Below are 65928 nucleotides of genomic sequence, written 5' to 3'. Positions count from 1 at the left end.
TCATTCTACCTCACTCCCAATGCCCCGCCTAACCATCCAGCTGATCACACACCTGTAAATTCTGTTTCTTTACTATTTCTTAAATCTCACTACTCAAAATGCTGTCTCCAGAGCCACAGCTTCAGCATTATCTGTAGTCTTGTTGGAAATGAAGCATCTCAGGCCCTACTCCAGACTTACTGAATTAGGATCTGTGGTAACTTGTATGCCTATTAAACTTTATTATTATTATTATTATACTTTTATTTTGAAACAGTTTCAAATGTACAGGACATTTGCAAAAAATAAAAATAAAAAACCCATATAGAGAACTTCAAAGGCAGAAAAGGACTATCTCTTTAGTGCTTTCCTTATTCTTTTACTTATTCTTTCTCTAGAGAGGTGACAATTCATGGATCTGCAGAATCGTAGAAAACAGTGGACATCCGTGAGTTTGCCTTCCCAGCATTGATTCCTCCTTCTGGTTGCTAGCAGCAAGCCAGTTTTTCTCTGCTGAACCATCCCTTCTGCGCTGTCACGTGGTTTGAAGAACTGATCCCACTCCCAAATTCCAAGACTAAGCGTGTGCTCAGGGCGCCCCAGTCAAAGTCACAGACATTTGTTCAAAAGATAAATATGTGGCCTGATCCAGACCAATGACACTCAGCTCCAGACTTTTCCAGAAACGACTGGGAAACAGGGTGCTCCCTTTCTACTGGGGCATTAGGGCAATAGATGAGTCTGTGGTCCAGCTTGCCATGACATGAGAATGAAAGCATGACCAGGATAGCAGAGTCGGCAGATGGAGACAATTTCCTGACGACATAGTTTGATTCTGTATTCAGCTGAGCCTGGGTTTTACAGGTTCATGAGCTGATATAGTCTCCCTTTTTTTTTTTGCTTAAGTCGATTTGAGTTGTTTCTCTCATTTGAAACCATGAGAGTTCTGACTAATGCACTACCCGATTAACTCCCTTTTCTGCAAGAATTGCTCAGAATTGTACAATAAATCGCTAAGACATGAATCAGAAACTCATGAATGATGAGAGAAAAGAACTGGCAATGAGCCTTGGAACTAGCTAAAGATAGAGAGATAACTGAATAAAAACACCACTCAACGACTGGGAAAAAAAAAACACCACTCAAACAGAGACTGTTTGAGGCTAAGCTGAAATAATTGTTGTTGCTATGGTAACAAACAAGAAGGCAAAAGCCAAAAAAAAAAGTTGAGAAAGAGGACTTTTGTTTTTTTAATAGCAGACGTTTTAACCTCAGACTAATGCAGTGAAAACCAGGGAGGAAGAAAGAAGGGAAACATAGAAATAGCAAGTCACCAAAAGTCTTTGTTTTACACAAAATGAAAGCAAAAGTTACTTTTAAAAATAGTATAATTACATTATAATTTTTTTTTCAGTGCAAAAATCTTTAAAGCAATCCTGTAGAATATAAAACAGAATGACTGTAGCAGTATGATATAGTTATGAATTCCAAAAATAGATATTGGATTGTGTTTGTAAACTGGTCTGTACTTAGACATGATTAAATTATAATTAGAGCTTTTATTGGGTCACGTTAGTAGGGTGTTGAATCCCACCCCTTGGTGGGTGGGGTCTCACAGATAAAAGACATGGCAAAGGGCAGTGTTGGAGGCATTTTGATGTTGGAGGTTTTTTTTTAAAGCAATTGTCTTTTTTTAAAAAAGATTTTTATTTTATTTCTCCCCCTTTTCCCCTGTTGTCTGCTCTGTGTCCATTTGCTGTGTGTGCTTCTGTGTCCACTTGCATTATCCAGTGGAACTGGAAAACTGCATCGCTTTTTTGTTGTGTCATCTTGCTGTGTCAGCTCTCCGTGTGTGCGGCACTACTCCTGGGTGGGCTGCACTTTTTTCATGTGGGCAGCTCTCCTTGTGCATGGGGCATCCCTACACGGGGGCGCCCCTGTGTGGTACGGCACTCCTTGCATGTGGCAGCACTGTGGGTGGGCCAGTTCACCATACGGGTCAGGAGGCCCTGGGTTTGAACCCTGGACCCTTCATATGGTAGATGGATGCTCTATTAGTTGAGCCACATCCTCTTCCCTGACGTTGGAGTTTTGATGCGGAGTTTGATGCTGGAGTCTTGAGTTGGAGCCCCGGGAAGTAAGCATACGGAAGAAATAGAAGCAAGTCCTGGGAAGGGAAGACCTGAGCCAGGAGAAGAACACAGAGGAATAGAGATGGCTCCTTAGACATGGCAGAATCCCTGGGGGGAGAGAGAGAGAGCCCTTTGCCTGATAGTCTACAGCTGACCTTATGGAGAGAGGCAAAGGCTAGAGAGCCTCATAGTCTACAGCTGACCTTGTGGAGTACCTGACCCCAGAGAGAAGCAAGACCTAGGAAGGGAGGAACCCAGGAAGCCTGAACCCTCACAGATGTTGGCAGCCATCTTGCTTCAACACGTGGAAGTAGACTTTGGTGAGGGAAGTAACTTATGTTTTGTGGCCTGGTATCTGTAAACTCCTACCCCAAATAAATACCCTTATAAAAACCCACCAAGTTCTGGTATCTTGCATCAGAACCCTTTTGGCTAATTAATACAATGACTATTTTATAAATTATTATAAGAGACAAAAGGAAAAATGTAACTCATACATCAAAATTCAGAAGCATTTACCACATGTCAGGAAGCGTACCAGACACTTATCTCACAATTATAAACGGAAAAGAAATGTCAAGGAATCCTAAACAACAATATAAAAACACCAGAAAATGAGACAATTGAGGGATGCACACTTGGCCCAGTGGTTAGGGTGTCCGACTACCACATGGGAGGTTCGCGGTTCAAACCCCAGGCCTCCTTGACCCGTGTGGAGCTGGCCCATGTGCAGTGCTGATGCGCACAAGGAGTGCCCTGCCACACAGGGGTGTCCCTGCGTAGGGGAGCCCCACGTGCAAGGAGTGCACCCCGTAAGGAGAGCTGCTCAGCGCGAATTAAAGTGCAGCCTGCCCAGGAATGGCACCGCACACAAGGAGAATTGACGCAGCAAGATGACACAACAAAAAGAGACACAGATTCCTGTGCCGCTAACAACAACAGAAGCGGTGACAACAACAGAAGCGGACAAAAAAGAACACATAGCAAAATGGATGCAGAGAACAGACAACTGGGGGGGATAAATAAAAATAAATCTTTGAAAAAAATGAGACAATTGAAAGATAGAGTAGGTGTAACAAATAAAACAAATGTAAATAAATACATAAGTAAGGAAATGTAAATAGCTAAAATTCCATCTAAAAAATACTAGGGATATGGATGTGGCTCAAGCTACTGAGCTCCTGCCTATCATATGGGAGATCCAGGTTCAGTTCCCAGTGCCTCCTGGAGAAGACAGCAAGCTGACATGGTGGGCTGGTATGGCGAGCTGATGCTCAAGATGATGCAGTGAGATGACGTGAGCAAGAGAGAGAGTGAGGAAGCAGAATGAGAGATGCAACAAAGCAGGGAGCGGAGGTGGCTCAGGCAATTAGGTGTCTCCCTTCTGCATGGGAGGTCTGGGTTTGGGTCCCGGTGCCTCCTCAAAAGAGAAGACTAGCACAAAACAAATAGACATAGCAAATGCAAACAATGAGGGGGTGGAGAGAAATAAGTAAATAAATCTTTAAAAAAATACTAACGTCTCAAATCAGATGATAGGGCAAACTCTATAGGTACTGCTGTGAAAAATGATATGCCAACAAATATATATAGTATAAAAAGACATTATGAAACTAAATGCACCAAACAACGTAGTTACACAAAACAAGAAGCAAAAGTGTTTAGAAATACAATACAACTAATTGAAACATAGTGGTAATAAAAGATATTGCACCACTATCAGATTTTGGCACATATAAAAATAGACAAAAGTTAAAGAACAGAATTAGTAAAGCATATATATATATATATATATATATGTATATATATATATATGTGCGTGGAGTCTAAACCCCTCCTTTTTTTTTTTTTAAGATTTATTTATTTATTTATTTCTCTCCCCTTCCCCCCCACCATGGTTGTCTGTTCTCTGTGTCTATTTGCTGCATCTTCTTTGTCCACTTCTGTTGTTGTCAGCAGCACGGGAACCTGTATTTCTTTTTTCTGCGTCATCTTGTTGTGTCAGCTCTCCATGTGGGAGGCACCATTCCTGGGCAGGCTGCATGTTCTTTCGTGCTGGGCGGCTCTCCTTACGGGGCATACTCCTTGCTCATGGGGCTCCCCTACGCGGGGGACACCCCTGCATGGCACGGCACTCCTTGTGCGCGTCAGCACTGCACATGGGCCAGCTCCACACGGGTCAAGGAGGACCGGGGTTTGAACTGCGGATCTCACATGTGGTAGACGGATGCCCTAACCACTGGGCCAAGTCCGCCGCCTTACTGTGTCTTTATTTATTTATTTTTAATGTTCCCCGTTTATTCTTGATCTGGTTCTTCTATTTCTCTTGGGACAAGTTTCAGACAGGTGTGACTTCTAATTAATCCCCACCCCCCGCAGATGTTTCCCTCATCTATGTGCTCATTTTTCCACTCATTGTCTTCTCGCTGGGTCTGCTTGTTGTGTTTTGCTCATTGTCTGCTCATTGCATCAGCTCATCTTCTTTAGGAGGCACCAGGAACCGAATCTGGGATCTCCCATTTGGGAGATGGGTGCCCAACTGCTTGAGCCACATCCGCTCCCCTCATGGTGTCTTTAATTTGCAATTTTTTTGAGATACCAGGGTCAGGGATTCAACCCAGGGCCTCATATGTGGGAACTGGGTGCTCAATCACCTGAGCTACATCTGCTCCCCAATTTGCCTTTTTTAATGGTGAATCATGTGGAGTATTGTCATATACATTTTGGCCTTTTTCTCTTTGGAGAAATGTCTATTCAAATCCTTGGCCATTCTTTTTAAGTTTAATTTCCATTTTATTTTTTTTTCCAGAGACTAGTTTTCTTCAGTCTTTAAGGACTCAGCTCCTTACATGGGCTTTGGCAGAGGTCATGGAGCAGCACCTGCAGGTCTAAATCAGGGTGGTGGGTTTTGGTCCTTCTGGGCTTCATGAGAACAGTTTCTAATTACCTTGCTGTGTATGGCGCAACTCATGCAGTAATGCAGTTTCACAAGCTTAGGAAACACATAGGTGTCTAAGACACTTGATTCGGAAATGCCCCTGATGGCTGCGGCCTCTACCATTTCGATTGATGAACTTCTTAATGACCTCATCCTTGGACACGCAGCAGGCACAGTGCATGCAGCCAATAGGCTGCCCGTGACCATGGCCGTTTTATGGCCCAACATTGTTCCTTCTTTTCTTTGTTATCTTGGAAGCAAACACCTCCCTGGCCCATTTTTTAACTGAGGTGTTTGTCTTTTGTTGTTGAGTTGTAGGAGTTCTTTATATATTCTGGATATTAAACCCTTATCAGATATATGGTATATTAGTCAGCCAAAGTGGTGCCAATGCAAAGGCTTTTATAAAAGGTACTTATTTGGAGTAGAAGCTTACAATTACAAGGCCCTAAAGAGTCCAACTCAAGGTACCATAGGTCACTTCCTCACCCAAAGTCATTTGTGTCTGTGAGGGTTCAGTCTTCCTCCCTCCTCTTAAGGACTTATGGTCCCAGCTTCTTCCAGTCTCAGCTATAGGCTGTCATAAGGCTCATCTCTCTTCCAAGGGCTCATTTCTTTCTGGGCTCAGCTCCTCTCGGCTCTTCACAAGGTCAGCTGTAAAATATCAGACTCGTCTCTCTTCCTGGGCCACAGGATCTTCTGTGTATCTTCTCTGTGTGTCTACTTCCACGTGAGAGTCTGTTTTATCAGTCCACCAAGGGGGTAGAGACTCAACCTGCATGCCCTAATGATCTCATCTAATCAAAGCCCTAATCTTGATTTAATAAAGTAAAAGTGAAGCCTTTGTATTTAAATCAATCAAAGGGTATCATGCCCAGAGGAACAGACCAGTTTACAAATATAATCAGTATTTCTTTTTGGAATTCATTAATAATATCAAACTGCCGCATAGTTTCCAAATATTTTCCATATGCACTTGAGAAGAATGTGCACTATGTTATTGTTGAGTGGCATGTTCATAGATGTTCATTAGTTCTCATTGGTTAATAGTGTTGTCCAAGTCCTCTATTTCCCTGCTAATCTTCTGTTTATTTTTATTTTTTTGAAGATTTATTTATTTTCCCCCTTCCCCTCCTCCCGCCCTGCTGTTTTTGCTGTCTGTGTCTGTTTACTGTGTGATCTTCTGTATCTATTTCTCTTTTTGTCTCCTCTTCTTGTCTTTCTCCTCTAGTGTTCACCAGGATTCAATCCCGATTCAACCCCTGATGTGGAGAGAGGTTCCCTGTCAATTGCGCCACCTCTGTTCCCACTCTCTGCTTGCTTTACCTTGACTCTCCCCTTTGTCTCTCTTGATGCATCATCATCTTGCTGTGTGACTTACTTGCACGGGCACTGGCTCACCATGTGGGCCCTTGACCTGCTGCGCAGGCACTGGCTCACTGTGTGGGCACTTGGCTTGCTGTGTGGGCACTGGCTCACCATGTGGGCACTGGCTTGCCGTGCAGGCACACTTTCTCTTCTTTTTTTTCACCAGGAGGTCCCAGGGATCAAATCCGGGTCCTCCCATATGGTAGGTAGAAGCTCTATCACTTGATCCATATCCACTTCCTATGAACTTCTATTTAGTTATTCTACAAATCATTGAAAGTGAATATGAAATCTCCATCTATTTTTGTAGAACTGTTATTTTCTCCCTTCAGTTGTTCCAATTTTTGCTTAATATATATTGGGCTTCTGTTGTAGGGTGTGCATATTTTTATCATCTTTATATCTTTTTGCTGGATTAGAACTTTTATCAATATATAATACCCTTCTTCATCTCTTGTAATTTTTTTCACTTAAAATCTATTTTGTCTGACAATATTATAGCCATCCAGCTCTTCTTTGATTATTATTTGCATAGAAAATAATTTTTCACCCTTTTACTTTGAACCTCTTTGTGTCTTTTATTATTACCTAACGCTTCTTGTAGACAGCATATAGATGGATCATACTTTTTCATCCAATCTTCCAATCTTTGCCTTTTAATAGGGAAGTTTAACCCATTGGCATTTTTTAACTTTATTTTGTACCTTTAATAATTGAAAATATAAACAACAATTAAAAATAAAAAGGAAATACGGTTGAATAAAAACATACATTTTTCAATTAAATGTACTGGATACATATGAAAAAATTTTAAATCATACAATATGTTACTCAATATATTTGATTCATAGTAAAGCAATCATATAGCATTTGTCCTTTTGTGTCTGGCTTGGTTAGCTTAACATAATGGCCTCCAGGCTCATCCATGTAATCATATGCTTTATGGCATCATTTCTTTGTAAAGCTGCATAATGTTCCATAGTGTGAATACACCACAGTTTGTTTATTCATTCATCTGTTGATGGACACCTGGGTTGTTTCCAACTTTTGGCAATCATAATAAATAGGTGTACAGATGTCTATTCATATCACTGCTCTCAGTTCTTCTGGGAATATAACCACTAGTTAACCCACTGACACTTTTTTTTTTAAGATTTTATTTATTTCTCTCCCCTTCCCCCCCACCCCGGTTGTCTGTTCTCTGTGTCTATTTGCTGCGTCTTCTTTGTCCGCTTCTGTTGTTGTCAGCGGCATGGGAACCTGTGTTTTTTTTTTCTGCGTCATCTTGTTGTGTCATTTCTCCATGTGGGCGGCGCCATTCCTGGGCAGGCTTCACTTTCTTTCGCACTGGGTGGTTTTCCTTATGGGGTGCACTCCTTGCACGTGGGGCTCCCCTATGCGGGGGGCACCCCTGCGTGGCAGGGCACTCCTTGCGCACATCAGCACTGTGCATGGGCCAGCTCCACACCGGTCAGGGAGGCCCGGCGTTTGAACTGCGGACCCCCCATGTGGTAGATGGTCGCCCTAACCACTGGGCCAAGTCCACCGCCCCCCATTGACACATAAAGTAAGAACAGAGAAGGAAGGACTTACTTCTCCCATTTAGCTATTTGTTTTCTGTACGTCTTGCATGATTCTTCAATAACACCATTTCTGCTTTTTAAAAAATTTAGTTGCTTTTTTGGTAATGTACCCTTTTGATTCCCTTATTTTGTTTTCTTTATATTTTTATGAGCTATTTTTCTTAGTGGTTATCTTTGTAATTACAATTAACGTCTTGAACTAATATCAAGCTAGTGCAACTAGTACCAACCTAATTTCAAATATACCCACTCTCTACTTCTATGTTTATCTGCCCCTCCCCCTTATATTGTTATTGTCTCAGATTACATGTTTATGCATTATAAGCCCATTAATGTAGATTTTGAATATTTTTTGCATGTTTGTCTGTTAAGTCATATAGGGTGGTGGAAAAATAAAGAAATTACTAACCAAAAGTACAATAATACAGAATTTTATATTTACTTATGTACTTACCTTTTCCAATGTTCTTTATTTCCTCTTAGGCTTTGAGTTACTGTTTTGAGCATACCAGCATACTCATGATGCGAGTCGCAGGAGGAGAGGAGAATGGAAAAGAGGCGGAAAGAATATTTAATGAAATAATGGCCAAAGATTTCTCAACTTTTATGAAAGACATAAATACACATGTCCAACAAGTGCATCATACTCCAAATGGAATAAGCTCTAATAGACATACGCTGAGACACATACTAATCAGAATGTCAAATGCCATACATAAAGAGAAAATTCCGAAAGCAGCAAGCAGTATTATTTGTCACATACAAGGCATCCTCAATAAGTCTAAGTGCCAATTTCTCATCAGAAATCGTGGAGGTGAGAAGACAGTGGTATGATATATTTAAGGTACTGAGAGAGAAAAACTGCCTGATAAAATGCCTTTAATCTGGCAAAACTATCCTTCAAAAATGAGGGAGTCACAAAAGCATAAACCATTAAGACTGATAATATAATTACATTAACTACTAAAAATTGGACTTTTAAAAGACATAAACAAAGTGAAAACAGAATTGGATATTAGTCTCTAGTATATATAAAGAACAAATCAGTAAGGAAACAATAACTTAACAAATTGGGCAAAAAGGATGAAAGAAATGTGCAAAGGAGGGAGGTGTTCAATCTTTCTAATAATCAGGGAGGTGGAAATTACATTCATGATGAAACGTTATGTCATTTGTCAGATTGGCAAATACTGATGAAGATGGAAAAGCAAGAAATCTCATCCCCCAGTTGTAGAAGTGTAAATTGACACAACCAGTTTGCAAAACAATTTAGAAAAATCTAGTAAAGTTAAAAATGTACATAAGTTAGATATGAAAAATTAAGAAAAAAGATGAGAAAAATAAAGAAAAAAATTTATCTAAGTATTTAATGATCTTTTTTTCTTTCAGGGATTGGTAGAAATAAATAAATCTTGTTTTGGCCCTGAAAAAAATGAGGGAGAATTTCACAGGTAAACAGAGACTGGGAGAGTTTGTCACCCAAAGAACTTCCCTACAAGAATTGCTAATGGGATTCCTTCAGGTTAAAAGGAAAAAACAGGAGAGAGTGGCTTGGAGCAGTGTGAAGAAGTAAGGATCTTCAGTAAAGGTAACTCAATGGATAAATCCCAAACCCAATAGAAGTGTATCCTCAATATATAACTCTCATCTTTAATTCCCATAAGACTTAGAAAACAATTGAATATTTCCTCGTAATGGACACACAAACTATAAAGAGGTAATATGGGACAAAACAACATAGAGAGGGGAAATGGAGGGATAAGGGGCCAGAGAACACGTATGTTTTTTTAAGTTAAGTTGGCATCTTTTCAAATTAGTAGGTTATATATGTAGATTGGAGACTACAAACTCCAGGGTAACCATAAAGAAAGTTTTAAAAATATATACAGAGGTGGTTAGGCCTCGCTTTGGCCCGAGCATAGTTTCAAGCAACTCTAGATGGGGACGCTCCCAGAACAGAAAGATATCCCACTGTGGGTGAAAGTTACTGAAGACTTGAAAGATCCCGAGGTATTCCAGGTCCAGACGCGGCTGCTGGAAGCCATGTTTGGCCCACATGGATCTCAAATCCCATACATCGAGCAAGTCAGCAAGGCCATGCTCAAGCTGAAGGTTCTGGAATCCTCGGATCTCACCAAGATGGTGGTTTAGGGCAACTACTTGTACAAGTTCCAGACCAAGAGGATGCGCCAAGCCCTGGCCAAATGGCACCTCCAGCGGCAAGAGCGAGGGATGCTCAGACTTGAGGAAGCCATGAATGCCCTCAAACTAGGCTCGTGGATGCAGTGAAACCAATTTCCAGCCAAAGTGACTGGTACCAGGAAGTAGAGTAGGTTGTGGAGTGCGTCTGGCCTGGTTTAAATGCTGTTCCAGCCTCACAAAGTAGGGGAAAAAGCAACCATTTGGGGGCTTCTACTGTTGCCTCTGTGAATCCTCGTTACTATTTTGTTTTCAAGGTTGCTGATTAAAGAATAAAATTTTAAATAAGTAAATATTTATATATATATATATATATATATATATATATATATACAGAAACAAATGACAAAGGTATCAGTCAGATACTTCACAAAAGGTCAACTATACAGAAAAGGAGGCTAGAATAAAGGAAAAGAGAGACAAAAATAATATAACATATAAAAACCAAGGACAAGATGGCTGAAGTCAGTACTGTCTTTACAGTAATAACACTGTATGCTAATGGATTAAATCCCCCAATTGAAAGACACAGATAGGCAGAATGGACCAAAAAACCAAAAAAACAAAAATGTGATCCAACTATATATTGTCTGCAAGAGACTCACCTTAGACCTAAAGACACAAATAGGTTGAAAGTGAAAGATGGAAAAAGATAATCCATGTAAATAGTAACCATAAACTATACTAATATTGGACTTTAAGTCAAAAGCTATTACAAGAGACAAAGGAGGACACAATCTATTAATAAAAGGGTCAGTTCACCAAGAAGAAAAAAGTTATAAATATTTATGCACCTAACTATGGTGCTCCAAAACACATGAGGCAAACACTAGCAAAACTGAGGGGAGATATAGACACCTCTTACAATAATAGTTGGAGATTTTTTAAAAAAATTTTATTATTTCTCTCCCCTTCCCCCCCACCCACCCCGGTTGTCTGTTCTCTGTGTCTATGTGCTGCGTCTTCTTTGTCCGCTTTGTTGTCAGCGGCACGGGAATCTGTGTTTTCTTTTTGTTACATCATCTTGTTGTGTCACTTCTCCGTGTGGGTGGTGCCATTCCTGGGCAGGCTGCACTTTGTTTTGCGCTGGGCGGCTCTCCTTAAGGGACATACCCTTTGCGTGTGGGGCTCCCCTACATGAAGGACACCCCTGCGTGGCATGGCACTCCTTGGGCGCATCAGCACTGCTCATGGGCCGGCTCCACACGGGTCAAGGAGGCCCGGGGTTTGAACCGCGAACCTCCCATGTGGTAGATGGATGCCCTAACCACTGGGCCAAGTCTGCTGCCTAGATGGAGATTTTGATGCACCAATCTCATCAGTGAACATCTGGACAGAAGATCAATATGGAAACAGAGAACCTGAATAATATGATAATTAAACTAGACCTAACAGACATATACAGAACATTGCAGCCCCAAACAGGAAGATACACATTCTTCTCAAGTGCACATGAATCATTCCCCAGGATAGACCACATGTTGGGTCACAAAACAAGTCTCAAAAAATTTAACAAGTTTGAAATTATACAAAGCATCTTCTCTGACCCCAGTGGAATGAAGCTAGAAATCAATAACAGGAAGAGAACTAGAAAACCCACAACTATATGGAAGTTAACACACTCAAACAATCAATGGGTCAAAGAAGAAATAACAAGGGAAATAGGTAAATATTATGAGATGAATGAAAATGAGAGCACAACATATCAAAACACATGGGATGCTGCCAAGGCAGTGTTGAGAAATGTATAGCCCTAAATGCTTACAATAAAAAAAGAAAAAAGTTGGGAGCAGATGTGCTCAAGGGATTGAGTGCCTGATTCCTACATGGAGGTTTCCAGGTTTGATCCCTGGTACCTCCTAAAAAAAAAAAAAAAAAGCAAACAACAAGGAAACAAATGAAACAAACAACCTACGAAAGGTGATGAGGCTCAGTAGTGGAACACCGGCTTCCCACGTACAAGGTCCTGGTTTCAATCCCCAGCCTGGGTATCGCAAAATAAGAAAAAGGAGAAGGAGAAGGAGAAGAAGAAAGAACTAAAATCAAAGACCTAACTGCATACCTGGAAGACCTTAAAAAAGGACAGCAAACTAAACCCAAAGCAAGCAAATGGAAAGAATAACAAAGATTAGAACAGAAATAAATGAAATAGAGAATAAAGAAAACAACAGATAACATCAACAAAACCAAAAATTGGTTCTTTGAAAAGATAAAAAATTTTTAAAGATTTATTTTATTTATTTCTCTTCCCCTCTCCCCCCCCCCACATTGTCTGCTCTCTTGTGTCTGCTTCTGTGTTCTTCTGTGTCTGCTTGCATTTTTTTTTTAAAGATTTATTTATTTATTTAATTCCTTCCCCCCCCCCCCCGTTTGTCTGTTCTTGGTGTCTGTTTGCTGCGTCTTGTTTCTTTGTCCGCTTCTGTTGTCGTCAGCGGCACAGGAAGTGTGGGCGGCGCCATTCCTGGGCAGGCTGCTCTTTCTTTTCGCGCTGGGCGGCTCTCCTCATGGGCGCACTCCTTGCGCGTGGGGCTCCCCCACACGGGGGACACCCTTGCGTGGCAAGGCACTCCTTGCGCGCATCAGCACTGCGCATGGCCAGCTCCACACGGGTCAAGGAGGCCGGGGTTTGAACCGCCAACCTCCCATATGGTAGACGGACGCCCTAACCACTGGGCCAAAGTCTGTTTCCCTGCTTGCATTTTTGGTGGCATGGGAATCTGTGTCTCTTTTTGTTGTTGTTGCATCATCTTGCTGTGTCAGCTCTTCATGTGTGTGGTGCCACTCCTGGGCGGGCTGCTCTTTTTGCGTGGGGTGGTTCTCTTTGTAGGGTGCACTCCTTGCAAGGGGGTCTCCCCTATGCAGGGGACATCCCTGTGTGGCATGGCACTCTTTGCGCACAGCAGCACTGCATGTGGACCAGCTCGCCACACAGGCAGGAAGGCCCTGGGTTTGAACCCTGGACCGCCTATATGATAGGTGGATGTTCTATCAGTTGAGCCACATCTGCTTCCCAAATAAAATTGACAAACCTCTAGCTAGACCAACAAATAAAAAAGAAAACACAAATAAATTTAATCAGAAATGAGAAGGGAGACATTACTACTGACCCCGCAGAAATAAAAAAAGATTGTAAGAGAACATTTTTAACAACTGTATGCCAAAAATTTAGACAACTTAAATGAAATGGACAATTTCCTAGAAACATATGAACAACCTATAGTGACTCTAGAAGAAACAGAAGATCCCATCAGACCAATTACAAGTAAAGAGATTGAAACAATAATAAAAAACCTACCAACAAAAAAAGCTTAGGACCAGATGGCTTCACAGTTGAATTTTACCAAACATCCCAAGAAAAATTAACTCCAATTCTGCTCAAACTCTTCCAAAAAATTGAAGAGGAGAGAACACTGCCTTACTTGTTCTATGAGGCCAACATCACCCTAATATCAAAGTCAGATAAATATACTACAGGAAAAGAAAATTACAGACCATTTTCTCTTATGAATATAGATGCAAAAATCCTCAACAAAATACTGGCAAATCAAATTCAACAGTACATTAAAAAAATCATACACCTTGACCAAGTGGGATTTATCTCAGGCATACAAGAATGGTTTGACATAAGAAAATCAATTAATATAACATGTCATATTAACAGAACAAAGGGTAAAAAACACGATCATTTCTATTAATGCAGGAAAGGCATTTGACAAAATCCAGCATCATTTCTTGATGGAAAACACTTAGAAAAATAGTAATAGAAGGAAATTTCCTCAACATGATAAAGGGCATATATGAAAACCCCACTTCTAACATCGTACTTTAAGGTGAAAGACTGAAAGTTTCCCTCTAAGATCTGGAATAAGAAAAAGATGGTGTGGGGGGCAGATGTGGCTTAAGCAATTCGGTGCTCACCTCCCAAATGGGAGTTCTCAGGTTCAGTTTCTGGTGACTCTTAAAGAAGACAAACAAAACAGTGAGCAGATAATGAGCAGACAACCAGCAAACAACAAGCAGACAACAAGCAAAAACAAAACAAGCAGGGAGCAGATGTGGCTCAAGCAGTTGAGTGTCTGCCTCCCAGATGAGTTTGGTTCCTGGTGCCTCCTAGAGAGGGGGCAGGCAGACGATGATCAGACAATGAACAAAAAACAAAACAAAACAACGAGCACAGACAATGAGCAAACAGATGAGGAGGCCATCTTGTGGGAGGAGGAAGGATGCCCATTATCACCAATGCTATTCAACATTGTACTAGAAGTTCTAGCCGGAGCAATTAGGCAAGTAAAAGAAATATAAGACATCCAAACTGGAAAGGAAGAAGTAAAACTTTCATTATTTTCAATAACATGATCTCATATGTAGAAAGTCCAAAAAAATCCACAACAGAGCTACTTGAGCTAATAAATTTAGCAAAGAGTCAGGATATAAGAGCAACATGCAAAAATCAATAGTATTTCTATACATTAGTAATGAGCAATTTGAGGCAGAAATCAAGAAAAATTCGATTTACAATAGCACTAGAATAATCAGTAAAAAAAAAAATCAATGATATAGGAATAAATTTAACAAAGAGGGAAACGGACTTTGGCCCAGTGGTTAGGGCGTCCGTCTACCACATGGGAGGTTCGCGGTTCAAGCCCCGGGCCTCCTTGACCCGTGTGGAGCTGGCCCATGCGCAGTGCTGATGCGCGCAAGGAGTGCCCTGCCACACAGGGGTGTCCCCCGCGTAGGGGAGCCCCACGCGCAAGGAGTGCACCCGTAAGGAGAGCCGCCCAGCGCGAAGGAGGGAGCAGCCTGCCCAGGAATGGCGCTGCCCACACTTCCCGTGCCGCTGACGACAACAGAAGCAGACAAAAGAAAACAAGACTCAGCAAAAAGACACAGAAAACAGACAACCAGGGGAGGGGAGGGGAATTAAATAAATAAAAATAAATCTTAAAAAAAAAAAAAATTTAACAAAGAATGTAAAGGACTTATACATGGAAAACAATAAAACTTTGCTAAAAGAAATAAAAGAAGACCTGAGTAAATAAAATGACATTCCAGGCTCATAGATTGGAAGACTAAATATTGTTAAGATATCAATTCTACCCAAAATAACTTACAGATACAATGCAATTCCAATCAATACTCCAACAGCCTACTTTCCAGAAATGGAAAAGCCTATCATCAGATTTATTTGGGAGTGTAAGTGGCCCTGAACAGCCAAACCGTCTTGAAAAAGAAGAACTCACACTTCTTGACTTTAAAAATTATTACAAAGCTACAGTGGTCAAAACCAGCATGGTAATTACACAAGAATAAATATATAGGGAAGCGGACTTGGCCCAATGGATAGGATGTCTGCCTACCACATAGGAGGTCTGTGGTTCAAACCCTGGGCCTCCTTGACCTGTGTGGAGCTGGCCCATGCGCGGTGCTGATGTGCGCAAGGAGTGCCGTGCCACGCAGGGGTGTCCCCCGCATAGGGGAGCCCCAAGTTCAAGGAGTGCACCCCGTAAGGAGAGCCACCCAGCGAGAAAGGAAGTGCAGCCTGCCCAGGAATGGTGCTGCGCACACAGAGAGCTGATAACAGCAAGATGACACAACAAAAAGAAACACAGATTCCCGGTGCCGCTGATGAGGATAGAAGAACATACAGTAAATGGACACAGAGAGCAGACAACTGGGGGGTGGAGGAAGGGGAGAGAAATTTAAAAAAAAAAAAAAATCTTAAAAAAAAAATAAAAGAATAGATATATAGACAAATGGAATCAAATTGAGAATTCAGAAATAGATCATCATATCTATGGCCAATTTTATTACTCCCCATTAAACAGTACTTTATTTTGTAAATTTTGACCCATTATTACTCCAATGTTATGGTTGTATCATCTGTTAAGTGTACAAAGTGAAGAAAGATTTTAGTTAAACAGGGTGTGCACCTGAAAAACACATTTCTTTCTTTCTTTTTTTTTGTGTGTGTGTTCTCCTGTGACCGCTTCTATCCTTACCAGCGGCACTGGGAATCTGTGTTTCTTTCTTTTTTTTTTTTTTAGATTTATTATTTTTTATTTATTTCTCTCCTTTCCCCCGCCACCACCAGTTGTCTGCTCTCTGTGTCCATTGCTGTGTGTTCTTCTGTGACTGCTTCTATCCTTATCAGCGGCACCGGGAATCTGCCTCTCTTTTTGTTGCGTCATCTTGTTGTGTCAGCTCTCTGTGTGTGCGGCGCCATTCCTGGGCAGGCTGCACTTTCTTTCGCGCTGGGCGGCTCTCCTTATGGGGCACACTCCTTGCCCGTGGGGCTCCCTTACGTGGGGGGACACCCCTGCGTGGCACGGCACTCCTTGGGCACATCAGCACTGCACATGGGCCAGCTCCACATGGGTCAAGGAGGCCTGGGATTTGAATCTCGGACCTCCCATGTGATAGGTGGATGCCCTATCCATTGGGCCAAGTCCGCTTCCCAGAAAAACACATTTCTTAAACTCCATATACATGTTTCAAAACTGCTGGGTCCCAAGTCCATCTTTGAACTCTTGGGCTGCAAGTATCATGTGCAGCATACTAAAACTACACTATCTGATAAGCTTATTAATTCTGTGTAAATCAGGTCAATCAATGTGTCAACCTATAACAGACTGTGCAATTTAACTGAACAAGGCAAAATATTCACTCTTTGAACTTAATTCATTTGATATCAAACCATGAAGCAAATCCCAACAGTATATACGAAAAACCAGCTTTGCATTTACAAAGATTGTTTCCCTTACTGATTAATCCAAGCAGCTAACTCATTTGGTTTATGCAACTTTACTGAAGAAAAATAAATCAATTACTATTAGTTGATCACTCAACCATTAACAACTTGCATTTTTCCAGTGTTATATTAAACAGTGTATTGGAAGATAGATTAATAGCTCAAGATTCCTAACAATTTAAAAGAAAATTACAAAATGTTTGAGACCTTATTTTGGACTATAAAGGGTGTTTGACTTCCAATTTCCATTCTCTGTAGAACAAGAGATCTTTTTTTTTAAAGATTTTATTATATTTATTTCTCTCCCCATCCCCGCCACCCCCCACCGTTGTCTGCTCTCTGTGTCCATTTGCTGTGTATTCTTCTGCATCCACTTGCATTGTTAGGTGTCACTGAGAGCCTGTGGTTCTTTTTTGTTGTGTCATCTTGCTGCGTCAGTTTTCCGTGTGTGTGGCGCCACTCCTGGGCAGCAGGCTGCACTTTTTTCACATGGGGCGGCTCTCCTTGCAGGGTGTATTCATTGCACGTGGGGCTCCCCTATGTGGAGGCACCCCTGTGTGGCACGGCACTCCTTGTGCATGGCAGTACTGCGCATGGGCCAGATTACCACACGGGTCAGGAGGCCCTGGATATCGAACCCTGGACCCCCCATATGGTAGGCGGATGCTCTATCAGTTGAGCCATGTCTGCTTCCCAAGAGTTCTTTCATTGACGTGCATAAAATACATCACATTTTCTGTTCTGCTGATGTTATAAATTCAATACCAATATTCCAGCAACATCAATTATGAGCATAAAGTAGATCATGTGACCTCAAATCTCTAACAGTGGAAGGCTTAAAGAATAGATGCTACTATAGTGTCCTTTGATTTATTTTATTTATTTATTTTTTTACCACTATTAACCCTTTATTTTTTTAGACACCAGGGCTGGGGATTGAACCCAGGACCTTATAAGTGGCATTCAACCACTTGAGCTATACCAGCTCCCTGCTTCCTTTGATTTAACAACTGAACATCCATCTCCCTCCACCTCAGATAACTTCTTCAGCCTGTTAGAATACTGACGAATGGGTTTAGTCTCATAACCCAGTTAGAGTGAAGACAATGGCCCCATAATATGCCTGGTCCTTATATATATATTTTTTAAATCCTGAATCTTGGGCAACTGTTCTCTTATAACTACTTTATAATTTCTAGAAGCAGTTATTGTCCAAAGCTGGAAGAACTGAAATTTTCTCAGTTGAGCACGCGAGTGAATGGAGGGAGGTAAACAAAAAATTAAAAAAAGATGAGGTTCTAATAGGGGAGCAGTTGGATAGGAACATCAAAAAAGGAATAGTAATTTAAAGTTTATTATAGCTATAATGCAGGGTTATTCTGACTTTAAGGTAGCAGCACATGAATGAGTCCATTTCTGAGATATTCTTTTGTACTTATTTCTGTTGTATAGATCCATGCAATCTCTGGCATTCGGGGGTCATCTGGGTTCGATTCATATAGCAGTGAACAAATGGATAAAAGAACTTTAGAAAGAAGTTAAATATAGATTTGCCATGGGACCCTGCAATACTGCTACTGGGTATATATCCAGAAGAACTGAGAGCAGTGACACAAATAGACATCTGCACACCTATGTTCATAGCAGTGTTATTCACAATTGCTAAAAGTTGGAAACAACCCAGAAATCCATCAGCCGATAAATGGATAAACAAACTGGTACATATTCACATGATGGAAAGTTATGCAGCTGTAAGAAGAAATGAAGTTGTAAAACATACAACTACATGGATGAAACTGGAGGACATTATGTTGAATGAAGCAAGCCAGACACAAATGGACAAATACTGTATGATTGTGTTACTATGAACCAAGTATATTCTGTAACATATTGTATGATTCCATTTATATAAAATGTAAATATAAATTGATTTATAAAGATAAAATTTGATTAGTGGTTATGTAGGGCTAGAGAAGGCATGCTAAAAGGATGTGGAGTTTTTCTTTTTGGAGTAATGAAATTATTCTAAAATATTTTGTGATGATGAATGCACAGCATTGTGATTATACTAAAAGCCATTGATTGCACACTTTGGATAAAATAAACGTATGGTATGTGAATGTATCTCAATTAAACAGCTTGATAGATACATAAATAATCATGCAAGAATAGTTAGCTATGTACAGCAGGGGAACAGAAATTGAGAGATGAAGAATTTTCTTCTGTTTGGGTTTTATTATTATTATTGACTAGTAATAATATTGTTTTGGGTTTATTATTGAAATAATGAAAATGCTCCAATAATGCTGGAAGTGATGAATAAACAACTATGTGATTATGCCAAATACCATTGATTGCACACTTTGGATTAATTGTATGTGTTATTAATATGTATCATAAAATTGATTTGTTTTTTAAAAAAAGAACTTTAGAAATAAAGCAGGAGACCAGTGTGGCCTTAGAATATTGAGACAAATGCTACCATGACTGTTAATATTTGGATGATAAATTCTCATTGTAAATGCAATCTTAGGTAGTTTGGAGGGGTGATCCGTAGGAGAACTAATTGTCAAAAAGTATACACTGCCTTGATATGGGCTGACATTAGGTCCCATAATTGTGGCTTGCCAATGACTTAATTGGCAGTTAATTAATTGCAATTAATTACAGTTCTGCCAACTGCAGAATGTCGTGCTGAGGGGTCACGGGCCATATCACTAAATTTGTGATTAATCTGTTTCAGGGCCATAGTCTGTCTTTTTTCACTTGGTTCTGCACTATTTTGGTATGCACTTAAAGGACTGGCCAAAACTTGATTATCAGGGCAGCGGGGAAGGATTGTACCTTTGTCTCACACAGGCTTTTCTCAGCCCTACAGGGCTCATGCACACAACACAGCTGGCCAGTTGATTTTTGACAAGCCTGCCAAGTCCACTCAATTGGGAAAGAACAGTTCCTTCAACAAAAGGTGCAGGGAGAACTGTATAATCATCTGCAAAAGAATAAAAGGGGACCCTTATCTCTTACCATATACAAAAATTAACTCAAAGTGGATCAAAGACCTAAATATAAGAAACAGGGCAATAAAAGTACCAGAAGAAAATGTAGGGAAACATTTTCAGGATCTTGCGTTATGCAGTGGTTTCAGAGACATTACCCCAAAGCACAAGCAACAAAAGAAAAATATAGATAAATGGGACCTCATCAGAATTAAAACTTTTGTGCATCAAAGGACTTTATTATGAAAGTGAAAACACAACCCTCTCAATGGGAGAAAATATTTGGAAACCACATATCTGATAAGGGTTTAATACCCAGAATATATAAAGAAACCTTAGAGCTTAAGAAAAAGTCAAACAACCCAATTTTTAAAATGGAGAGGGAAACGGACTTTGGCCCAGTGGTTAGGGCGTCCGTCTACCACATGGGAGGTTCGCGGTTCAAACCCCGGGCCTCCTTGACCCGTGTGGAGCTGGCCCATGCGCAGTGCTGATGCGCGTAAGGAGTGCCGTGCCACACAGGGGTGTCCCCCGCGTAGGGGAGCCCCACGCGCAAGGAGTGCGCCCCGTAAGGAGAGACGCCCAGCGCAGGAGGGAGCAGCCTGCCCAGGAATGGCGCCGCCCACACTTCCTATGCTGCTGATGACAACAGAAGCGGACAAAGAAACAAGACGCAGCAAAAAGACACAGAAAACAGACCCCCGGGGGAGGGGAGGGGAATTAAATAAATAAAAAATAAAAATAAATCTTTAAAAAAAAAAATGGAGAAAAGACTTGAAAAGACATTCTCCAAAGAGGATATTCAAATGGTCAAAAAGCACATGAAGAGATGCTCAACATCACTAGCATTAATGATGCAGTCCCATCATTAGGGAAATGCAAATCGAAGCCACAATGAAATACCATTTCCCCCCCATTAGAATGGTTCCTATTTAAAAAAGAAAACACACACAAGAAATTACAAATGTCAAAGAGGATGCGGAGAAATAGGAACACAAATTCATTGCTGTTGGGAATGTAAAATGGTACAGCCACTGTGGAAGACAATTTAGCAGTTCCTAGGAAAGATTAGTATAGAATTACCATATGACCTGGCAATCCCACTTCTGAGTATATTCCCTAAAGAATTGGAAGCAGGAACTCAAACAAATGTTTGCACACTGATATTCATAGGAGCATTACCCACAATTGGCAAAAGATGGAAGCAACCCAAATGTCCATCAACAGATAAATGGATAAATAAAATGTGGTATATATACACAATGGAATATTATTCAGCTGTAAAAGGATGAAATTCAAATTCATGTGACATCATCATGTTGAATGAAATAAGCCAGACACAGATGGACAAGTATTATTTGGTCTCACTGATATGAAATTAGAATAAGCAATCTATAGAGTCAGGTTAGTATGGGTTAGGGGTAGGGACTTAAGAGTTAATGCTTGAATTTCTATTTGGGTTGATTGTAAAGTCATGGAATGGTGATAGCACATTGTGAATGTAATTAACAGCACTGAACTATGTATGTGACTGTGGTTAAAAGGGGAAATTTTAGGTTGCATATATATTACTACAATAAAAATTTTCAAAAAACCACATATGACAGTACAACACAAACAGTAAATCCTATTGTAAACAATGGACTATATAGTTAATGGTATAATTATGGTTAATAGTACAATTATAAAATGTTCCTTTGTGAATTGTAACAAATATACCACACTAATACAAGGTGTTAACAATAGGGTAGTATATGAGAACTCTATGTATTTTATGCTTGACTTTTCTGTAAACCTAAAGTTCTCTTATAACAACAACAAAAATCCTTTCTTTGTCTTTGTATTTTAAGAGTGTCTTGGTGTAGATCTCTTAGAGTCTATCTGTCTTGGAGTTTGTTGAACTTCCTGGGTGTATACGTTCCTGTCTTTCATCAGATTTGGGAATTTTTCAGCCATTATTTCTTCAATTACTTTTATTTGCCCATTTTCCATTCCATGTCCTTCTGTGACTCCAATGATGCATATGTCAGTATATTTGACAATGTCCCACATTTTCTTTCTTCTCCTCACTCTGGATAATTCCAACTCTCTTGTCTTCACATTTGCTGATGCTTCTACCTCTTCAAATCTGCTGTTGAACTGATCTAATGAGTTTTTCATTTCAATGACTGTATTTTGCAGCTCTAAAAATATTTGCTTCCTTTTTACAATTTGTATCTCTTCATTTTGCTCAGATGATATTTTCCAATTTCCCTTAGTTCTTTACCTGTAGTTTCCTTTAGCCATTCAACTTTCTTTAATATGCTTGATCTAAAGTCTTTGATTTATACTTCCAGTGTATGACCTTCCTCAGGGGATGGATTTGGTCAGATTATTTTTTCTTGAGAGCAGTCATACTTTCCTGCTTCTTTGAGTGTTTTGTAATTTTTTTTGTTGAGAACTTGACATTCTGAGTATTACATTTTTGTAACTCTAGAGATCTAATTATCCCACTCATCTGGGATTTGTTTTCTTCTTGTTGAGGGCTGGTGACATACATTTGTGAATTTTCCAAAATATTTTGCTTCTAAATAGAAAGAAAAAATGAGGCCTTTTTTTTTTTTTTTTTGGAAGACTCCTTTGTCATTCTCCCTGTAGTGTTGGAAAAAAAAATGACTCTCTGGTGATCAAAAGGAGTGATCAAAATTGGTGATCGGCAGCCAGACTAAACACCCCCAGTTTTTTGGAGGTCAAGGTCCATATTGTCCATTCTGGCACTGGGAAGTCACACCAGGAAGGTCCCCACAGTTGTCTGTCATGAGGTCAGGGGTAAGGAATAGCCACTGGAATGGTGAAATTCACCTATATTTACTGCAATTTACCAACCTCTTCATCCAGCTTTTTCCTGGATGCTGCAAGTGTTCCTCTAGACTATAGAATTCCAAAAATAGTTGGTTCAGACAGTTCCTGCAAGTTCTGTAGTTATTTTGGTTAGAGGAACTGATTCCTGGAGCTTCTTACTCTGCGATCGTCCCACAATCCTCTTCAATTTATTCCTAACATAGGACCTATGGACAACTTAGCATCATGTCACATATGACCATTCTTATCAGTACTGTGATAGATGCACATCAGACATGGTGGACACACGTGGACATTATACAGTGTTGGGTCCTGGGCTAAAGATATGAAGATGAAGAGAGCACGGTCCCTGATCCAAGATGTTACAATCTAATGGCAAAGAGATATACAAATCAAGAATGATAAAACACATTATCTTTATTGCTTGGATGAGATAAGGAGGTTCCAGGAGAGAGTGACATACCTAAGCCCACATGGTCATTTAGGAGCAAGAATAGAACTAGAGCCCGATTCTGAGTCCTGGTCTTTAAAGAAGAAAGTCACTCAACTGTCAATACACATAATGTTGCTCACTCTCTTGGGTGTCCAAGGAAATGCAAATTGAAATCATAAGGAAATGCCATTTTATACCCAGTACATTGACAAGAACTTAAGGGTCTGATGGAACTGAGGGCTGGTGAGGATGTGGAACACCGGGCCCTCCACATGTCACAAGAAGGCTGCCATGACACCAGTGTTTTGACTGACTTTGTCTGTCACATCTCCAGCTGCCTCCTGGACAATCACCCTTGAAAATCATGGAGAGGGAAGCAGATGTGGCTCAAGCAATTGAGCTCCTTCCTACCACATGGGAGGTCCTGGGTTCAGTTTCCAGTGCATCCTAAAGAAGGTGAGCAAGATAGCAAGCTGACAAGATGGGCTGGTACAGCAAGCTGATACAAGATGATGCAAGAAGAGACACAAGGAGGAAAATACAATAAGAGACACAATAAAGCAGGGAGCAGAGGTGACTCAAGTGATTAGGTGTCTCCTTCCCACATGAGAGGTCCCAAGTTGGGTTCCCAGTGTCTCCTAAAAAAGAAGACCAGCACACAACAAACAGACACAGCAAACGCAAACAATGAGGGGATGGGGATAAATAAAAATAAATCTTTAGAAAGTAAAAAAGAAAGTCATGTGGACATCTGACTCAAAGTACACAAAACTCACTGTCTGCCACCAAGCTTTCTCTTCCTCCTGCACTCCCATCCCAGGGACTGTCACCATCCTCTCCCAGTGGAGTTGCCCGGGGCAGAAGGGACCTGTGCTTGGTTTAAGATTCTGCTATCATCTTAACGCTCTGCTCTCATTGTCTCGAAATGCCTCATAATTTATCCAGGGGCCCACAAATTACATAGTCAGTCCTGTCCAGTGGTTACATAGCAACTAGACCCAGAAAATTAGCCAGTCCTGCCCAGTGGTTTCACTCCTTGATTTATTCGCTAGAGAAACTCTTATATCTGGGTACTAGGAGTACCAGTACTGGTAGTGCCTCTGTTTCTGCAAAAAACCAGAAACCCACGTGATATAGACGGATTAGAGAAACATAATGCTAAGGAAGTAAAGAACACATCCAGTAAGACACCATTCCATAAACTTGAAAGACAAACAAAACAAAATAACAGTAGGTTGGGATATATATACGTATGTGTTAAATCTATAAAGATGACTTTTAAAATTCCAGGTAATTGTTCCTGGGGGAGGGATGAGATTTCCAAGGAGCATGCATGGAGCTTGATATTACTTGCAACATAGATGTATTATATTTACATACATTTATTCCCTTTTTACATAAGATTCTCATGTATCTGTCAATTGCTTCACATTTTAAAAATGTAAGAACCCACTTGGGCATGCTATATATTGGGATGTGGCAGTAAGGGATGAGACATGGGGGGACAGGGTGGGTGTCTCCCTTTGTCACCGGGCCTGAGGTACCTTTGGCATTTGGAGCTGTTTGGGGCTGCTGCTGTGACATCCCCTGTAGGGATCCAGCCCTCCTGGACGTCTGGCAGCTGCTGAAAAAACAGCTTCATAAATAAAGTTATCCTGCTTGCGACAAGAGCTGGATGGAGACGGGGCGGCTGGGGTCCCTGCGGGGGGGACTTGCAGGGGCAAGGCAAGGTCTCAGCCCGCCCAGCTGGGATTCCTGCCTCTGCCCCAGCTTGGGCATCCGGGCTGAAGCCCCCCTGGTGGGAAGGAGGCCCGGGCCCCTTCGCCTGTACCACCCCCCCCCCCCCCGCCTTGCCCAGGCCAGCCCAAGCACCCTTGGCTGTCTGTGCTGTACCTGGCTCGAGGCTTGTCCTGCTCCAGCTCGAGAGCCTGGTGTCAGCTGCCACCTGCCCTCTCAGGGGCCTGGCTCCGGCTGCTGGGCAGGTCCAGCCCCTGCCTGCTGGCGTGGCCTCTGTCCCTCCGTGAACCCTGCTCGCCCCCTGCCAGGGCCCCAGAGTTGCTCTCTGGAGCTCTGACAACGGGGTGGGGGTGGGGGAGAACAGAGCCACCACCTGGCTGCTGCGAGGAGGTTCCTTAGGGAACAGTCGAGACCCGAGACACGAGACACGATATACTTTAGGAACGAGGTTGTGCTGGGCAGAGTCTGCTGGGAACTTGAGAGCGGACAGAGTCGATGCAGGCGGGGGAGGGCCTGAGGCAGGGGAGGTGGGCCCGAGCAGGACCAGGGAGACAGACGGATGAGTCGGAGGGCTGGTGGGCGGCTCATGGCCTCACGTGGACCCCTAGCTCTGCACTTCCTGGGCTTGTTCCTCTGTCTTTCCAAGGGTGCCCCCATCTTCAGTGGGGCTGAAGCTGTGTTCCTGGCCGCGTGGTCAGGAGGGCAAGAGGCCGTGTCCGGTCGCAGCCTGCAGCTGCCCCGGGATAGGAGGGGGCCTCCCGAGGGCTCTTGGGAGTGAACTGGGAAGGACTAGGGGAAATCAGGCAGACCAGGCCCTCCAATGGGGTGGGCATGGGCCCCAGGCGCCCAGGCCCAGGCCAGGGGCTGCACGAGGGAGGGCACGGCAGGCCTGGGCCAGCGGGCCAAGCACAAGCACCCACAGGTTTTGGGGAGAAGTTTGGGGCCATGCTCGGCCTGTTTTCAGAGGTTCCCATGATCAGTCTGAGGAAGGTGCTTCCAGCTTGCTGCAGACACCTGCTCTCGTGGACATCCAGCGGCCCTGCCAGGACGTGCTGTGTCCTGCCTTGACTTGAGAAGGAAGCAAAGGCCAAAGGTGAATGCCAGAGGCGGGGGTGGTAGGGGCGATCTCCTAGGCCGGGGCCCACGACTGTGGGGAGTGGGGCCGGGAGGTGGCCCAGGGCCCTCGGGCACCTGTTTCTTAGACTGAGACCCACCTGTCTTAGGTGGTTGAACGCGGTCCCCGGCTTTGCGTCGCCTTTTGTCATCTCTAGCTCCAAAGCCTGAAACTGGCATTCAGCGTGCAGAATGACATTGCCTGGTTCTTTCCTAACGTTGTCTGGACTTGAAATGACAAAAGTGCTGACACCCTAAGGGCATCAAGAAGGTTCTCGAGGGAAGATGTGGCTCAGGCGACTGAGCTCCCACCTACCACACAGGAGGTCCACAGTTCAGTGCCTGGTGCCTCCTAAAGACAGCGAGCTGGTGTGTCGGACAGGTGTGGCAAGCTGACAGCAAGCTGACGCAACAAGAGACACAAGAAGGAAAACATGAGAGACTCAACAAAGCAGGCAGCAGAGGTACTGGTGCCTCCTAAAGAGGACGAGCAAGACGCCAAGCTGAGGCAATGGGCAGGCACAGCAAGTTGATGCAACAAGATACACAAGAAACAAAAACATAATGAGAGCACAACAAAGAGGGGAACGGAGATGGCTCAAGTGATTAGGCGCCTCCATCTCACATTGCAAGTCCTGGGTTCAGCATCTGGTGCCTCCTAAAGACACAGCACACCGTAAGTGCAAACAGAAGAGGGTGGAGAGAAATAAACTTTTGGTTGGAGTTCAGAGAGCATTTGGCACCGTGGCTGGGGACATGGCCTCGCTGGGCCATGCTCTGTGCTGGGGGGTCTGTGGGCTGGGAGCCGGCATCCCCAGCAGCTTCCAGACAACCTGGACAGCTGGAGCCAGGTGCTTGGACTTGAAAGAAATAAGCAGACCTGGGCTATAAGTTTTCAGAGTTCGTGGTTTATTAACACTTGCGCTTGGCGGGCCCACTGGGGGCGTGTGGCTGCCTGGCTGCTCTATCTCGGGGATTGGCTCCGAAGAACAGGGCGAGCAGCCATCCTGTCTTGGACCAAGACCCCTCATCTTGCGGACACCCAGGGGCCCCGCCGGGACGTGCACCAGTAAGCCCCGGGACCCCCAGGGGCAGCCCGGCACGGCAGCAGCAGAGCCGGGGGGGGGGGGGGGTGTTTGACAAGGCCGTGGAGCCGCGCAGCGGTGGGAGGGGCCTCGGGCAGGCCAGGGGCCCCATGGCCACCTCTACTTTTGGCTAGAGACGTAATCGAACAACAGCAACAACAAAACCAGCTTATTACACGCAGGCCCGTCTTGGATCTGTCTGGGTCCTGGTCGGGGCCAGGCCTAGGAAAGGCCTGAGCTGCCTCCCTAGTCCTGGGAATACTGCAAGGCGGCCGGGTGGCCCCTGCTGGAGCGCACCCCTGCCAAGGTTTGGGAGGGGGGACGGGGACAGCAGTCACAGGTGGGGGTCGGCCAAGCGTGGCCCCTGGCCTTAGAGCCCCTGGCTCTGCAGCCCACGTCCAATGTCACCCACCCCCTTCCCTTTAGAACAGATTCCTTTGCCAGCCCTGGCCTCCCTGGGGGCACCTCCCGCCTCACCCACCCCTGCAGCTCCCCGGCTCGGCTGTACCTGCGAGCACAGTCTCTGTTCCTCCAGCCTGTGAGCTCCATATAAGGAGCTGGCATCTGCAGCGCGATTCTTTTTCAACCCACTTAATTTTAAGAATAGACACTAATAATACTTAATCATCCCTCCTGCTGGCGGTGGGGGAGGGGGCACTGACGGCACCTCCAGCCCTGGGATGAGCCCTGAGGGGCCCCTGCAAAGACTTGGCGCCACCTCGCCTCACAAAGGGGAAACTGAGGACCAGGGAGCCTCTCTCTTGGGGTGGTGGTGGCCTCTAGGGTCCTGAACTAAAGGAAGAGGAGGCAGTGCCCGGCTCGGAGGCCACGAGGGCTTCCACGCTGCCTCGGTCAGCCTCCTCTGGGGTGCTGCAAAGGACCAGCAGAGAAGAGAAACCCAATGGCACACTCCTGCAGTCAAGGTCACGTCAGGGCCCGGCGGTGCGGGGCAGGCTGCTGGGTCCTACCCAGCTCGGTGGCAGAGGGGACAAGGCGCCGGCTGCTGCCCCGGAAGGCAGCCGGGTCTTCAGGTCAAACCGAGCAACTCCGTGGTCACGGTGGACGGCCAAATGGTCTTGGTACCAGCAGTGTCCGTGGTTCGGACGCGTCGCCTCACGAGGCCAAGGGGGCGTTCTGCACATCTCAGGACGGGTCCCTGGTGCTGCGCCTGCCCCGCTGGGACCTGCTGCCCGTGTCCTCTCCTGGTGGCTGAGGTCGGGCTGGGGGCAGAGCGGGCAGGAGAGGCCCTCGGCGCCCTGGGCGTACGAGGGCTACAGCCCAGGGAGGGGATGGGATGAAGCGGGGAGCCAGAGCGGGCAGAACTTGCTTCCAGGCCAAGCCAGAGACCCACGGGCTGGGCTGGTTGGTGCTTCTGAACGAACCCAAACTGACAACAATCGTAAGGGACCTTCGGAACCTTCCAGTCAAACAGCAGGGAGGGAAACTTGGCACGGCCCTCCTCCAGAGCTTGGGTCCTCTGCTCAGGACCCGGCAGGGCCGAGGAAGCGTGAGGAGCGGACCCGGCCGAGGCCACGCTGCAGACGAACCCCTGCGGACGCCTCGGCACCGGGCCTGCAGCCTCGTACTGCCAGCGGTGACGCGTCACACACGGGCGGAATGAGCTCGGCCGGAGAGAGTTCTGGTGAAGAGTATGCTCTTATATCCACACAGATCCTGCTTTTTGGAAAAAACTTCACCCTGCCTGACGCAGACCGAGCCATTGGAGCCTTATCCAAAGTCACTTAAGGCACTTGAGTGGCTTCTTAACACTCTCTAGAAACATTTGTTTCCATCCTGATAATAGGAAAAAAGAATCTGTAATACTGCAGGAAAAAAAAAGGAAAGAAAAAGAAAAAGCTTCCCCTAAAGGTGATAATAACAACACAACACCTCACCTTTTCTGGGGAATAAACTAAATGCTAAGCTCTGCTTAAGTTATATGACACGTGAATGAATAGTCTTGGCACTGAGAGAACCTGAAATACTGCTTCTGAATGAGACTTGTCCCTGGAGGGGAAAAGCTCATAAACCAAAGACACCCGAGGATGGGAGGCTCTGAGTTTGGTCTCCCCAGGAAAGAGAGGCGGGAGCCGCGGGGGGGGGGGGGGTCAGCGTAAGGCAGTGGCCCTTGTGGGCCGCCCCTCCCCGCACTCCGTTTTTCTCGTGAGGACGCGTCCCTCCTCTGAGCTGGGCCAGCGCAGTCCACAGGTAGGATCTGCCACCCGGCCTGGTGCAGCGGGCACGGAGGAGCGCCTAGGCTGGGTGCCCTGCCTGCTGGGCGGGCCTCGGGGTGCTTGCAGGTGCCTGGGGTCCTGGGCCTGCCAAGCACATGGGGGTGCGTATGCAGCACACCTGGTCTTTGGTCTGGCTTTTGATGGCACGGGGGAGCCCGGGACCCCTGCCTGCCTCGTGGGGCTGGGAGCCCAGTAGCGGGCCCCACTACCCTTTCTCTTTGGTGAGGTCTCTTCCCTTCGCTTCCTTCTGAGATTCCTGGGTCGCCCTCTGCCTGCCGTGAGGCGGGAGCGGCCACCCACCGCGGGGCGTGTGCTGTGGAGGCTTGGGGTCTTGGGGGGGTGGGGAAGGGCTGCGTGGCTGGGACTCGCTGCCCATTGCTGCGGCCGTGTCCTAAGGCATCCAAGTGGAAGGACAGCGAGGGCGGGGTGGGGGGACGGGGTGGACCAACTAGCTTCTCTCTCCAGTGTGGGGCTTGGGCTCTAATGGGCCAGAGGCCACGTCCCCGCTCCTCTGGTCAGCCGGTGTGTCCCTGGTCCCCTGGACCTGGCACTCCAGCAGCTCGCGAGGGTCCCGGAGGAAGACCACCATGGCCGTGATGTTGTCTTGGGAGCCCCGCTCCCGGGCTGCGGCCACCAGCTCCTCGGCGACCTGGAGCCCACTGCCCGGGTGCCGGGCCAGGTGGCTCCGGATGAGGCCTGGAACTTCCTCGTGGGGGACAAAGTCGAAGAAGCCGTCGCAGGCGAGCAGCAGGTAATCCTCGGAGCCTGTCAGCTTCCGGGAGGCCGCATCTGCGTCCCCGGACACGTAGGGCTTCTGGAAAACGTCCCCTGGGGCACGGGAAAGAAGACAGCAGGGGTCAATGGAGCCGGTGGCGTCCTCCCCATCCGCACTGTGGTGAGGTCACTCGCCTGGTGCCCTGCGCATACAAGGCCCACCCTGTTCCCATGGACAGACAAAGAACAAGGAACGAGAGGTGAAAGGCTGACTTCACATCGTGTTATCCTGCCTACCACACAGGAGGCCCCAGGTTTGGTTCCCAGTGCCTCCTAAAGACGGCGGGCTGGCGCAGCAGGGTGACACAACAAGGTGACATGGCAGAAGCACAAGGGGAGGGACATAATGGGAGACACAACAAAGCAGGGAGTGGAGGTGGCGATTAGGTGCCTCTCTCCCACATCAGAGATCCTGGGTTCAGCTCTCAGTGCCTCCTAAAGAAACAAGGAGGACGAACAGACACAGCAAAGTGCGAAACGAGGGGGTGGGGAGAGATAAATAAATAAAGAAATCTTTAAAAAAGAAAACGCAACAGGGGCATCCAACAGACTTGCTCCAGTGTGCCCGAGAGCAGAGCCGGCCAGGACCGAGCAAGGACAAAGGGCTCCGTGTGTTTCAGCTCCGCGACTGACTTCCTCACTTTCAAGGAACTGGAACCCAAAGCAGGGCAGGTGACCACGGAGCTGGGCGCAGCACAGGCCCCAAGACAGGGCGAGGGCTCGGGGGCCCGATCGCTGCCTGCGTTCCCACCCTCAGCTCTGCTCAGGACACCTGGCGGGCACTGCAACCAAAGGTGTCAAAACCCCCGCTTCACACCTGCTCCCTCCAGGCTCCTCACTGTGGAAGGCGGCGCCCGACAAGGGCACACTGTGAGTGTCACCAGCACCACTGAATTGCACACTTGAAAGTGGTGACCATGGGCAACGTCACGGTGTATCTGTCACCGTAATAAAAATTAAAAACAAACCATAAAACTGTACGACACAAGGAATGAACCCTAATATAAAGTACAGATTTCCGTTAATAATGTAACTGTAATACTGGTTCATCAACTATATAAATGTACTGCAGTAATGCAAAATGTCATTTAATAAGGAAAACTGTGTGTGCTGGCGGGGAGGGTATATGGGAATTCTTTTTCTGTGTAATATTTCTAAAAACCTACAACTACTTTAAAAGATAAATGAGGGAAGCGGACCCGGTGTGGCTGCTGAGCTGCGAGGCCTGGACCTGGCAGGGTGCTGAGAAAATGGCAGGGATGCTTTTATTTTATTTTCTAAAGATAGGAAAAAGGATCTAGGATGAAGAGAATAGAGGAGAATGAACCTCTTTATGGAATTGGTAGAAATTGCTTTCCACATCAAGCAGCTAGCCAAGGTTCCTACTGGATTTTTCTGGGGGACCTGTCTTCATGAAGAGAGAATAAATACATCATCTGAACTATAATTATTTGTGCGGGAGGGAAGTTTCCAAGGTGTTTGCGATTACGGTCTCTAAATGCTGCTGTATCCCCTCTACGATCTGGTTCTTTCCATAGCCCTTGTGTACTACGTATTCTTTTCCGGTATGTGTTACACTCCTATTCAAAGGGCTGGGGGGAGGCGGACATGGCTCAACTGATAGAGCATCCGTCCACCATATGGAAGGTCCAGGGTTCAAACCCTGGGCCTCCTTGACCCGTGTGGAGCTGGCCCATGTGCAGTGCTGACGCTCGCAAGGAGTGCCCTGCCATGCAGGGGTGTCCCCTGTGTAGGGGAGCCCCACGCACAAGGAGTGCGCCCCGTAAGGAGAGCCGTCCAGAGTGAAAAAAGTGCAGCCTGCCCAGGAATGGCACCGCACACATGGAGAGCTGATGCAGCAAGATGACACAACAAAAAGAAACCCAGTTTCCCAGTGCTGCAGGATGTGAGTGGACGCAGAAGAACACATAGCAAATGGACACAGAGAGCAGGCAATGGGGGGAAAGGGGAGAGTAACAAAATCTCTAAAGCAAAACAAAACAAAACAAAATGACAAAAAACGAGCCTGCGGGCGCTGTGCCGAGGCCTGCTCTGAGCACCGCTCCCCCCCCCCGCTGCCCCGTGCCCCCTTACCTATGGCCCTGGAGACAGCCAGGGTCCCGTTGACTCGCCAGCAATCCATGTGAGAGACAAAGCCGCCCAGCGCTTCGATGCGCTCCTTCTCGTCCTGTGGGGGACGGCCAGAGTCAGGGGCTGGGGTGGGCAGGGGGCCCCCAGGCGGCTGCCGGGACTGAGCAACCCAGCCAGTTTCTAAGATGACGTTCGAAACCACAGCAGGGGAAGGCAGTCAGCAGGTTCGGAGAAGCGTCCAAGTGATGTGTGATTAGAAACGGGGAGAAATGATACATGATTCCATGTTCTTCACCTGTGGACAGAGCTAAATAAATCGTGGCCAAACCCAGACCTGCTTCCCTCTGAGGAGCAGTTAAGGGGCAGGGAAGGCTCAGAAAGCAGCCGGCTGGGGGCACAGGCCCTGCAGCGGACGGTGGATCCCCAGCCCTGCCGCCCGCCGTGGGGCAAAGAGCTGAAGCACGTGGCTGCGCGGCGAACCTCGACAAGGCCCTGCCTTCCCCGCCTGCGCCTTCTCCTCACCCCCGTGCAGCCCCTGCACCACCGGGCTCCCCAAAGCACCACGCAGCTCCAGGCCCAACTTCCTCAGAGAGGACAGATGCCTGAAGGTGGCGGTGGGGACAGCACGTGGACTGACACCTGCTGCACGCGTCAGGTCCGCATGACTAAGGCGCAGGGCCGGGTTTGCACCGCGGCCCCACAGGATGCACCCACGCCCTTCACTGCCTCCCCTCGTTCCCACACAGGGGTTCTTGTCACCCCCTTCCTCAGAGCTCTCGGCTCCCCCGGGAGTGAGGGCAGCAGCAGCCCTGCCAGGCACCTGGCTCCTGGCGAGGTGAGACCCCCCCCCCTCAGCAGAGCTGCTAGCCAGCAGGTCAGAGCCCGCTAGAAACCTGGGAGGTCTGCTGGACCACGGCGGGGCCGGGACCCTTCCCCAGATGCCCGGGGTGGGGGTGGGGAGGTGGACACACCAGGACTGAGCCTCCTGGGGGGCTCCCCAAACAGGGGTCATGGTGGGAAGGACGGGAGGGCAGGTGTGGCAAGAGCCTGCGAGGGAACCTGCCCGGGGTGCCTGACAGGGTGAGGGGCTCCCTGTCACCCACCAGGCACCTGTCGGGGTCGAAGCCAGGGAACCTGCAGCAGGTCGAGGTGGTGTGAAGGCTCCCTCGAGTTCTGAGAGGCACGGAGAAGGGAAAGGACAGGCACCCACGCCCCACAACCCCACACGCGCGTGCCCACACACGCCACACAGGCACGTACACGGACCCACACAGAAGCCTACAGGCGGGGAGGGAACCACGGCTGGGCCCCGGTGGAGCCCCGGGGGATGCCTGGGGTGGAGCCCCGGGGGATGTCTGGCTGCCCTGCCAGCTCCCCCGGGGAGGGGCCGTGAGCGGTTTCGCGAAGCCTGAGGGCACCCCCGGCTGCGGGGAGGTGCAAGTCGAGAACCCGCTTTGCCTAGCACACGTGCTCCCCTTTTCTGTCTGCTCGGCCTGCCTGTGGTCAAAGTCCCGCCGGGCACCTGAGGGTGAACTGCGGGGATCCCTGGGGGAGCCCCTGCGCGCACCCCACTTGAGATCAACGCTCTGCCCACCTTGCCCTGTCCTGGGGCGGGAGCTCTCCTGAGGTGCAGACCCTCCCCACGTGGCTGGAAGGGCCTTTCTTCCCACAGAGCACCCCTGTGCCTGCCCAGAGCAACAACAGGAGCAAGGGGCTGGCTGGGAGGGTGCGTGGACGCCTCTGCTGAGCCTGGCCCGCGGGTCCCTGCAGTCCCCTGCGGCCCTGGGAGGCTGACAGGGTGCAGGGCCGGGAACCAGCAGCCCGGCCCCCCTGCCACCTCCCTCTCCCCGCCGTCCTGGCTCCAGCATGGGCCGGTCACCAGCCTCGCCCCCTCCGCACGGGTCCTTCACGCCCACACGGAGGCCTGGTCCAGTGACGGGAGGGTTCCAGGCTTGGGGCACCCCCATCTTCACCTCCTGTTTCCTCCCCGCAACCTGCCTGAAAGGCTTCTCTAGGGCCAGGCCCAGGGAAGGCTCCACAAACAACCATTTGGTGCCTGGCTAAGTGCGGGGCCTGGCGCTCGGCCCAGTGACAGCACCTGACTGCCCCGCTAGGCCACGGGAGTCTGGCTGTCGCCCCGTCTGCCGCTCCTGCTGGCCTCCTTCCTGGCTTTCTCTGGCTCCACTCCTGGATTCGGGGCGACCCCGCTCACGTATTCAGGGCAGCCCGGCTCACGTGTGCACTGCCTGGGCAGGTGCCCCCCGCCCCCGGCTCAGCCTGGTACAGGGTCAACGCAGAGGCTGACGCGCCCCCGGCCCTGCACTCCTCCTCACCAGCCAGCAGCCTTCCCGGGCCTCCCAGCACTGGCCTGGGCCTGCGCTCTCCCTCCCTCGCTCATGCCACCAGGCCCAGCCCCCTAGCCCTGCTCTGGGCATCTTCACTGGGGTCCCGCCGGCGCCTCCAGCAGATGTCTCCCACCTCGTCCTCGCCAGCTGGCCCCTCCCTTCCTCCTGGACGACCCCTGACCTGTGGAAGTCACACCTGCCTTTTACAATTGGCTCCTGCGCAGAAGCTTTCTACTTGCTTCGATTCCATCCCTTTCTCCTTCCTATCCCCCCAGTACTTGGTCTGCCCTTGTCCTAAAACTCCTATGGGCCTGTCTAGTGCCTCCTGCTAGACTGAGAGTTACTGAGAGCCCAGAAGTCAATCCTGCGTTATTACTGTGCTGCCTCGCCAAAGTATTTTCTATGGAATAGGTGCCAAACATTTGCTGGACCGAACTGAGTCCAGACAGGCTCTTCAGATAGCCTCAGAAAGAGGTGGGGCATGACATGAGGACCCCATGTGTTCCTCCAAGGCTAGTTCCAGCAGTTCCCAGATGCCCCGACCCCCACTGCTGCCCACTGAGACGCTTTCCAGTTTCCCGCTCACGTAACCACAGCTGGGAGGTTGGGATGTTGGGACCAATGCTTTGTGGATAAACCTCTGACTGGGTCTCCACTTTGAGGAACGGGGGTGGCCGCCAAGGGCCAGGAGTGGGGGCGGGGAGGGGCACATAGGGACATGGGGAGGGAGCGGGGTATCTAGTTTCCACAGCCTGGGGCGGACTAAGGAGAAAACAGGTGCTGGCATGGTACCCCTCACAGGCAGGCGGTGCTCTCGGCAGGCCACGTGCCATCGGCCTGCTCAATTCTCGCCCCAAACCTCCTGGCGCTTTCCAGATGAGGAACCAAGGCTTGGAACGGAGTGGAGCCGGATTTGAACACAGACAATCCATCTGTCTGTGCTCTTGGCCACGGTGCCATGTGGCAGGGCTCAGGCAGAGTTCGGACAAGCCTCCCTTCCTTCCAGACCAGGCTGAGGCTCCTCCCTGAAGCGGGACAACGCCCTTGCACGTGCGTACTTCAGCACTGCGGCTGGGCTACCCGTCCCGGCCAAGGGCCCAGCTCGCCCCGGAGCCCCGGGGTCACTGGGACCCAAGCAGCTCTCAGGAATGGTGCACCTGGCCAGCCTGGCTGTCCACGCCTCAAGCTTCAAGGGACCTCCTCCACCAAAGGGGCTTGGGGAATTTCCTGGAAAGACGGACCAGGCCTCCCTACGTCTTCATCTAATACCAACACCCAGCCTGGGCCTCTGGATGCTCTCCTTCCCCTGCGGTCCCCGGAAGGCCCCGTCTCACCTGCCCAGCAGGACAGAGTCCAGGCACATCCCGGGCAGCGGTGGGCGGGCAGCTTACCTGTCGCTCGGGTCTGTGGGGATCCATCAGCTTCACCACCTGTCCTTGCTGCACCAGGATGACCTGAGAGTCCCCGAGCCAGGCGATGTGCAGGGTCCCTCCCGCAATGAGGGCACACACGCCAGTGGTGCCGCTGTGCAGCCGCTGCAGGGAAAGGGGGCCCCAGGTGGGCTGAGGGCAGCAGGCCCCTGGCTTTGTGGAACACCAACCAGGAAAACCAAGGGGCGGCTGGTGCCACGCCCGGTGAGAGAAGGCAATGGACAGTGGATGCACACAGTGACACCGACAGATCCAAGAATGCCTGCGCCGTGTCAGGGAAGTGCAGTTCAACGTTCCCATTTGCACCAACCTCTAGAAAGTGCAGCCTCATCTAGGGTGTCAGGGTGCTGGTCAGTGGTGGTCTGGGAAGTGGGTGGGCAGGAAGGCAGAATGGAAAGGGGCAGGAGGAGCCTCTGGGTGATGGATAGCTACTTGGATTCATTGGCATGGACAGGTCAAAATTTGCCCCATTTGTTTTAAGTACACGCGATTTGTTTATATGTCAGTTATGCCTCGTTAAAGTTACATAAGAAACCTAAACTGAACAACTGCTTCAAGAGAATCTACTTTCAGCCTGAGTGGCAGCCTCAAGCCCAGGGCTTCACCTCCTTGAGTGGCAGCGGCCAGAGTGCCGGGATGGGCTGCTTCCCAGGGGCCCCGCCTCACGCTTCTGGACGCTGTGCGTCTGTGAAGAGACAGAGCCTGGCTCTGCTGGCAGGGCGGGTGGTGACAGTGCCCCCTTCCCAGGGCCTGCAGGCCACGCCTAGTTGGAGTGGCTTCTGCCCCATGAGCCGGGAGAAGCTGGGCGGGGCTTTGAAGCTCTGGGCCTGGGCTTCCCGATGTCTAAAATGAGGACGTTTCTATCTACGGATGAAGTTCTGCAGCACAGGCTCAGGTGAGGTTCAGGAGGGATGAAATGGACTCAGGTAAGTTCGCACAGGAGGGGCCCGGGATGCTGCTGCTTTCTTCCCTAAGTGGGTACAGCTCCCAAGGGCAGAGAGTTCCCAGCAGACAGCAGAAGCCTGCCCAGGCCCTGCCCGGGAGGCCAGCTGGAGCTGGGGCTGCCCTCCCGGCGCCACCCTCGCACCTCCTGCAGCGAGGCAGGAACAGGTGGCTGAGGGGCCGAGAGGGGTGAGAGGTGAGCCCTGTGCCGCTTTGCATCAAATGGGAAGTGAGCCCCTTCCCTGGAGGAAGAGAAGCAGCACGGTGGCAGCAGTGTTTGAGGAGGGTCTCGTGGGCCCCCTGACCTCACCCAAGGCCCAGCCGCCAGTCCTCACCTCGCGCCTGGCTTTGCGGAGGAACAGCTCGTCGGTGTGCCAGAAGGCCTCCTGGAGGGCTACTGCGGGCTCTGCGGGCAGCTCCGGCCGGCGCGCGGTGTGGACGTGCACGTGGGCAGCAGCGTACCTCACGGCATCCACACCTCCATGGCCATCAAACACAGCAAAGTAGGCGCGGTCCACTGAGTCCTGGGGGGATTGCAGTAGGGGTCCCAGGGCTGCAGCCTCGCGCCTGGCTGCAGCTCTCACTGGGGGCGTGGGACCAGGCAAGGACAGGAGCAGGACACTAGGAGGCTGCCCTAGAGGCGTGGGGTCTGGAAGGACCAGCCTGGCCTTTGTTCGCAGGTCGACCTGGCTGGGCTGTGTGATCTTGGAGAAGGGCAGCCCTTTGGGCCCTGGCGTCCCCATCTGCAGTGGGCAGCCGGGAGCCGCCAGGGCACGAAAGAGCAGGGCTCCGCGTTCAGTCGGGGGTGAACGTGGCATCGGGGACAGACTCAGGCAAACCGTTCCCTTTTCTCAGCCTGGAGAACAGGGGCTGGGTGGCTGCCCTGGCCCTGATGCTCTGGGACGATGACGCAGGTCCCCAACCCTGCCTGGGAAGTGTCCTGTGAGTCGCCTGGCACTTGGGCACTGGCGGGCGGCTCTTCCCAGAATCCAGGGGTGCCCCCAATAGAATGGAGTCAACCAAATCCCCCAAATGCTATGCCACCGCGGAGAACGGGCATCAGGACGCTGCCCAGGGCCCTGCGGGTGGAGCACTCACAGACAGGCCGAAGAGCTGGTTGAACGCAGGCAGGACCACGTGCCGGTCCTCCATCTTGCGGCGCATGTTCCGAATGGCGTGCGTGGAGACCAGCCACTGCCGCTGGGGGGCCCGGGCCTCCGGTGGCACCTGCTTCTGCCACTGGCTGCACACTTCCCAGAGCTGGGTGAAGAGACTCTGTGCCACACCCCTGGCATCCAGCACTGCTGGGTGTGACGGAGAAGCCATTAGTGAGTGCTCCCCCCGAGCCAGCTGAGGCTTCCTTCACTGCCCCCCGGCTCCCCAGGGTTTCCCAGAAAGTCCTGGTCACAAACTTGCATCGGCCCAGCCCGGCTGTCCGCAGCCCCCTCCCAGCATGTCTCTGAATGCACCGACCCAATTTGCTAGGCACGACCAACCCGTCATCGGCCATTAGAAAGATGGTGCCTGGCAGAGCAGGTGTGGCTCAGTAGCTGAGCACTTGCTTCCCATGTATGAGGTCCCCGCTTCAATCCCTGGTACCGCCTTAAAAAAAGAAACATGGTGTTTGGCTACATATACCAAGAGCCTCTCCCACAGCAAGAAGTTCCACTTGCTGGAACCCCTCTCAGGAAGTAATGGGAGAGGCGAAGTCACCTAAGTGTCAAGTGCAGGATTCTCTCTGATTGTGCCCTGATGAGAAACAATTATGTAGCCAAGGAGAGAGGAAGGAGAAGCAAATTATCTTGATCAAGATTTAAGCTCTGCTGTTCACAAATGGTCTTTGCAACTGAACAGGCACCTTCCGTATGGCCCAGTACTTGCCCTCCTGGGCATTCATCTCAGAGAAATGCAGACTTAGGTGCACACAGAAACCTGTCCACGAGTGCTCACGGCTGCTTTATTTGGAATAGCCCCAAACTGGAATCACCCCAGATGCCCTCCAGCAGATGACTGGCTAAACAAACGGCGCGTCCAGACCACAGAATCCAACTCCGCAACGAAAAAGGGAACAACACGTGGAAACATGACCCCCAAAAACCAATTCCAAAACGTCACAAGTGGTGTGATTCTATTTCCAAAAACTTCTTGAAGAAGCAAAATTATAGAAATGGAGGACTGGTGGGTGCCAAAGGTTTGGCATGGGGGTGTGGGCGGAAGGGAGGTTGGGGGCTTATAAAAGAGAACAGGAGGGCTCCTTCTGGCCCTGGACTGTTCTGTACCATAATAGTGCCAACTCTGATATCCCAATGTGACATTGTACTACAATCTTGCAAAGACATCATCGAGGGAAACTGGGTAATGGGTACAAGAGAATTCTATTATTTCTTACAGCTGCATGTGAATAAAAAATGATCTCAAAATAACAAGTTGAAATAAAAAAACAATAACCTCAGGGTCATATAAAAAATGTTGACAGGAGAGTGGATGAAGCTCAGTGGTTGAGCACCTGCTTCTCCTGTATGAGGTCACAGGTTCAATCCCTGCTACCATCTGTGGCAGGTTTGACATTATTTATGAATGTCAAAAAGAGATATTGTGTTTGTACACTGGTCTGTTCCTCTGGGCATGATACCCTTCGACTGTAGAAAATTCAAAGGCTTTATATTTATCTGATTAAATCAAGATTAGGGCTTTGATTTGAACACATCATCAGGATGTACAGGGTTGAGTCCCCGCCCCTTGGTGGGCTATATAAATGGACACTCAATTAAGGAGACAGGAGTAGATACACAGAAAAAATACACAGAGAAAGAGAGACAGCTCCATAGACATAGCAGAGGCCCCAGGAAGAGATGAGCCATTTGCCTGAGAGTCTACAGCTGACCTTGTGAAGCGAGCAGAGCAGCTGAGCCTGGAAAGAAATGAGCCCCAGGAAGAGAGATTAGTCCTATGCCAACCTACAGCTGAGATCAGAAGAAGCTGGGCCCATGGACGTAAGAGAGAAGAGGAAGGCTGAACCCTTGCCGACGTCCCCCGCCATCTTGCTTCAACACATGGCAACAGTTACGAAAGGAAGTAACCTTGAGTTGGACTCTTCAGGGCCTTGTAACTGTAAGCTTTTACCCCAAATAAATACCCTTTATAAAAACCAACAGATTGCTGGTACTTTGCATCAGCACCTCTTTGAAAAACACTGCCTTAAAAAAAAAAATTAAAATGACTGAAGTAGGAAAATCAACCCAGAAGTTGAATATATGTAAAAAAAAAAAAAAAGATTTTTTTAAAAAGTTGAGAGTTTACAAGCATGCAAAATGCGTTTATGTCATGGTATTAAGTGAAAAAAGGAGGAGAATAAATTGTATGTAAGCTCGATCACAAGTATATGCAGAAAACTCCATCCACTTGGACCCAGAAAAAAAAAATCAGCAGTGGGTGTTCTATGAGGGGTTATTTTTTTTTAACTGCACTTTTCTTTTTTGGTGCTTTCCCAATTTCCCATTACATGTGTTGGGCCCCACATGATGATGGCAAAATGTGACCAATAAATTCTTTGCTTTCTTCCTAATGGCCCTCTCCATGAGTGTGGGGCTTGGTGAGTTGCTTCGAATGACTAGAATGAAGCAGGAGGTTCGGACACTGTCTCGGATCCCTGGCTGGGCAGGCCAGGTGTGGTGAGGCCACATGGGTGGCCACGTGGAAGTGCCCATGAGTGGGTGGCTGAGACCCCTGCCCACAGCTGGGTGGGGTGTCCTCTCAGAAGCGGCTCCTCTGGCCCTGGCCCGGCCTTCGTGTGACAGCAGCCCCCAGAGAACCAGTCAGAACCACCCAGCTCGGCTGCTCTCCAAGTCCTGACCTCTAGAAACTGGGGGATAACAAATGGTTGTTGTTTAAAGGCGCTGAGTGATGGGGGCAATTTGTCTTGCAGCAATAGATAACGCCTCCACCACACCGACTGAAAAACAACAGGACAAACCCCACCTGGGCCCTGCTTCTAAAGAAGGATCAGGGGAGCAGATGTAGCTCAAGTGGTTGAGCACCTGCTTCCCTGGTACCCCCTAAAAACAAAAAACAAAACCAATGAAAAACAACAACAAACCACTCTCATTGGAGAGTGGCTGTAGCTCAGTGGCTGAGTGCCTGACTGGCAAGTGTGAGGTTCTGGGTTCAGTCCCTGGAACCTTCTAAAATAAACCAAAACAAACCAACAAGGAACAGCCAAAGGAACCTTCGGGCACTCTGCCTTCCAGTCCAGGAAGCCCACCTTGGCTCCTGCTGGTGCAGGGTGGAGGGCAGGTATGGGGCGGAGGGGCGGAGGGACTCAAGTTCGAGAAACTGGAACCAGGACAGACTCTGAAGAGCGTCGTGGGCTGCACCCCGAGGACATGGGGAGCGAAGGGAAGGGGCAGCTCCTGCCCTGAAGCAGTGGCTGCAGAAGGAAATGAGAAGGGCCCAGGCCTGGGGTGACTACAGAGGAAGGAGGCTTCTGTGGACTTGTAGGCCCGGAAGGCCGAGGGGAGCCCCTGCCCCAAGGTTGGCCCAGCTGCTGCCATCACTGCACCTCAGACCTGGGGTTCATTCAAGAACGGGGGGTAATCCAGCCTGAAGGGCTGAGGGTGCAGGGGGCCCCCAAGAACCTCTGTCAGAAGGCCTGACTCCGTGAAGACAGCTCTGCATCCACTGGGCTCCAGGGACACCCCACCAGTCAGAAGGCCCCTTCCCTCTGTCTCGGCAGGTGCGCAAATGACTGCTGGGGCCAGCAGCTGACACCATCTGTCTCTCTGGAAACTGCTGGCTCTGTGCTCTTCTCGGGCCTAAAATGAAGGCCGCTCACCCCCATTGCTCTCTCGCTTCAGGCCACACTGCTGTTGACCCATTCGTGTGTTTGAGTTTGAGCCTCTGCTCAAGCTAAAGGCAATTAAAGCAGCAGCACTACAGGCAACCGGGAGAGGTGTGCCAGCCAGGACGGCGCGTGCTGCTTCCCAGAGATGCCTCCTTTCCAGGTGAGGGGCCCAGACTGCTTCTGGAATTCTGTTCTGAGAGTAACAAGTACTGGGGAGGGACTGCCTGGTGGCTGGACCTGGCTGGGGCATACAGTGGTCTGGGCCACACTCTTTTGCCCTTTGGCCAATGATTCTAACTCCCCCCACCCCCGTGATGAGATGTGGAAAACGGATTCAGGACAAACCTGGCTACCTTCTGCTTGGCGCATGAGGCCTGCCAGCCTTGGACAGAGCAGCTCCCCGGCAGTAGAGCGCAGGCCTCGGCTTCCTTCCCACACAGCCCCCTCCCACCTCACAGGCCTGCAGGTGACCCCGCGCGCTGGCAGGAAGCCGAGGCAGCCGGGGCAGTATTCCTTCCCACCAGCAGGTGACACCGATTCCCTGCCTTGACGGGTGGGGGTGTGGGGGGGTGCTGCCCGTGGGGCTGTGGAGCCTGGTGAAGGGGCGGCGGTCCCCGCGCCCGAGGCCTGCTGGCTGTGCAGGGAGCAGTGGCTGCCCGCTATGTGGAGAGGGGGCTGTCTGCCTGGGGCTCCGGGAAGCCCAGTGGCTCGGAGGCAGACCTGGGCTCCGAGGGGACTGGCGGGGAGGGGAAGGGGGAAAGCCTGGCACCGCAGCCTGAGGCTGAAAGCTTGGTGTAATTTTCTCCTCTCTTCTTCCCCCACCAACCAATCTTCCCGCCTTGCTCCTGGCTTTTTCCTCAGTGCATGCACTGATTCTGAGCTTCAAGGAACAATAATGAGAGAGGAAACAACAAAGAAAGGAAAACTCTGCTAAGGCTTCCACTGCCCAGGGGGCCCAGATGGCGAACTGTTGGCGGGAGAGGCCTTTCAGCGACAAGCCGAGCACCCAGCCCCTTGGCATGTCCCCCGCAGCATGTGACACCCCACGATGGTCAGGGACTCGACGAGGGGGGTCTCTAAATTCCGTTGCCCCTGCCTGGGACCTGGGCTGCACCTTTCATGGAGGAGACACTGGGTAATGCTGCCTGATACAAGCCTGGGCCTGCGCAGGGCCCCACACACCCACAGCTCTCCAACACACACTCAGAAGGAATGACAAAAATGAACTGTGGGAAGCTGATGTGGCTCAAGTGACTGAGCTCCTGCCTACCACATGGGAGGTCCCAGGTTTAGTTTCTAGGGCCTCCTGGAGAAGGCAAGCTGGCATGACAGGTAGGCGCAGTGAGCTGACACAACAAGACAGCGCAACAAAGAGATATAAAGAGGGAAGACAATGAGAGACACAATAAACCAGGGAGCTGAGGTGGCTCAAGCGACTGAGCGCCTCTCTCCCACATGGGAGGTCCCAGTGCCTCCTAAACAGAAGATGAGCAGACAGTGAGTGCAAACAACAAGAGGGAATTGGAATAGTAAGTAAAATAAAATTTAAAAAAATTGCTTTGGGGGAAAATGAGCAACTGTAGAGATGACAATTAAATGCAACACATGGTCCTGGATGAACTCTAGTAACGGAGGAGAAAAGGCACCAAAGGACAACATTGGTATGTACAAAACTGGAATATAGACATAAAGCCTTAGATCAAGGTTAAAGTGTTTGAACTTGACAACTACCTAAGAAGATGTATAAGTGATTATCTTTTTGCTTAAGAAATATACATGGATACGGTGTGAGTTCAAGGAACATTATTCATACAACCTCTTCTCAAACGGTCAGGCTTCAGATAAATGGACTGATGGATGAAGAGAGAACGATACACCAAATGTTGGGTAGAGGGATGGAGAGTGGTACAGCAAATGTGGGAAAACATTAAAACCAATGGATCTGGCTATATGGAGAGGTGGGGTGCATGATGGAGTTCTCTGCATGGGCTCTGTATTATTTTTACAACTGTCCTGTCAATTTGAAATTACTTAAAAAATAAAAAAACTTAAATGGGAGCCCCTCAACCCTTTTTTTTAGGAGGTACTGGAGCTTGAACCCAGGATCTCATACATGGGAAACAGGCACTAAACCACTGGGCTACATTCATCTATTTGTTTTTTAGGAGGTACTGGGGATTGAACCTGGGACCTTGCACATGGGAAGCAGACACTCAACCCACAACCACTCCCTGCACGCTTGTTTTGTAAGTTCACAACTTTCATAGACATTTATTGTTTATGTATGCTCATGTATGAAATACTTTAATAAAGGTTTATTTTTAAAAACATAAAGAAAAATAAAACAAAAACTCAGAAAAAGAAAGAAAAATATAGAAAACAAGAGGCCTACTCTTCTATGGTTGGATCCATCAAACAAAGAACACCTCTGCCCCATGGCCATGCAGGTTTCGGGGCGCTTTCTCTGCGTTTCTGGGTCCATCTGGCCAGGCAGCTGGGCTGTCTGGGCACTGTCCTGCAGGTAGGGGGGTCCCTGATCTGGCCAGGCCTCGGTGACCCCCCATGAACCCTGGACCAGGCAGCCTCTCGGATGTCACTGAATGCTGCCCTTTCAACGGCCTGGAGCATCTCCTTGGCTCCAACCTGGGCCAGTGGAGGCGAAGAGGCCTGAGATCTGGAGCTTTCTATCGCCTGCACTGTGATGCCGCCAGCTGTGGACCCGCTGACAGGTCTCACCCCTGCCCTCGCCAGTCCTGGTGGGCACTGACTGAGGTGGGACAGAGAGGGCCCTTGGCTGTGAGTGCCTCAGTTTCCCTGCCTGGAAGATGGGACAAGCAGTGTTCATTTCCTGGGCTATTCTGCAACTTGGTGAGACGGAACACAGGGGGTGCCTGGTGCCCAATGTCACACAGCAAAGTTGTCTGAAAAGCAGCCATGCAGCCAACGATGGCAGAGAGCCACCCCCTTGCTGTCTTCGTGCCAGGGTGTTAATGCTTTCCCAGCACCTGGATTCTCCCACCCCGTTGTGAGCAAGCCCCCGCCACAACCCTCCTCAGCCTGTTCCCCATGACTTCACCTTCCCACTATTAAAATGGCACAAAGAAGGGACGCGGTTGTGCCTCAAGTGATTGAGCTCCCGCCTACCACACGGGAGGTCCCAGGTTTGGTTTCCGGTGCTTCCTGGAGAAGATGAGCAAGACAGCAAGTGCAAAACAATAAGGGGGAGGGAATAAACAAATAAAAATAAATCTTAAAAAAAAAAAAAAAAGAGGCATAAAGAGGGGAAGGCCTGGTGACTGTGCTGCTGGCTGTGCCACCGGGAGCCACCTGGAGGGAGAACTCACAGGTCACGGGTTCCTTCTCCTCTTCCTCATCCTCCTCCTCTTCCGGACCGGGTGGCTTCTTGAACTCAGAAAGGTCCTTCTGTAGCAGCTGGGAGACGGCTGCATGGGTCAAGGACGGTATGAGTGCTGGCGGGGCGTTCCTGGGGATGGGGCAGGGGTGGAGAGGGACAGGTGAAGGTGTGCTGCCTCGGCCTGGGCCAATGCTCAGCACTCCGCCTTGTGTGGGTTGTCCGCCCAGACGCTCCGACGGAGACCCCTGCCCCTCTCCGCCCCGGGCGACCCTGTGGAGGTCGTGATGTCCGCCTGCCCCTGCCGCAGGCCTGCACAAGCCCAGTCGGGTCACTCACAAGATGCAGCAGCAGGCTGCGGCTAACTATGCGACTATGCGACAAGGGTGCACACCCACACAAGTGCTAACTGGTACGTGCCTGGGGCCACCTGCGGAGGGGAGGTCACAAAAAGTGTGCCTGTGTCCGCCAGGCCTTGGGGACTGGCCAGACAAGCCACCTGAAATCCAGTCTGAGGACAGCTCCTGTCCTGCCGGGCTACAGGAGGAAGAGGGACGGACAGTGGCTGTGGAGCCCCTGGGGGTTGGGGAGGCCGAGTCGGGCAATGGAAGTGTGTGGCCCCCAGGGGCCCCGGGTGCTCGGGGCACCTGATGAGAGGGGCGTTTGGGGGGAGGATCACAGGTCGGGGGGGCCAAGCTTTACAGCATCGGGGCCACCGACTCTTTAAAGCAGGACATGGCACAGCTGGAGCAGGCGTCTGGGCCTCTCTGGCCTCGGTGTGGGGGGTGGGCTGGGGTGAACCACAGTGGGCGGCGATGCCAACGGTCCGGGGGAAAGGCCACAGCTGGCCCGAGCTAGGAGCGGGTCAGGCGATGGACGGGGAGGGGGCTGTGGAGCACAGCACCACAGGGAAGACAGGTGAAACATCCGCCTGGTCAGGGCATGAAGAGAAGGGGAGCGGAGATGGCCCCGAAGCTCCTGCCTGAGCATCAGGAAATGTGGCGCAGGAAATGAACCAGGCAGTTGCAGAGAGGGAAGGGCAGGGGCTGATTCCCCAGCAAGTCTCGGCCTCACCGACCGCCCCGAGGCCTGGGAGGCACTGGCAAGCGCATGCAGGCGAGCTGGGCCCCCCCCACCAGGGGACGCCTGGCCTGGGGGTGAGCGAGCTCGCCCAGGAAGGGCCACCCGGGAGAGGGGAGGAGGGCAGAGGGGCCGGGAGAAGCTGGGGAAGGACACTTAGAGAAAAGGGGCGAACTCGACAGTGAAGAGGAAACAGTTTCAGGAAGTTAGATGTGGTCAGCGGTTTCCAACTTTGCTGCCAGGCCACGCAGACTCGTTTGTCCTCGGGGGTCGCCGGTGAGGTGGGCCAGAGCTGCAGGGAAGGAGGCCGCTGCAGGCCCAAAGTGAATCAAGGGGTGGAGACGGAGGCTCGGGAGGAAGCCCTTCAGCACCTTGGCTGTGTGGAGGGAAGGAAGGAAGGGCAGCTCAGGGGATGGAAAGGGAGCCCGGCTGTGGCCAAGAAGGAAGCCGGTGGCCGAGACTACTGGGAATTCTGAGGTGGGCCTCAAGTTTCAGTGCCTGGTGCCGCTGCCACCAGGAAGCCTTCCCTGACCCTCCTGGGCAGGAGTCACTTCTCTTGGTGCACCTCCACCCTCTAGGCCAGAGCCTGACCCCCCAGAACCTGCCTCCCCACATATGTGCCCTCAGTGCTGTCCCCAGGGCCCGAGCAAATCCAGGGGTTCTTGGCTGAGCTGATGTGCCCGGCTTTCTCCTGAGGGCAGAGGCCCGGGTGGGCTGGAGACCCTGCAGGGGCTGGGCGTCCTCTGTGGCATGTCCATTGGTCTCAGGAGTCTACCAGGATGACTTAGTGGTTTTTTTTAAAACATGCAGGTGACTCAGGGGGAGACGCCCCTGGAATGGGCTCTTAAGGACAACCGGTCAGGACATGAGAAATGGGTTCCTCCGGGGCGGGAGGGGATTTCCTGACAACCGCTGGGTTTCCTTTTCTACCACAGGGAGGTCACGCTGTGGCTTCCTGGCTTGCCCGCCGCTGCTGGGGGCAGGGAGGTGGCTTCCGGCACCCGGACCCAGACAATGCCTGGCTGAGGGCCACCCGCATCCTGCCTCTGGGACCACCCCTCCCACCTCATCGCCGGGGATACATCCACGGGACCCGCCCTCAGGCTTGGAACCGAGAATCTGTGATGTCAAAGGCACCGAATCAGCTCCATCTCTGGTCCCTTCCAGGGAGGTGCTCCTAAAAACATCTAGAAGACTCCCCAGCAAATGAGCTGAAATGCGTGCGAGGCCCTGGTGCCGTGACCTGGGGTCTCCAAGGAGTTGACGGTCTAGCGGCAGAGATGAGAGATGCACGTAAACCAGTGTGGTACAAGGCCGGGGAGACGTGACAGCAAAACAGGGAGTATGAGAGGGGAGCCAGGACCCGGTGGCACCACGCCCCGGAAGTCAGGGACTCCGCAGAAGACACGACTTAGAATCTGAGGGAGAGCGGGGCCCCGCACGCTCGGGGTCCCAGGCAGAGCGCAGGGCGGGTGGGGAGCACGGGGAGGTCCGTGAACCAGCCCCGCACACCAGGGCTGCCTGTGGACAGCACAGGACGGTCAAGACACGAAAGGAGGGGCCAAACCTCGGGTGTCATAGGCGCCAGTGCCGGGATTATGCTTATGAATGCCCGTGTCTGTGCGTGCCTAAGAGAGAACGCTAGAAAAGGACAAACGTAGCTTAAGAGGAATCCATTAGGCTGGCTGGAAGTGGTAAGACTTTAAACTACAACGTTCGAAGGTGCTTTAAGGTAGACGCACAGGGACGTTTTCAACCCCACCTGGGGAGCGGGGGGAGCCCCTCATCTCCCACCCTGAGGCGGGCCCGAGACCCTTGGCCTCTCCCACCACATCACTGCCCTGCTCCCTGCAGCCTTGTTGGGAACTAACGAGTTACTCACTCAACGTGGGCTCTGGCCAGACCCTGGCCCAGCCCCAGTGCCCCGCCCGGGCCTTGTGGGACCCCGCTCCACCCCAAACAAGTCCTCTTTGTTCCCTGCCTTTTGTTCGGGCTTTCCACCCGCTCGTGACTAAGGGCGGCTGGCCTGCCGATCAGCCTCTGGCACCCTCCTCACGCCTCCCACCCCTGTCCCATCTGCACTGATCCCCCACGCCCTGGGTCCCTGCCCCCCACCCTCTCTGAGGCCTGGAACGCTCCCACGGGGACCCCTTCCTCTCCTTGGCGTCTGTGCCACCCACCCGGAAGCCCTGCTCATCCCTGGGCTCTATACCACCTGGGACGGCTTCTCTGCCCTAGGTGCTCAGATGGGCACTTTTCCTCTGCTAGAACCTTCTCCGGATTCTCTCCCTGCTCTTCAGAACACGGCCACGGCGGCCCTGCGGAGGCAGGCTGGGCAGGCCCCAAGAGCTCCCTCGACTGCCCCGCTCCCGCCTGGAGGACCCTTGTTTGACGCCACCTATCCCTAAAACATTTTCCTCAAAGCAAGACAACAGGGGCCAACAAAGCCCTGACACGTGCTGCAGCCCCTCGAGGACGCAGGGACGGTGCCCTGCTGTGGGGAGGCAGGTGCATGGCTCAGGCGAGCGCGGGCGCTGGATCCCCTGGGCCCTGGAGCTCAGTACATAGGCTGCCTGGGAGTCGGGGCTGGAGGAGGTGCTCGGTGGTCAACGGTGCAGGGAGATACGAAGGCCAGTGGCACGGGGCACTGATGGGCACTGGCCAGTGCTAGGCAAATGTGGCCGGGAAGCCACGGGGCACATCACGGCCTTAGGGGACCTGCAGGTGACTTGGGCGACACTGAGATCAGCCCACAGTAACAGAGTCTGGGTCAGGCGGCTCGACCCAGAGGTGCCTGTGGCTTTCTGAGCAGATGGGGTGGGAGAGGAGCCCTCACCCCGAGGTGCCTTTCGGGGATGAACATTTCCAGGGCACAGGAGGGGGTGGCCAGGGGGATGCAGGGCCTGGCCTCCACTCTTCCGAGGACAGGCTCAAGGTCAGCACAGGGGGAGACACCGCATGGGCCGCTGGGCGCCACTACGCGCGGCTTTGTCTCCTCCCGCCATCCAGTAAACAGGTGGCCTCGCTTCTTGCACCTTGTCTGTAAATTGGGGACAGCACCACCCACCTCTGGGCCTGTGGCCTGGCCTGCCATGCCCCGGCCTCATGCCTCCACCTCCTCATCCAGGAAATGGGGCACAGACAGGCTGTATCGCTTGGCACTGTTATCGGATCGGCGCAGGGAATGCGTGGACGTGCAGGCACCGTGTCCAGTAAACAGCAGGAACGGTCCGGCTGGCCCTGGACAGAGCGCCACCCCTCCCCTCGGGGGGAGCTCGGGTCCTACCTGCTGCCCAGGAAGCTCATCAGCAGCTCGGTCAGCTCACCCTCCAGCTCCTCCTGGCTCAGGACTAGGCTGGGGATCTTCCATGGCAAAGGGCTCTCGGGATCCAGGGGGGCCGGGAAGTCCTGGAGGAACGCGTCCAGGAAGCCCTGGATCTCCTCCGTGCCGCCGGCCGCCTGGCCGCTCTGTGATGGGGCTCCGGAAGCCATTCCGAGAGCATCCCGGGGAGCTGGCCGCGGGGCTGGGCGAGCGGGGTCCGGGCGGTCTTCTCCCTGGGGAGAAACGGACAAGTTGGCACAGACACGGCGGCCGGCTTGCAGGGTCTTGCTTTCTTCCCCCCATCTCCAAGCACTGAGGCTGCAGGCGCCTGTGAGAGGTGCCCTGAAACCACAGGGACAGGTCACCTCACAGCCACCAGGATGGCGAGCATTAAAACAACGGAAAACAGCAAGTGCCGGCAGGGATGTGGAGGGAATGGAAAACGGAGCAGCCGCTGTGGAAGGCAGCTTGGTGGTTCTTCAGAAAGCTACACGGAGAATTACTGTATGGCCTGGCAACTCTGATTCTGGGTATATCCCCGAAAGAACTGAAAGCAGGGACTTGGAGAGAAATCCGCACACCGATGTCTGACGCTGCCTTATTCACAACTGCTAAAAGGTGGAACCAACCCAAGAGTCCACCGGCAGATGAGAGGATAACAAAACGTGTTCTATTCCCATAATAGAATATTATTCAGTTGTCAAAAAGGTGGGGCTCCAATACATGTGACAATATGGATGAACCTTATTTGAGTAAAATAAACCAGACACAAAGGGACAAATATTGTGCGACCCCACTTAAATGAAATACGAAGAATAAGCACACTCACAGAGACAGAGAGCAAAGCAGTGATCACCAGGAGCAGGGTGGGGCTGGGGCTGGGGAGCTCCTGCTTAAGGGCACAGTTTCTATCTGGGGTGATGGAAAGTTTTGGTGACACACGGTGGTGATGGTAGCACAAGATTGTGAACATAAATAATGCCACTGAACAGGATCCTTGAAAGTGACTAAAATGGGAATTTCAGGTTGCATATGTTGTCATGCTAAAAATACTTTTTCTTAAATAAAAAAGGCAGGGTGGGGAATCAACTATGGCTCAGTCAGCCGGGCTCCCGTCTACCACATGGGAGGCCCTGGGTTCATGTCCCAGGGCCTCCTTGTGAAGGCAGGCTCGCCCGCACCTGTGGAGAGCCGACTCAGCAAGGTGACGCAACAAAAAAGGAGACAAGTAAAAAACACAGAAGAGTGCGCAACGAATGGACACAGAGCAGACAACAAGCAAGCTGCAAGGGGTGGAGGGAAATTTTAAAAATAATAATAAAGCAGGGCCTGCCCCGCTTGCTGTTTTTGGTGAACAGGAGTCCAAGAGGGCTGCGCGGGCACACAGAGGTGTAGCCTCAGGAGATGGTTCTGAGGCAGAGGCTGCAGGAGGTCTGGAAGGAGAAGTAACAGAGAAAGACAGCTCTGGGCAGAGGGATGGCCAGGGACGGGCAGGAGAGGGACACCAGGCGATGGCAGGGGGAGGCAGCCATAGTGGGCTCTGAGGTAGCAAGAGACGCCACCAGGTCTGTGAGCCTGGAGAGGGGCAGACGGGAGGAGAGAGGTCTGTTGGGGCTGCAGCCCGGACGGAGAAAATAGCAGGGCCAATGTGTAGGAGGTGGCCGGTCCCAGGCTTTGGGAGACAGACCAGACCGGGAAGCGGGAAGGCACCCGAGAGTCCCAGGGGCATCTGTCTGCGGGACTCTGGGGGTGGGTGGAGCAGAGGGCTAGCCAGCTTTGGATGGGATCAGCCTTCTGAATTCCTGTCTCGGAGGAGAGGGTCTTGAGTTTGAGTTGCTCTGGCTTCCTCAGCCCTGGCACGGAGAGGTGCTGTGGACAGGCTCTCCTTTCCCCATAGCCTCAGGAATGTCCAGTACTTCCTGGCTGCCAGGCCCCACGCCTCCCTGTGGCACTCCTGGGAGCTGGATTTGCACCCCGTTTTACAGGGGGGCCACTGAGGTTTGGGAAGGGGCAGCACATCGCCTGAGGACGGAGGCCAGGATCCAGGTGGGATTCCTGGTCCGAGGCTCTCTACTCTTCCACGCTGTTCCTTGCGTGCCTGGAAGGGGTGCCAGGTGCCTGGACGCCCCACTCACACCCCGACTTCTCTCCTCTGTTCTCCCCTCCTCCCCTCCCCAGAGAGGAGAGCTCCGGTTCTCCTCTCCTAGCCCAGAACCTCCCATCCAAATGCCAGCCAGCCCTCTTCAGACCTGCCCCACCCTCCTTGAGGCCCTGACACACCCACCCCGAGCCAGGCCAAGCACTCACAGCCCTCCAGACCCGAGTCAGTCCTAGAGCGTTTCCACGCTACCCTCCCGGGACCTGCCTCCGTCCCCGTCCACGCCTCCCTGAAGTCCAGGGTGCAGCCAGTGAGGACTTCCTCGCATGCAAATCTGAGCATGTCACTTCCCTGCTGACATCCTGCCATGGAGCTGACACAACAAGATGACACACCAAAAAGAAACTCAGATTCCCGTGCCGCTGACAACAGAAGCGGACAGCGAACACGCAGCAAATAGACACAGAAAACAGACAACCAGGGAAGCGGGGAAAAGGGGAGAAAAATAAATAAATAAATAAATCTTTAAAAAAAAAAAAAAAGGTAAACGTAAGAAGATGAAGAATGTAAAAGCCCAGGATGACAAAGCAGGGTGGCAGCGGGAGGGACAACAACACTCATCAGTTAATGGCCAGAAGGATAGGACACGTGAAATGGAGAAATCAGAAAAGGCTGGAAACCGGCCGGGAGGGGCTTACGAGAGGGTGAGGGAGGAACCTGGACAGGGAGAAGGCAAGGTCACCAGCAGGGCTGCAGACTGGAAATTAAGTCAATTAAAAGGCAAGATGGTGTGGATGTGCCAGCCAGCTGGAAATCTCCTGAGCGCAGGAAGAGGCCCTATCACCCTCCTGTTGCTTTCGGGACAGGTATCGGGGTCAGGCCGAGCTGACACCAAGCAAATGCAGAACCCCGGAGCCCAGGCTTTGGGAAATGCTGTCCACCCCCCAGGCAATTACAAACATCCAAACAAATATCGCACGGGTGCGGAAATCTCGAGGGATGGAAAACAGGCTTCTACAGGTGATTAGGACCCACACCAAGTACACCGTAGGCTCTGCTGACCCTCCCAAGAAGACACTGGAAGCCTGGCTCATAGAATCAAGTCCACCCTTAAAGTGCAGAATTTGAAACCCTTCCCCTTCAGTCCCACGTGTTGGTGATGTCTGCTTGATGTAAGGTGGCTCTTTCTGGCCTCCTGGCCTTGGGGTGCTGGTTCCTGTGCCTGCAGCCCCTTCCCACAAGCTGCCAGGGACTTCTTTTCCCTTAGGGTTGGTGGCCCCCCTGCTGCTAGAGCACTGCTGGCCTCGTCTCACCAGCCCGAGTGTGGGGTATCTGGCCAGGGTTTCGTGGGCCATGTGCGGGCTGCCTGCTGTGGGTTTGTGGGACGAGGAGCAGAGAAGATGCCACGTGCTGGGCACTGCCAGGATGTGCAAAGGGGACAGCTGGTTCAACCTGGCTATACAGGTGGGTTGCCAGGAGCCATCCTGCTTGTTGGGTATGAATTGGGCTTGTTTCTGCAATGCCCGACTAAGGTGAAGGGTATGATGAGGAAGTGGGACATGGATTTCCTTCTCTGGGGCTCAGCTGGAGTCAAGGAAGTAAATAATTTCCTTCCTCGCCCTTCCTTTTTCCAACCAACTCATCAAACTGTGATGTATAACATACTTATATGCTGCCCTCGGGAGCTCAGGACCTCAAGAGAAAGCCATGTAGATGGTCAGAGGAATAAAGTCCTAACACAAGTGGTGAAGGGGGAACCAGAGGCTGCCCTGGGACGGCCAGGGGAGGCAGGCGACAGTGACATGGCAGGAGATGAGTTCTCTTGGGACCAACTGGAGGAGACGGGGCCTCAGGAACAAATGCGGTGGCCACCTAGCAAGCAGCAGCAGGGCGAGGCAATTTGGGAATGAGGTGGGGTTGGGGAAAGGACCAGGGGTGGCCGGATTGCGTGCAGGGTCATCCCATCTGGGGGACATGGTGATGGGCTTGTGTGTGCCGTGCAAACTGTCAAGGAACTGGGGTGGGATGGGCAGGACACTGGCCTGCTACCTCCACCTGCCTTGAGCAGTCTGGCCAACGGTGACCAGCCCCCCAGACTGCCCCCCATCAGTAAGCACCACCGGGGCCAGCATGTGTGGTCACTGCTCTGAGCACTTTCTGTTTAATCTCTCATCCACCTGGGGGGATGGTTAGCTTGTTGTCATTTTCCCCAGTTTACAGGCAGGGTCACAGCATCGGGGTGGCAGAACTTGTCCCTGAGGGGGCGGGGGGGGAGGATTCACATCGGGGAGTCTTACCATATGGCCCCACAACACTCGCCTTGACTCTGCCTTATGTGTCTCATTAGATGATAAGCCCCTCGAGGTCAGAGCTGACCTCTGTACTCTTGGGGGTACAACACAGTGCAGTGGGCACTAAAGGCAGCCAGTAAGCATGCAGGTGGCAGAGAAGACAGACCAGTGGGTGGTGTGGGTTGGAAACCAGAGGCCCGAGGCCTGGGACTTCCCAAGAGGAAGTGAAATTACTGCAAGGAACTGAGTGGGCAGCAGAGGCAGGTGGCAAAGACAGGAGGGGCTTCCAGAGACAGCTCCAAGGAAGTCTACCGGTGAACTTGTGTACACAAGTTGACAGCTTTCCAAGTGGTGTGTCTTTTGCCGGCCTCTCACAACACCATGGGGAGAAGCAGATGGTGGTAAGGCCAGGTTCAGAGCGGGTACGTAACCGGCCTCAGATCACACAGGGAGGAGAGGGCAAAGCTGGGACTCGAACCTCAGCCTTCTGAAGCCTGGCAAGTTGCCACTTCCAAACCTCCCTGAGGAAGGAGAGGAGAGGAGAGGAGAGGAGTGAAATCTACAAGAGGCAGGAGAGGTAGAGATGACCTCAGGGAATGCCACATGGAATGCCACGGGAGGCTCCAGAGGAGGAACCCAGGAGTCCACCGCCGTGCGCTCATTACCTTAGGCAACTGCACTAAAATATCTGCCACCAAGAACCATTTTTCCCTTCTTGCACGGAGAGGTTAGGGGTTTGCCCAGGTCACACAGCCTCCTTCAGAGGCGATCTCTGACACGCGTCTGCTGAAATGCGCGGCAGGGCAGGCACTGACTCTTAAAACACTGGCCTTGTTTACCCTGGGGTTTGGGAATGAGGGTGGCGGCAGCCCAGATGCTGCTGGGGATGGGGAGGGGCTGGCCCCTGGGGCCAATGGAGGCGGCCACCTCTCGGGCCCCTTCGGCCCCACTGGCCCCCGACTCGGCCACGCCCCCAGCGGACCCCCGGATCTGCGCTCGTGGCTCGCCAGCCCTCAATGCCCCGTCTCGGGTTCCTCGGCCCCGGCTGCTCCCGCGCTCGCGTCCACGTCTCCATTCCGCCCCCACACCCCCAGCTGACCCTGGCCTCGGCCTCGTTGCCGCCCCTGCCCCCCGATTCCGCGCCCTCGGGTTTCTCGGCACCCCCGTTTCGGTCCAGTACGTCCCGGGCCCCACCCGACCCCCGTCCCAGCCCCTCCAGCGCCCCCCAACCCCGCGTTTCGGGCTCCCTCGCCCCCCAGGTCCACGGGTCCTTACCTCCTCACCGGCTGCTCTTTTCCTCTCGCGCCCCACGAGTCACTCTCAGCGGGCCCCGCCCACTTCCCGTCCGGCCTCGGCGGGCCTTGCGCAGGCGCAGTCGGGCCTGGGCCTTTGCTGCCCCCTGGCTGCCTCGAGGCGCGTGACTGGCGCCCCGAGACAGCGCGCTTTTGTGTTGGGTGGGAACAGGCGCGCGCCCCCTGGAGGGCTCCGGCGGAAATGCGGGGCTACGTCGCGGGGCGCGCAGGCGGCTGCGGGCTTGGTGCTGGGGCCACGCGGTTCCCTGAGCGGGGGAGACCCTGAGCGGGTCGCTTCGCTTCTCCAGCCCCGGAGCGGGGGACAAAAATCCCGACTTCGCGAGGCCCAGAACCTCAGCCAGGGCGAATCTATCATCTTACATCCTGGAGGCCAGAAGCCTGACATGGGGCTAAATGGCCTAAAATCAAGGTGTGTGGGGCGGGACCCGTGACTTTCTGGGGGTTCTAGGGGGTGTCTAGGAAAAAAAAACTGCACCGAGCAAGTCAAACAAGCAAGGATGACTTAATTTTAGGGGCGGTTAGGGCAGGGGAGGGAGGGTAGAACTCAACTCCATTGAAACAAAGGACAGCCAGCTATTTTGTTTTGGCCTGGGATAGGTGGGAGGACAAGTCCTGGAAGAAAGGAAAAGATTGGGGAGGGAGTAATCGAGGGTGCCTTTAGAGATGAGGACGGCCTGGTTGGAAATGTTCTCCTTTGCAGTAATTAGGCTGTCTGGCCTCTGTAAGGGCTGGGAAAGAGAGGAAGCTAAGGAACGAGATTGATCATTAGAATAGTTAGGGCCTAAGCTATATTCCACCCCTCCCATACCTTTTTTTTCCCTTCCTGCAGTGCTAGTTGTTTCTTGCAGTCCCAGAGCGGTAAGAGTCTTTCAAGGTAGTCAGGTTGAGGAAGGGAGCTGATCAGGTCATGCAAGGAGTGAGGGCGGCAGCTTGGTTAAGAGAAGGAAAAACAGTCATGATAAGAGAACATCTGTTTCCTTGCCTTTTCTGCGTTCTAAAGGCCACTTGCATTCCTTGACTTGTGGTCCCTTCTTCCACCTTCAAATCCAGGAATGTTGGACTGAGTCCTTCTCGCACAGCCACCCCTCTGGTTCCTTCTGATTCCCTCCTCCACTTTTTTTTTTTTAAAAAGATTTATTTTATTTATTTCTCCCTCTACCCCCATTGTTTGTGCTCACTGTCTGCTCTCTGTTCGTTGTGTGCTCTCTGTGTCTGTTCTCTCTGTCTACTCATCTTCTTTTTAGGGGGCACCAGGAACCAAACCTGGGACCTCCTGTGTAGGAGGGAGGTGCATAATAATTTGAGCCACTGCTGCTCACTGCTTGTTGAGCCTCTCATTGTGTTTCCTTGTTGTATCTCCTCATTGTATCAGCTTGTTGCATCAGCTTGCTGCACCAGCTCGCTGTGTCAGCTCGCCATCTTGCTCATCTTTTTTACAAGGCACCAGTAATTGAAGCTGGGACCTCCCATGCAATAGGCAGGTGCCCAACTGCTTGATCCACACCTGCTGCTCACTTTCTTATATTAAAGAGCAGTTGTAGGTTTACAGAAAAATCGTGCAAGAAGTGCAGAGTTCCATATATCCCATTTTAGTTTCCCGGGCTGCTTAAAGCAGATAACATGAAATGAGTTGGCTTGAACAATGAGAATTTATTAACTTACAGTTTTGAGGCTGAGAAAAATGTCCAATTCAAGGCATCATCAAGGCAATGCTTCCTTCCTGAAGACTGGCTGTCAGTGATCCTTGGCTCCTCTGCCACATGGCAAGGCGCATGGCAGTATCTGCTGGATTTCCAGATTCGTTCCAGATTTTGTGCTTTCAGTGTCTTTCTGCAACTTTCTCTCTCTCTCTCTCTTCCTATATTCATTCCATTAATAAAGGACTCCAGTAATAGGATTAAGACCCATCCTGAATGAGGTGGGGACACCTTAACTGAAGTAGCCTCATCAAAAGGCCCTACTTACCATGGGTTCACACCCACATGAAGGGACTAGATTTAAGAACATGTTTTTCTGGGTTCCCTACAGCTTCCAACCACCACACACCCCACCCCACCCCCAATTTCCCTATAATTGACATTTTGCATTAGTGTGGCACATTTATGACAATTGATGAAACTATTATTATAATGATACCATTAACTACAGCCCATAGGTCACACAAGGGTGCACTCTGTGTATTCCTCTCCCACTTTTAAAGATCTTGTGATCATTTTGAACCCAGGATAATCCAAAATAATCTTTCTATTTTAAGGTCGATTGATCAGCAACCTTAATTTCCTCTACAACCTCAATTCCCCTTTGCCATGTAACCTAGCACAGTCATAGATTCCAGGGACATAGTCATCTTTGGGGGGGGGCATTTTTCTGCTTACCCTAGAGGCCCACAAAAATGTTTCCTTTTGAAATCAAAGAAATGAACTTTCTTCCTCTTCCATAGTGTTTTTAATTAATTTTAAAAAAATTTTTATTAGAGAGGTTGTGAGCTTATAGAACAGTCATGCATAATGCTCACAATTCCCATACATCACCCCTCCACCAACACCTTGCATTGTTCTAGAACATTTGTTACAGATGATGGAAAGAACATCATCAAAATATAACTACTGGGAAGCAGATGTGGCTCAACTGATAGAGCGTCCACCTACCATATAGGAGGTCCAGGGTTCGAACTCAGGGCCTCCTGGCCCATGTGGTGAGCTGGCCCACGCACAGTGCTGATGCGCGCAAGGAGTGCCGTGCCACGCAGGGGTGCCCCCCCTGTAGGGGAGGCCCATGCACAAGGAGTGCGCCCCACAAGAAGAGCTGCCCTGTGCGAAAAAAGCACAGCCCGCCCAGGAGTGGCACTGCACACACACAGAGCTGATGATGCAACAAAAAGAGACAAATATTCCCAGTGCCGTCGAGAATGCAAGTGGACATAGAAGAGCACACAGCAAATGGACACAAGAGAGCAGACATGGGGGAGGGAGGGGAGAGAAAGAAATAAAATAAATATTAAAAAAATATATATATATAACTACTAAGTATGGTCTATTGCTTACATTTGGTATATTTTCCCATATACCTCCCCCCATTATTCACACCAAGTATTAGTATTGTACATTTGTTACAGTGCCTGAGAAAACATTCTCATGTTTGTACTGTTAACCATAGTACATTTTCCACCACATGGTTCACTGTGTTATACAGTCCCATGCCTTGTACAGTTCATCCAAAGTGCACACTCAGTGGCTCTCACTTTCATCACAGAGTTATAGTCATCACCTCAGTAAAATTTTGAACATTTCTTTAGTTCAAAAGAAAAAATCTCTACCCCCCCATTATTGATAAGCATTGATCAATACTTTCTTTGATATTGCTACATGAATATTACAATACTACTGTCAACTGTAGTCCATAAGTTACAGTAATTGTATTATTCTTGTGCATCACCATATTCCTACCATCTTGTAATAGTGACGTACATTTGTTATAGTTCATAGAAGAACGTTCTTAAATGTACCATTAACCACCTCTGGGTTCACTGTGTTATTCGGTTCCTAGATTATTCTCCAGCTTTCTTTAAACTGACATTTACGATCCTACATGACCCCTTTCAGCCACAATCACATTTATAAATCAGCTGTGTTAATTATACTTACCATAATTTGTTACCATCAACTCTATCCATTTCCAAACTTTTACAGCCAAGCTAATTAAAAATTCTACATACATTAAGCATCAGTCCCCTTCTCAGCTCTCATCCTATCTCTTAGTAACATATACTCTAGATTTTTCTTATGTATAAAATAATTTTGCATTGATTTTTTTAAGAGAGGAACAATGTAACCTTGTGTACCTCTGAGGCCAAAACCTAAATTTAATAATCTTTACTGCTAAAAGTTAATTGACAGTGTTAGGGAGAAAAATTTGCTGTTACTACCAAAGACCTGAAAGCTTGATACATATAACTTTGAAATTTCTGCTACTCACGTGTTTAGATTTTATTGCGGGGTTAACAGAAAGGGATGGGAAACGGACTTTGGCCCAGTGGTTGGGGCGTCCGTCTACCATATGGGAGGTCCGCGGTTCAAGCCCCGGGCCTCCTTGACCCGTGTGGAGCTGGCCATGCGCAGCGCTCATGCGCACAAGGAGTGCCGTGCCACACAAGGGTGTCCCTGCGAGGGGGAGCCCCACGCGCAAGGAGTGCGCCCGTGAGGAAAGCCACCCAGCGTGAAAAGAAAGTGCAGCCTGCCCAGGAATGGCGCCGCCCACACTTCCCATGCCGCTGACGACAACAGAGGCGGACAAGGAGACAAGATGCAGCAAATAGACACCAAGAACAGACAACCAGGGGAGGGGGGGAAATTAAATAAATAAATAAATCTTAAAAAAAAAAAAAAACAGAAAAGAAAGGGAGTCTTGCACTTAAAAACCTAACGATTAACAATATTTAGTAATTTAAAATAGAATTTTTAAACCACTATAAAGACTTACATATGCCTTAGCTAATATTCTATTAATAATTGTATCACATGACTGAGGTTCAAGTTCTTGCTTCAAAGAATCATCAAAATAATAGTGGGGGGGGGGGGGCGGCGGACTTGGCCCAGTGGTTAGGGCGTCCGTCTACCACACGGGAGGCCCGCTGTTCAAACCCCGGACCTCCTTGACCCGAGTGGAGCTGGCCCATGCACAGCGCTGATGCGCGCAAGGAGTGCCCTGCCACGCAGGGGTGTTCCCTGTGTAGGGGAGCCCCACACACAAGGAGTGCGCCCTGAAAGGAGAGCCGCCCAGCACAAAAGAAAGTGCAACCTGCCCAGGAATGGTGCCCCACACAGGGAGAGCTGACACAAGATGGCGCAACAAAAAGAAACACAGATTCCCGTGCCGCTGACAACAACAGAGGCGGATAAAGAAGACGCAGCAAATGGACACAGAGAACAGACACCCGGGGTGGGGGGGGGAAGGGGAGAGAAATAAATAAATAAATCTTTAAAATAATAATAATAATAATAATATGGGAAGAGAAAAGAAAAAGAAAAGAAAAAAATAACATAAGGAGTGGATGTGACTCAAGCTGTTGAGCACCTGCTTCTCACATGGGAGGTCCCAGGTTCAATCCCCAATTCCTCCTAAAAACAAAAGCAACCAACCAAAAAAAAATCCAGCTCAGGGATGCTGATGTGGCTCAGTGGTTGAGCATTGGCTTCCCATATATGAGGTCCCAGTTTCCATCCCCAGCCCCGGTACCTCAAAAGAAAAAGAAAAGAAAAGAAAAGAAAAAAAAAACAAACAAACATGAAAGAGACTTTCAAACACTTGTTGTCTCTTGTTGTTGGGTATCCATCGTATTTTTTTTTTTTTTTTGCAACATATCCATTTTCTTTCTAGGCTCATTTTGTGCACCAGTAAGATTTTTGTGATTCTTCTCCCAAGTCCTCCACATTCTTTACAAACTGCTCACACAACTGTTTAATTGTTTTCAGTCTCTGTCTCTCAACAATTCTAGATTGTTGAAAAATCTTTTGTTGCTGTGGAAACATACTGTCGACATATTTTTCTTCTTGTTCCTCAGCTTTCTGCACATCTATATTCCACTGCTGAAACAGAGTCAAAAACTGCTGAGGGGGAAGCGGATGTGGCTCAAGCGATTGGGCTCCTGTCTACCATATAGGAGGTCCGGGGCTCAATTCCCAGGACCTCCTGGTGAAGGTGAGCTGGCGCAGGGTAAGCTGGCCTGTGCGGAGTGCTGACCCACGCAGGAGTGCTGGTCTGCGTGAAGTGCTGGCCTGTGTGGAAAGCAGGCACAGCAAGATGATGCAACAAAAAGAGACACAGGAGAAACAATAAGAGATGCAGGGGATCATGGAGCCGAGTTGGTGCAAGAGACTTAGCACCTCTCTCCCACTCCAGAAGGTCCCAGAATTGGTTCCCGGTGCTACCTATAGAGAAGACAAGCAGACACAGAATACACAGTGGATGGACACAGACAGCAGACAATGGGGGGCAGGAGGAGAAATAAATAAATCTTAAAAAAAAAAAACTGCTGAGAATATTCTTGGTTAAGTTTTTTCTGCCTTTGTTCTTGTGCTTTCTAAACATGTTCAGTTTTCTGGTTACTGTTTTTTTTTTAAAGATTTATTTTATTTATTTATTTATCTCCCCTCCCCCCCCCCGCCCCAGTTGTCTGTTCTCTGTGTCTATTTGCTGCGTCTTCTTCTTTGTCCCCTTCTGTTGTTGTCAGCGGCACGGGAATCTGTGTTTCTTTTTGTTGCATCATCTTGTTGTGTCTGCTCTCCGTGTGTGCGGTGCCATTCCTGGGCGGGCTGCACTTTCTTTTGCACTGGGTGGCTCTCCTTACGGGGCGCACTCCTTGCGCGTGGGGCTCCCCTACATGGGGGACACCCCTGCATGGCACGGCACTCCTTGCATGCATCAGCACTGCGCATGGCCAGCTCCACACGGGTCAAGGAGGCCCAGGGTTTGAACCACGGATCTCCCATGTGGTAGACGGATGCCCTAACCACTGGGCCAAGTCCACTTCCCATGGTTACTGGTTTTGAGAGAAGACTTGATATATGTAGCAATTTGATATTATTTATGAATTCCAAAAAAGATATTTGGTTAGGTTTGTAAACTGGTCTGTTCCTCTTGGTGTGATAATCCTTTGATTGTATTAGATTCAGCTGAGACATCTGAGTAAATTCTATTAAGATTAGGGCTTGGGAAACGGACTTTGGCCCAGTGGTTAGGGCGTCCGTCTACCATATGGGAGGTCCGCGGTTCAAACCCCGGGCCTCCTTGATCCGTGTGGAGCTGGCCATGCGCAGCGCTCATGCGCACAAGGAGTGCTGTGCCACGCAAGGGTGTCCCCCGCGTGGGGGAGCCCCACGCGCAAGGAGTGCTCCCGTGAGGAAAGCCGCCCAGCATGAAAAGAAAGAGCAGCCTGCCCAGGAATGGCGCCGCCCACACTTCCCGTGCCGCTGACGACAACAGAAGCGGACAAAGAAACAAGACGCAGCAAATAGACACCAAGAACAGACAACCAGGGGAGGGGGAGGAATTAAATAAATAAATAAATCTTAAAAAAAAAAAAAAAAAAGATTAGGGCTTTGAGTCAATCATGTCCTTAGAGTGCGACTCAGTTTTGAGTCCCAGCCCCCTTGGTGGGCTGATAAAACACAGAAGTAGACACAAGAGAAGGAGATACACAGGAGAACACAGAAGAATAGAGATGGATCCATGGACATGGCAGAGGTCCCAGGAAGAGAGAGGAGCCTGATAGTTTACAGCTGACCTTGTGAAGAGATCAGAGCAGCTGAGCCTGGAAAGAAATGCACCCCAAGGAGAGAGACGTGCTTTATGCCAACATACAGCTGGGATCCAAAGAAGCTGGGACCACGGAGCCTTAAAAGGAAAGAGGAAGGCTGAACCCTTACAGACACCGTCTACCATCTTGCTTCAACATATGGCAGCAGACTTTGGGTGAGCAAGTACCTCTATGGTACCTTGAGTTGGACTCTTTAGGGCCTTGTGACTGTGAGCTTCTACCCCCGATAAATGCCCTTTATAAAAGCCAATAGAGGCAGTGGACTTGGCCCAGTGGATAGGGCATCCGTCTACCACATGGGAGGTCTGTGGTTCAAACCCCGGGCCTCCTTGACCCATGTGGAGCTGGCCTATGCGCAGTGCTGATGCACGCAAGGAGTGCCGTGCCATGAAGGGGTGTCCCCCATGTAGGGGAGCCCCACGCGCAAGGAGTGCGCCCGGTAAGGATTGCTGCCCAGCGCAAAAGAAAAAGTACAGCCTTCCCAGGAATGGTGCTGCACACACGGAGAGCTGACACAGCAAGATGACGCAACAAAAAGAGACACAGATTCCCGTGCTGCTGTCAACAACAGAAGTGGACAAAGAAGAAGATGCAGCAAATAGACACAGAGAACAGACAACAGGGGTGGGAGAGGAAGGGGAGAGAAATAAATAAATAAATAAATCTTTAAAAAAAAAGCCAATAGCTTGCTGGTCCTTTGCATCAGCACACCTTTGGCTGAGTAATATAGTATACATTTCCAATCTTCTTTTTTTTTTTTTTTTTTGCAGTTTTGAGATATATTCACATACCATAGGATCTACCCATCCAACCTTTTTCTCTTTAACAAGAGCCTTGTTAATGTCAGCTCCAGATCTTTCCAATGTATTCTATACTTCAGCCCCCGTATCTTTCTCAATTATTCCAGTACAAGGTCTTTTCTTTTCATGCTTATCAGTTACTGGAAACTGTCCTTCTATAACATCTTCCCCTGAGCCACTCAGATCTTTATTATCTTCATTCTCAAAGTCATAGACTCATATAAACTGATCCTCCATTACTGGCTTCCCGGATTTCCTGATATGCTATCTTCCAGAAATGCCATAATTAGAAATTTTCTGACTCGATGGTCACAAACCAAAATCCAGAGCTGGACAAACTGCTCCCCCTCCTCAGGCCTGAAAAAAAACTACCCCAAGGGTCATGAGCCACAGGTGTCATCCCAAGAGAGGCCCCACAATTCCAGCCTCCCTCACCCCCCACTCCTCACCCGAGGTATACGCTTTGCAGCCGCGACTCTGAGCTCCTATAGTCGAGATTTTAACTCCATGTGTTTATTCTTATTTATTTCGTATTAGTGAGACCTTACATTATATGTCCTTTTGTGTCAGGCTGATTTCACTCAGCATAATGTCCTCAAGATTCATTCATGTTGTCATGTGTCCCAATTTAGAAGAAATGAACTTTTAAGTCAAATAAATTGTTTTAATATATAATAGGAATAGATTCAACTTTATGCCATTTTTTGTGGTCACGAAGCATAATTTAAAATATATATGAGCCAGGTTAGTAGGGAAATTAGGAGATGAGCCACAGCATGGCGGCAGACAGCATGGCCAGACCTCACTGGGACCTTGAGTGTAAACTTGAGGCCCCAGTTTCTGTTTCTGGGACCTCTCCTTGGCCCTGGATATTCCAAACAGTTCTCACCATTGGTCCCACCTGGGGTAGCCAGTAATAGCAGGGGCCCCCTCCCCTTAGGATTAGTAATGGGATGGGTAATCAATAGTTTAATAAAGGTGACTGTGCAAGCCAGCTTGCTCTCTCTGCCTGGAGGAGCCCATACCAAATCTTTTTTTTTTTTTTATTTTTTTTTATTTTAATTTTTTTATTTTTTATTGACTTTGTAATAATATTACATTAAAAATATATATGTGAGGTCCCATTCAACCCCACCCCCCCACCCCCCCTCTCCCCCCCCCCCCCAACAACACTCGTTCCCATCATCATGACCATACCAAATCTTGGTGTGTATTTCCATCTTCTCTCCTGTAGCAGTTTGATATGGTTATGAATTCCAAAAATAGATATTGGATCATATGTGTAATCTGGTCTGTACCTGGGTGTGATTAAATTATGATTAGGCCTTGGACTGGATCACGTCATCAGGGCTTTGAGTCTCCCACACGTTGGGTGGGGACTCACAGATAAAAGGCATGGCAAAGGGCAGAGCTGAGGGTTTTTGGTGTTGGAATTTGATGCTGAAGCCTTAAACTGAAGCCCTGGAAAGTAAGCTCACAGAGAAGAGAGAAGCAAGCCACAGGAATAATGGAACTCTAAGCCCAGGAAGAAGCAAGCCCTGAGAAGAGAGGAACCCTGAACCCAGAGAGAAGCAAGACCCTGGAAGGGAGGAACCCAGGAAGCCTGAACCCTCACAGCCATTGGCAGCTGTCTTGCTCCAACATGTGAAAATAGCCTTTGGTGAGGGAAGTAACTTACGCTTATGGCCTGATATCTGTCAACTCCTCCCCCAAATAAAAATCCTTTATAAAAACCAACCGATTTCTGGTATTTTGCATCAGCACTCCTTTGGCTGACGAATACATCTTTGCATATATTTTGTTGTTTGTGAAAGTAGTGGGTCCTCGGTGTCTTGCTGTGGCCCCGCCTACCTGACCTTCAGTTCCACCCACTGGCCTTGTGCTCTTCCCAGGAATAAAGGATTCTGGGGTGTTTCCTTAACAAGAGGATTTTCGCAAAGCCAGGAACCTAGGGAACCAGCAATTGGCAGAGGTGGAAGGAAATTATCTTGGCGGGTGGGGCAGGGGATGTCTGAAGGCCCCTCTGAGCAGACCAAGGGGGCTGGAGGTGCAAGGCAGGGGAAGGGGCAGGAAGCAACCCCCGCCCCTTGCTCACCCCTTCTTGCTTTGGCAGGATGACCCCGAGTAAGGCTGGAGGCTGCTGCTTCTAGCCTGTGGCCTTGGGCAGATTCCTTAGTCTTGCCTGAGTTCAGGTAAGTGGGACAAGAGCAGCCCATCTCCTGGGGTTCTCTGTGTGCCCCGGGGCCACCTGGATCAGAATGACTGTGGGGGTGGAGTGGAGGGACGTTTGAGAACCACAGCTCAGGTGAGGCGGTCTGCGGCAGAGGCCTGCCTTATGCTTGAGAGCACAGGTTCTAGCTGAGGTGGGGGGCTTCGCGGTGACAGCAAAGCCAGGCCTTGTGGCTTGGCAGGGAACTGGCCTCTTGCAGGTTTGAGGCCCGGGAGGGTGTCAGAGCTGTCACCTGTTGCCCTGCTTATCAACTCCTTGGTCTGCATTCCATCACCCCTCACCCTCCTTGTGCAGGGACACTCTTGAGGTGACCGCC

At 50.0% G+C, this 65928-nt stretch overlaps 1 protein-coding gene across 2 annotated transcripts; it reads right to left on the bottom strand.

Moving 5' to 3' along the window:
* Positions 1-26958: 26958 nt before the first annotated feature.
* PPM1F (protein phosphatase, Mg2+/Mn2+ dependent 1F) lies at positions 26959-55321 on the bottom strand. Of its 2 annotated transcripts, none has more exons than XM_004466430.4 (8): positions 55230-55321; positions 49530-49798; positions 45156-45295; positions 38070-38272; positions 37307-37495; positions 35991-36134; positions 32258-32351; positions 26959-30217 (listed from the first exon to the last, which is right to left on the bottom strand). In XM_004466430.4, exons 2-8 carry the CDS (start codon positions 49733-49735, stop codon positions 29838-29840), a joined length of 1356 nt encoding a protein of 451 aa, XP_004466487.1. In that variant the 5' UTR covers positions 49736-49798; positions 55230-55321; the 3' UTR covers positions 26959-29837. The 2 variants fall into 2 exon arrangements, with proteins under 2 accessions (XP_004466487.1, XP_004466486.1); XM_004466429.3 differs by having other exon boundaries at positions 38070-38275; positions 55230-55306.
* Positions 55322-65928: the final 10607 nt, after the last annotated feature.

The sequence above is a fragment of the Dasypus novemcinctus genome, chromosome 19 (assembly GCF_030445035.2).
Source record: "Dasypus novemcinctus isolate mDasNov1 chromosome 19, mDasNov1.1.hap2, whole genome shotgun sequence".
Lineage (NCBI taxonomy): Eukaryota > Metazoa > Chordata > Mammalia > Cingulata > Dasypodidae > Dasypus > Dasypus novemcinctus.
The sequence above is the reverse complement of the archived record's forward strand: the minus strand, read 5'-3'. Positions and strand labels throughout refer to the sequence as shown.

What these genes read in the sequence shown, in the direction of transcription:
- PPM1F (XM_004466429.3), bottom strand. Translation starts at nt 49,735, where the DNA reads ATGGCTTCCGGAGCCCCATCACAGAGCGGCCAGGCGGCCGGCGGCACG. An exon ending in ACCAGCTCTTCGGCCTGTCT is followed by an intron (nt 37,496 to 38,069) that starts GTGAGTGCTCCA and finishes CAATCCCCCCAG; the next exon opens with GACTCAGTGGACCGCGCCTA. An exon ending in TCCGCAAAGCCAGGCGCGAG is followed by an intron (nt 36,135 to 37,306) that starts GTGAGGACTGGC and finishes CTTTCCCTGCAG; the next exon opens with CGGCTGCACAGCGGCACCAC.